Source organism: Aristolochia californica, unplaced genomic scaffold (genome assembly GCF_029961685.1).
Source record: "Aristolochia californica isolate CCGP_79_NKW_82.1479 unplaced genomic scaffold, dmAriCali1.0.hap1 SCAF_1, whole genome shotgun sequence".
Taxonomy (NCBI): domain Eukaryota; kingdom Viridiplantae; phylum Streptophyta; class Magnoliopsida; order Piperales; family Aristolochiaceae; genus Aristolochia; species Aristolochia californica.
Genome location: NW_027181770.1, coordinates 54,988,378 through 55,049,344, shown reverse-complemented (window position 1 = coordinate 55,049,344; position 60,967 = coordinate 54,988,378). Strand labels below are relative to the sequence as shown.

General features: G+C 40.1%; 3 protein-coding genes across 5 annotated transcripts; 1 reads left to right on the top strand and 2 right to left on the bottom strand.

Moving 5' to 3' along the window:
- The first annotated feature begins 1,022 nt into the window (after positions 1–1,022).
- LOC137961314 (uncharacterized) lies at positions 1,023–43,653 on the top strand. 2 transcript variants are annotated; one of them, XM_068808370.1, is made up of 12 exons: positions 1,023–1,249; positions 1,345–1,450; positions 1,554–1,617; positions 2,511–2,612; positions 2,685–2,749; positions 13,746–13,844; positions 23,931–24,010; positions 24,219–24,435; positions 31,844–31,899; positions 36,276–36,401; positions 37,423–37,606; positions 43,375–43,653. In XM_068808370.1, the coding sequence occupies exons 1-12, from the start codon at positions 1,227–1,229 to the stop codon at positions 43,474–43,476; spliced, it is 1,224 nt and encodes a 407-aa protein (XP_068664471.1). In that variant the 5' UTR covers positions 1,023–1,226; the 3' UTR covers positions 43,477–43,653. The 2 variants fall into 2 exon arrangements, with proteins under 2 accessions (XP_068664471.1, XP_068664475.1); XM_068808374.1 differs by lacking the exon at positions 37,423–37,606.
- Positions 43,654–44,007: 354 nt separating this feature from the next.
- LOC137961272 (translocase of chloroplast 90, chloroplastic) lies at positions 44,008–51,148 on the bottom strand. Of its 2 annotated transcripts, none has more exons than XM_068808366.1 (3): positions 50,928–51,148; positions 46,523–46,647; positions 44,008–46,385 (listed from the first exon to the last, which is right to left on the bottom strand). In XM_068808366.1, the coding sequence occupies exons 2-3, from the start codon at positions 46,644–46,646 to the stop codon at positions 44,140–44,142; spliced, it is 2,370 nt and encodes a 789-aa protein (XP_068664467.1). In that variant the 5' UTR covers position 46,647; positions 50,928–51,148; the 3' UTR covers positions 44,008–44,139. The 2 variants fall into 2 exon arrangements, with proteins under 2 accessions (XP_068664467.1, XP_068664468.1); XM_068808367.1 differs by lacking the exon at positions 50,928–51,148 and adding an exon at positions 50,521–50,565.
- Positions 51,149–52,131: 983 nt separating this feature from the next.
- On the bottom strand, positions 52,132–55,393 carry LOC137961256 (uncharacterized protein At3g27210-like). The gene is made up of 3 exons (XM_068808365.1): positions 55,025–55,393; positions 53,211–53,291; positions 52,132–52,965 (listed from the first exon to the last, which is right to left on the bottom strand). Exons 1-3 carry the CDS (start codon positions 55,242–55,244, stop codon positions 52,523–52,525), a joined length of 744 nt encoding a protein of 247 aa, XP_068664466.1. The 5' UTR covers positions 55,245–55,393; the 3' UTR covers positions 52,132–52,522.
- Positions 55,394–60,967: the final 5,574 nt, after the last annotated feature.

The window sequence follows — 60,967 nt, the reverse complement described above, 5'->3', positions numbered from 1 at the left end:
TTATTTCTCACTACTCTATTCAATTCACCTAAAGATGACTTCTTGGTCTTTCGATCTAGGCATGAAAGTCCAAACCTGATTTCTCTCGAATTGGTGGGTCACACGGCGGGGATGTGATTTAAATATTAGACCCATAATTGGTTTTTTCGTGGGACGGGAACAGTGTGTTTGGAATTGCTTTAGAAATGGGATTTTAATCCTAGATCAACAATAATTCTAGAGTTAATGTGTTTAGAATTAGTTGCTACAAATTTTCCAGTAATTATGGAATTCAATTTAGTTATCCAAGAACTAAAATACAATTTGAGAGAGGTAAGCAAAATGGGAAAAATGAAATTCAATCATCTTGATTTTTTAATATTTTAATAAAAATAATAAATTTAAATTAAATTAATATTTTAAATATATTAAAAATAACTTAGGTAAATTATTTAAACTATTTAGGTTGGATATATATTTTATTCAAATTAACACACTTAATTAACTTAATATAACCTAAAAATGATAATTTTTAAACCCAAATTTATATCATTGATATTTGTGTATTTAGTTCACATAATCAAATTGTTAATTGTAAAATTATTTTAGGAATAAATTAGTTTTAAATTAATTAGTAACATAAAGAAGTTATTATAAAAATTTATAATTACGATAAACAATATTTTAATAAAAGTATTAATTATGTTAATTAAAAAGCATTATTAATTCAGTAATGTATATTATTCTTTAATAGTAAAAATGCAGTACTAGTTTAGTAAAATTAATAATTTTAAATTATGATAATATTTAATTATTAATGTGAACTACTTAAACATATTAGTTTATATTTAAGTTTATAATTTATTTATATTTATTTAATTAATAAAAATATGAATTTAATAAAATCTGCTAATAATATTATTTTCTTTCAATTTTTATAATTAGTTATTTCAAATAAATGATTGAACTATTATATATTACACTTAAATCACTATAAATCATCTAAATTGAAGAATGTGAGTTTGCTTTCGGGGTAAAGAATTTGTAGCTCGAAATTGGAGAGAAAGGCGCGGGAGTTTTTTCGTCTTCTCTACTGTGATAGAGTTAGAAGCCATTCGAAGGTTTGGTTCGTTTTACACTTGTCAATAATCATTACTGACGAGTGTGAGTTTTGCGTTCGGGGTAAAGAATTTGTAGCTCGAAATAGGAGAGAAAAACGCGGGAGTTTTTTCGTCTGTGTTACTGTGATGGAATTGGAAGCGATTCGCAGGTTTGATTTGTTTAGACAAACTGTGGAGAACGATCTTTTCCCCGAAGCTTTCGAGAATAGGCATTATTTACGCTAATTGAATGTTTGGCTTGCAGTCGAGTGAAAGAACTTTTCCAACAGCATTGTATCCCTGGTTGTTCCTCTGAAACGTCCTGTACGGGGGCGGATAGGATACTGGAAGATTTCATTCTCCAACTCGACGTAGGCATATTATTCGATGAAATATTCTCACTGTGATTTTCGAATTTGACCTTTCTGTACATTTTGTATCCGAGTCTTTTGATTGATGTTATTTTTCTTTCAGAGGGAATCCGCGAGGATCAGCGAGGAGTTCTCTGTCTTGGGTCTCTTGGGTTGTGAAGATTTGGGTGAGAATTTTTTATATTTGATGCTCAAGCCACTTCTTTCCTGTCTATTTTGTTGCTCTGTTTTGTCCTTCTATAGGGTTTAAACCATTATAAAGAATGGAAGAATGTCGCACGAATTTGGTCTAGGAATACGCTGATTGACCATTTCTATCTGCTTTTGTATCATGACCATAATAATCTTGGCGGTGCCATGAAAATTGAAATCAGTAAGGGTTTTCAAGATTGAATCTGTCTCATTGTACTTCATTGTGAAGAAATCTCTATTTGATATGTTGATTATGTAAATAATTTTAATATTAATCAAGACAACGCCAATCAGATAATTGGTTGACATTGATTGCTGTAATCAGAGATTGGATCCTCTAATTGAGGATTTGAAACATCTTTCAATTGCCTGTAAATAGACTAGAGTACTTGTCGAAGATATTACAGTTGAATAAGCCTTCCCTTCCTTTTTCAGTTCACGAACATAGGCAGCTGTGGTTAAACAACATTAAATCTTATTGCTGTCTTTATTTCATTTTTTTTTTTCACTTAACATGAGATCATCCGGATTTTGAATCTGCAGATTTTACAATGGATGCACGATTGAATAGAAAACTGACTGATCTAAAACTTTATTTTTCTTCTGTGATGCTCTTTTTAATTGATGTCTGAAAAGATTCTTCTGTCTACATTCTTTGGCAAGAGGCAAGCCTCTTCAACAAGTTTACTGGACTTTTGAGTACTTGTACAGTGGGGTCCCCATCTGTGGGGTGCCATGTGATTGTGGGAATTGGTTCTTATTATTTTACTAGATATTAGATGTTAAACTTACTAATGAGCCTTGTTGCATTGTGTTATTCAAATACTTCAAGTAACTAATGTGTGTGATACCACTTTTTTGTTTACAGATGAATGCATTGAACATGTGAAGAAGGAGATAAGCTCTGTAGAGGAATGTAATGCAAAAATATCTGAAGATATCAATGTTCTGAATGAAACCATTGTAGGAGGTTTGTTTCGTCACCAGATCCAGATATTATCTCCAGTGATGATCATTCATTTGGTGTTCATAATTTTTGCAGAGTCTGTGCGAGTGGAAAGGGATCTTGAACAATTTCATTCTGATTTAGGAAACTTTGCTTCACAAGTAAGCTTTTGGCCATGTAGTTATATGTCTAGTCGGCTTCACTTGGTCCATTTTGGTTGCTTATCTTTCAATTTCAAATGAAAATTGAATTCCTCGTATCTTTTTAGTAAAGATAGTGTTCTCTATTTAAGTATAGATGATAGCCATTTTCCAACTTTTCTTGTCATTATGATAAAAAATCTGAGATTTTATCAAAAGAATTTTAGAGGCCATCAGCGAACTAATCTTGTAGCTAGTGTTCTTGTTTTTAATAGAGCTGGTGTTCGACAACAAATTAGAAATCCATAGAAGAGGAATATTAAATCCATGTTCTTGTTTCATCCTGTTGATAGACATGCTACTTGTTGATACATTTTTTAGTCTTGTTTATGACATAGTTGAAAATAATAGATCCATGTTAAACTGCGTTCAGAGTATAGGAAGATGCCCTGTTCTACCAGGATACATGGAGTTTTTGAAGTAATAGCACTTGTAACACAGAGTCCTAAGAAAACAAAGTAACTTTGAGTTGAATGTAGTGTGTTCTGTAAATTAGTAAATTTGGAATTGAGGAAGCAATCTCGATCTCTATATTCTCTCTCTTCTTTGTCTTCTCTTCCCAGCTCTCTTCCAGTTCTCTCCTTCTCTCTTGTCTCATGTTCTGTTTTCACTTTCATTATTTTCTTTCCATTATGAATTTCTAGATTCCAACATGGTATCAAAGCAACGAATCTAGATTATCAGAAGCTACCTGTTTGAAGGAACTAAAAAAGTTTTTTTCTTCAGCTATGGAAAAAGGTGTTAGGGGTCTTCCATCTCCTTCTATGTCTAGGCAAGTATCTTTTCACTCTTAATTTTATGACCAAACGAGTTGACATCTAGTTTCCCTTTGAAACTTTATTTGTTTCTTGATAAGTTTATAGATTTCTAAAAGCTCTGGGAAAGTTACAGTGGTTGCTGTCACTGTTTGATGTTGTTTCAATAACAAAGTTTCGTTTTGGGTTTTTTAATTCCTACAGAAGAAGGTTTAAAAATCGATCCCCATACTCTTCATACTTTCTATTTGCCAAAGGGAGAAGCTTTTTTGATCCCTGAAACTGATTAGAATTTCCTGTCGAAAGGTTGAAGACAAAACCTGTGGTTCTGTCCTGTCAAATTTTCTTGGAAAGTGAAATCCTGGAAATATGTTTTCCAACTAGTGATTGTAACTAGTTTCCCAGAAATCTCTTTCTAGAAATAGATTCTGCAAGTCTGCAAAAAGATTCCTGAACTTCCAACAAACTAGAAATACCCAAAAAACTTCCAAAAAAATTGAAAAAGGAGGAAAATTCCCAAAATAATTATGGAAAAATTTTCTACACCATTCCTTCCCTATGGGTGATCAAACAAACCACTCTTTGACACAAATCAAGTCTGAAAACTCAACTACATGAAAGAAAATAGACTAGCCCAATGTGGCTAATGAGATGCTAGATGTAGAGAAAATGGAGAATTTCATTGATTGGAGTAGAAACATGACGCAGATACAGAAGAGCAAAAAAAGCAGATCTCAACAGGGTACATAGGGGATGAGCATGGTTTAAGTGTGTTCAGATTTCCTTGCAAGATAACTGGCAAATCATGCAGCTAACTCTTTCGAAGAATAAGGGTGTATAGTGGAGCCGAAAGGGAGGGAAAAGAGGAGAAGAAGATGACTTAGGATTAGGATAGAAGTAACACAAAAGCGGTAATGGGAGGAAGCAACTTCCATGCTCTGCAGCAGAACAAGATGCTGTAATCATTCATGAGCTATCACAAAGATCAACTTGATTCAAGATCTGCTAACGGAATTGGAGGTCTTTGCTTTTGCTGTCCATGGAAATTGGTGATTCCTTTGCCAGGAAGATATTTTTGAAAGGAGGTTCAGTCTTCCAACTAGCTATATAGCTTTTGGTACATGTATCATTTGCATCATATTTGAATTCAGGAGGGAGAAACTTAGCTTTGCTTCTAATTGTTTTTTTTTTTTTGAAACGGTGATGATTTTATTTCAAAGAAAATTAAGAAAATACATCAAGGGGGCCTCCCCTAACAACAAGAGATTGAAGGGAGGGACCCAATTTAGCACAAGAGTCAGCAACCGTATTGGCTGATCTAAGTACATGAGACCAAGAACAGGAAATAGAGGAGACAATATCCGTAATATCAAGAAAATGATGCCAAGGAGGGAAGGAGGCGGTGAAGTACCATCCAATGACAACTTTCGAGTCCCCTTCCACAATAAGTAGACTGCTGAAGTGATTCTGAAATATGTGGAGGCCATGGAGAAGGCCCAAGAGTTCTCCCTTAGTCGAGTATGCAATGCTGAGAGGGCCAAAATATGAGATAATAGCTATGCCTCTGGGATCGAAGATCATCCCACCAAAGCTCGCCATCCCAGGATTCTCAAGAGCACTGCCATCAAAGTGACCGACAAGGAGGGGGGGTCCTAACAGCCATCCGATGGGGGGCCAAAGGAACGGACATACGAGAAATTACCTTCCAGTTGGTGCGGAGAGGAGCACATGAAAGACACATAAATTCTTTCCGAGTGTGGATCCAGGTGGAGATGAGGCCCGTAGTAGTACAAACAGGCTCAGTAGTTGAGCAGAAAACACAATCAAAATGCGGGAGTTTCTGTTCTTCCAGAGGCACTAGGGTATGTGAGCAATACATGCTTATACAAGGAGCTTGCCAAGACTGGGGAGGTGGACCCCGGAGGGGTAGTGGCACATGGTGCTTAGGTCATGAGGGATGCAAAAATGGAGGCGTATGTTGTCAATAGAGAAGTCCAAACCTGCCAAGCAAAAGTGCATTACAGGAGGAGGTGGCTAGTAGTCTCAGTCTCCAGCCCACAGAAGGGGCAGAGGGGATCGGGAGACGTATTGTCACGCCATATGAGATTGTCAGTAGTGATTATTTTATTGCGGTAGGAGCTCTAGAGGAAAAAATTCACCTTGGGAGGAACCAAGAGACGCCAAGCAATGGTAGCTGAGTGAGGGGAGGGAGGCTGGGTCCAGCCCATAAGAAAACGATAAGTCGAAGACATCGAGAAACGACCGCTATCATCAGGAAGCCAGATCATCTGGTCGGCCACCTAAGCACAAAGCTTAATATTGCCAAGCCTGCCAATCAAGTCACAAATGGCAATGGCCTCCTCATCAGTGAGGCTGCGTCACAAACGAAGATCCCACGGGCTGTTTCTCCTAGCATCAGCAACAAAGAGATCACGACAAGTGGTGAGTAGGACAAGCGAGGGGAAGGATGAGGCAAGAGGGCTGTCACCCGCCACCAGTCAGTCCAAAAACATAAGTTGGATCCATCACCAACAAAATTGCGAATGGCAATGTGGAATGTGGAGAGCAGATGGAACATGGCTTTCCAAATGGGGGAGAGGTGGCGATTGTTGCCATTGGTAATCCATCTATTCCCAAGACGCCGCATCATGGAGGTCACCATCGGTTTCCAAGATGTCTCCCAGGGGGGGTTAAGTTTCTAGAACCACTTGAGCAAAAGGGTTGATTCCATTATTCGTAATAAAATCATCACCGTTTAAAAAAAAAGGGCTGATCCCATCTCCTTGGTACATTTGATCCCCAGAAGGCTCAGGAACTTCGGTATACAAACATCATCCCGACTAACAAGATGATAGTGAAAGTCATTGTTGGTACCATGACACATAAATTGTCTCTTGATCTGTCAATACGTCGGCAGATAGAGGTGGGGAAAGACAGGAACGAGAGGAAGTAATTGGGTATACCTGCAAGGCAAGAGCTGAGGAGGGTCAGTTTGCCATCTTTGGAGAGCATCCTACCATTTCAAGTGGATAGACAGCGCTCAAGCTGCTCAATGACTGGGGTCCATAATCCCATATGGGGCCTACAATCAATAAGAGGAAGGCCGAGGTAGGAGGATGGGGTAGATGCAATCGAGCATCCCAACAAACTGTTAGGATTCTTTAGTAGTTTACATTATTGTAAGGGGTATAAATGTCATTAACCTAAGCCAAGTATTTAGGTATCATAAGATGCGGTCGTAAAGGTATTTTGGAAATGTTTTGCACTGTAATTAGGGTTAGGGTTGGTAAGGAGGACACCTGCTTGTGTGGGTCCCATTGCTAAAGTATCATAAAAGAAGGCATAACACAAGTAAAGGGGAGTGAGAAATCCCTAACTCAACTATGTTTTTCGTTTCTTGTTCAAATTTCTAGGAAGAAAAGAGATGAGAGAAATTAAGGTTTATTGATCCCTCTCCCCTATTTATGATTTAAATAGTATTCAAAACTACATCAATGTCTCTACAGCCCATAAAAGAATCTAATTTCTAAGGGAAAAACCTTTCTTGGAAAATAAGTAAAACCTAATTATACTTTCCAATACTCCCCCTCAAGTTGGAGCATATAGTGTCAACTTATTACGAATTTGTTGATAAAGAGACCAATTGTTATTTATAACTACATAAGCTAAAATTCTCTCAGAAGTCAGCCTAACCATTGGAGAAAATGTCTCAAAATAATCCACTCCATAAGTGTGGGTATAGCCCTTTGGCTAGGGATGGCTGCAGGGCGGGATAAGTGGGGAACCTGCCCTTCCTCACTTGAGGCGAGGATGGGTTCCAAAAGTCACCTTGTAGGACAAGGACGGGTTTTTGCTGTAAAAAACCCGTTATGGGTCGATTTGTGGACAGGGTTAACTCCAAAAATCCAACCCGATCTGGTATATACATATGTATTTGATAAATTTATAAAATGTCCTCATGTAATATGATATTATGTAAAACATTTCGCAGGGACAGGGTTGGGGGACGTGTTCGCAGGGCGGATACGAGGTTGAAATATTAAACCTGATTTTCATGGGTATGGTCATGGGGTGGGTCACAGGGCGGGGATGTGATTTAAATATTAAACCCATCATTGGTTTTTCGTGGGATGGGGTTGTGGGGTGGGTCGTTGTTTCTCAAAGCCCAACCCTTACTCAACCCTCTGCCATCCCTGCCCCTGGTTACTAACCTGACCTTATGCCTCCTCACTGTCCCTTCTGGTGGATCACACAATGCCCATGTTTGTCTTGAAAACAAGGATTAAATCTCCATATATACACATTTCCACTCTGGACACACCAAAGCTTTCTGAAAAGATAGACGAGCAGAACATAGAGGATGCATAAGATCTATATGGGGTGGCAAATGTTAAAAGGACAGAAATTCAAACAAAGGATGTCAAGTTGAAGATTTTATCCCTTTTCCCTTTTTGTAGAGCAATAAGCAGGTCTACACCAGAGATGAGAGGGAGGAAAACTTCCTGTTTGCTTCAAGGAAAATAGCAGTAGCTTATGAAGTGAAGAGGGATAGGACCAGAGATCAATTTAAGATTAAAACACACTAGTAGTTAATATATCCCAATGGATTAGAGTTCTCTATATGTTCCTTGTTTTTTTGGTTATGCGGTATGTTGCCTGGCAGGAATAAGATTAGTCATTTAAGCATATTACACAAGTCAGTGACCTAACTATTTAAGTATTACTTAAAGGGCATGAAGTATTTCTGTGAAGTTTAAAAATTGATTGCTTTACTTGACTCCTTTTCCACCTAGAAGATCTATTTTTCCATCAAAATCTTGTGGATCTGCAAGTTGATGATAGAAACTCTTTATCCTGGCTTTTCACTGTGTTATTTTGTGTCAGAAGCTTGGGTTTTCTCCCTCAATCATAGCAGCCACTGACTGGTATAATAGAGTTGCTGCTGGTTTTACATATCTGGACTTTGACATTGATTTGATGCAAGGACTTTGGAGAGCTAGATGTGGAACCCTCACAGGTTTACAAACCACCTTGCTTCAATTGGCATTAAGAAATGGCTAGATTGAATGTCCATCAGCAAGGACATCTTCCTACCAACAAAAGTACTGGTGGTCACTTAGATCCACTTATTCCCAAACATAAAGAGCAAAACCCTAGTTCAAAATAGTCATCTTACTAACTTGAAAAAAGGACTCTTGGGTCGTTACAAAATAGAAGTGTATCAAAGAGTTGTAACTCTTCTGAATATAAGACATGTGTTCTGACTAAAAACTATGCGAACTGCTTCACTAATTTTTTTTTTTTTTGAAATGATGCTGAATTTTATTATGAGAGCTCAAAGAAACAGATTACAAGAGGGGAAGCCTTCCCAAACAATGAGAGATTGTTGAGAGGTTCCGAATTTAGCCAATTTATCAGCCAAAGAATTGGCTTGGCTGATCTAGGAACGAGGTTCCAATTACAATGAATGGATGACACAATGTCAACAATACAATCAGTGATTGGCCAGTGGCACCAAGGAGGGGAGCTATCTTTTGAACACTAGCTGATGACAGTCTTTGAGTCGCCTTCGATAATCAGCTTGCCATGAAGCCGCTCTTTAAAGATTTGAAGGCTGGATAGAAATGGGTCTCCACTGTTGTCTCTGAAAACACCACCAGCTTCAGCCGGCCTAGGACAACCTAAAACACTGCCGTCAAAATTGAGTTTGGTGCAGTTGTAAGGGGGAGAATCCTAGGTGGCAATAACTGGATTCCTACAGGGGCCCGCCATGTGCGCAATGAAGCTCCAATTTTCTCGAAGGGAGATGCCTGATAGAGAAACAAACTCCTTCCTAGAATGTAGCCAACTTGAGATAAGGCCCACTGCTTGAGAAACCATATTATCCAGATTGCGAGACTTGGAGTTGAATCTTCTGTTGTTTCGCTCGAGCCATATACACCATGGGACATGCGCAAGGCATGCTAAGAGAATTATCTTGCCCAACTTAGGAAGGCATATCCCCATGACCATCTCAACGGTTCCGAAAAGGTCTTGATGTAGCCCCATTTGGAGACCAATCTTCTAAAATATCTTCATCCAGACTTGCCAAGAAAAGTCACAATGTAAGAGAACATGTTGGATTGTCTCGTCGCACACACCACAAAGGGGACAAGTGCGATCGGGGGCTGTGTAACCTCTTTTATGGAGGTTGTCAGAGGTGAGGATCTGTTCCCTGATGGCCGTCCACACGAAGAATTTGATTTTACTAGGGGCTGAGAGCTTCCATGCTAGGTTTGCCTTGTGCTCATGCATGCATACTTACGAATAGTAGTGCTGCTGAGTCTGGAGAGGAGAGAACAAAAAGTCGTAGTTTCCTCATCATTTAAATCAGCCTTGAGCGATCTTTCCAAGAATCAGCCACTGAGCAAGAGAGGTCCCTCGCCACCCTAGAAAGCCTTGGGAAATCCTCGGAGAGGGGGCGGGGGCAAGGGCCACACCATTCATCCGACCAAAAGAGGAGGGACCTCGTTGCCTGTGTGAAAGGAAGTTGCATATCTGAATATTGGGAGGAGCTTTTGAATTGATTTCCTTATCGGGGATAGAGGCGAGTAGCGCCATCCTCCCTCCACCAGGCACCCGAAGGTTGAAGATAGAACTTGACCATATCGCCCCATAGGCTGTTATGCTTGATGTTGAAGTTCCAGATCCATTTGAGCAAAATGGCATTGTTCATCTCCTTCGTAGGCCGAATGCCTAAACCACCCCGATTGCAGGCATGCAAATATCCTTCCAACTCACCAAATGATATCTGAAGGTGTCCTCTGATCATCTCCAGAGGAAACGTTGACGGATGGCATCAATCCTGTTGCAAACGGAAGCCGGACAATGCATGAATGATAATAAATAGTTTGACAGTCCTACCAAACAAGACTTGAGGAGAGTGAGTCGCCCAGCAACAGATAAAAGCTTGCCCCTCCAAGTAGCTAGCCTCTTCTCAATTTTCTCAATGAGGGGGGACCAAAGCCGCCGAAGGCTGAGAGTCAAAAGAGTGGTAGTCCAAGATATGTAGCCAACAAATTTCCCACTGAGCACCCCAAATAGTCGGTCATACCCTGAAGCACCGGTGAGTCTATATGATAGCCTAGGAGGGTGGTTTTCTTCCAGTTAATATTCTGACAAGAAGCCAGTTCAAATAGTCCCAATACAACACGCAATTTTCGGATTTGATCCATAGTACCAACCCCAAAGCAAATTGTATCGTCTGCAAACTCAAGGATCGGCACGTCAAAGGCTGCGCAGTCCGTTGTGGGGAGGAGCCAACCCAGATTTTTGGCCGAATAGATCAAAGATGATAGGTATTCCGCTACCACATTGAAGAGCAAAGGGGAAAGGGGGTCTCCCTGTCTGATCCCCCTGGATCCCCTAAAATAACAGCGGGCCGTTCCATTGAGAAGAACAGAGTAGCTTACAAAGGAGATGTAACTTTGAATCCAGAAGCGCCATTTTCCCCCGAATCCTATATTTTCCAAGAGAGTGTCCAAAAGCTTCTAGTTAACTCTGTTAAAGGCTTTCTCAAAATCAAGCTTTAGGATGAATCTGGGAAGCTTTAAAGCCTTAAAATGGTGGATGAGCTCGTGACATGCCATGGCTGAGTCTAATATATTTTTTCCCTTAATAAAAGCACTCTGGCCATGATGAATGGCAGTAGGGAGAACCGCCTTGAGGTGATTGGCAAGGAGGCGTGCAAGCACCTTGTAGGCACTAGTGGTGAGGCTGATCGGCCGAAATTCAGAGGGAATTTCTGCCCCTTCTTTTTTAGGGATGAGGGCAATAAACGAAGCTCCGATGCTCCTATATCTGATGCCATGCTAATAGAAATAGTGGACCATGCAGGCAATATCGTTTCTGATGAAGGGCCAGCATCGACGATAGAATTCCCCATTGAAACCATCCGGGCCCGGAGCACGATCCAAAGAAAGATCCAATACTGCTTTTTTAATTTCCTTACTGGAGAAAGGGAGCTCAATGAGTCTAGCTGTAGTTGAAGGAATAGCCTGGAGATGAACCCTTTCAAAAAAAGGGCGAACTAGCTGGCCATCAGAGTATAATTCTGCAAAAAAGTTCACTAGTGAGTCTGAAATAAGGGAACGATTTAAGGTACTCTCACCATTGACACTGAGCGTGGTGATGCGGTTGGCTCTTCTCCGAGCAGAGGCGACTGCATGGAAGAATTTAGTATTGGTATCCCCCTCAACGAGGACTTTGCCTGTGGCATTGCTGTATAACTGAAGCCAATCGTTGTTGGGTAAGAAGCGGTCAAGCTTGGAGAGGACGGGGGGCCGTATGCTGTTTGACCAAGTGAAGGTTTTCCCAGATAGGGTAACCTCATCAAGATCCCAACTGCCAATAAAGTCAGCAAATAGCCTCATGGAGGTAATGATTCTTCGGGAGGGCGGGGATTTATCGTGGCAAAAGCGGGTAACATTGAAGTCTCCCGCAAGCTTCAGAGGTATGGGCCACCTCTGACAAGTCCTCACAAGGTCGTCCTAGAAGAGATGTCTCTCATGGTGTCTAGTAGGACCATACACACCCACAAGGCACCAAATGTTCCCCAATCCTTTGTCTCTTAATTTGATTCCAAGGGAGTAAGTGCCATTGCAGCGATCGAGCACCTCAATGGTATTAATGTCCCATAGAATCAGAATGCCGTCAACTGATCCAATCGCATCCACATAAATCCATCTAGGCTCCTTAAGAGGCCACAACTCACTGATATATCCAAGGGGCAGATAAACCGCCTTGGTTTCTTGAAAAATAGCAACATTTGCCTTGGTAGAGGCAAGGAGGTCCCGACTTGCGGCACGACGACGTACGAATCCAATTCCTCGAACATTCCAAGAGAGGTGGTTATCTCAGACAGGTGGTTATCTCCCCTGAGGGGCTCCGTGTAGACGGCGCCCATCACCTTGGCAAGTTCCACTATTTGTGCCTAGGTTTCTAGGTCGAATTTTTGCTGTTCTATCTGAAGAGCAGCCACATACTTCTGACTTCACTTATTGGAACTAACCTTTTTTATCTTTGAGCAAGCTCTATTATCTAGATAATAGTGTTACTATTTATGAGCTGTAAAATTCTCATTCTACATCTGTAACTATTAAGATTTATTCAGAGCTTGCCTTGTACTATGTCATTGACCTGTTCGTCTTGAATGAAGGCACCTCAACATTGAGTGTATGTCAGGTTCTAATACCTCGGCATGGAATAATTGTTGAAAATTTCTATATTAGACCAATTTCAGGACTCTATAGTATTCCTGTAGGAGTTGAACCATTTGCATGGAAAACACATAAAGTATTGTTAAAATACAAGTTCAGGGGTATTTTGGTCATTTATTATATTTTCAATATTACATTTTTCTCTTAAAGTATGGCTATTGGATAGAGAATGTCTTATTTTATCTCTAGTTAAATTTTCATTCAATTTAGACATGTATTTTGGGAGTTATGTAATTTTGAGTATTGAGGGGCATTTTTGTCCTATTGTAAAATTTCACTTAAACCGTGATTATAAAGAAGTAGGAAGGGCCTTTCTGGTTGGGATTCCAAGGCAGCAAAACTGCCTCTCTTCTAGAAATCCATTTTCTCTTCTATTTTTTTCCCAAATCACCTATTTTTCATGGTATCAAAGTGGGTACTCATATGTGGGTCTACACCTAAACTATCCACTTGTAGAGCCACAAAAGAGGGCCTACACCTAAACTATCTACTTATAGAGCCACAAAAAAAAAGGGCCTACACCTAAACTATCCACTTGTAGAGCAACAAAAGAGGGCCTACACCTAAAACTATCAACTTGTAGAGCCACAAAAGAGGGCTTGCACCTAATATTTCCACTTATAGAGCCACAAAAGAGGGCCTACAAGTGAGGAGGAGTGTTAATGAATAGTCCCACATGGATCAATGAGTACAAAGATCTTGAGTGTATTAGTTGGGAAAGAGGTTTCCTAAGTTGGCTAGTCATTTTGGGATGGGCCTTGGACCCAACTTAACAAGTATACTTCCTCATTTTTCATGTGAAAGCCATATTGCATTTTGCTATTCAAGTGTTTTCAGTTTGTTGGTTGGTCTTCTCATATTTATAATACGCAGCGTTTATCTATTCTCTATAATTTTATTTTTATTTTTTGATAGTGTGAATTGTTGCCAATACTTGCATCATAGGGTTTGGAGAATTTGCAAGATGGTGCAACTCTGCAGGACTTAATCAATGGAGGATTCAAAAGTGGCCCAAGTGATGCACGGCAATTATATAACTTTGAGGTGTCCCTACATTACAACTCTAGATGATCTCCTTGAATGTTTGATGGGAGTGCTTTGATATTTCTTTTTGCTAAATCCAGAAAAGTCTTAACATATCTTGGTTGTTTATTGAAGTGAATTCAAAAGGTTTTCATTCTTGGTAGTAAGGCATGATTTATATCCGCAGGTTAATATGTTAGGAGCCAAAACTTGAGCAGTGTGAGTGCAAGGTCATGCTGACCAACGTTGAATAGGAGTCTGAAAGGAAAAGATAAGGCTGATCAAGTGTGTTAAAAGATTAGAAAATTTTACAACATAACTTTCAACTAAAGTAGAATGAAGAAAACACAGATTGTGCCTTTAACTCAATAAAGGTTTCTAGTGTGAGGCATTTGGTTCAAGTCTCATGAGGGTATGGGCGTAGTGTGCCTATGTAATCAACATTCAAAAAAGAAAAGTACACAGTTCAAAATACCCTCCAGTCATGTAATAGTTTAGTTATTCAATAAAATAATAGAGAAACACAAATAAGCTCATTCCTTTTTCTTGAACACTCATAAGCTGGTGCATGTAGGTCATAGATGCCCAGCTTGCCACAAGGAATCTATCAAACTTTACTAGGGTTTGAACAATTCAAAACAAAGGAAGCTTTAATAGGGTTTGAGTATTTTGTCCATTACTCCATCTGTAGGAAGCTCCAGATAGATGGAGATCAATAAGGCTTTTATTCTAAATAAAGTCATTGAAAGTTACTTGTAACTGAGTCACCCAACCCCTACTGCTTGATTTTTCACTTGCAAATCTTGTTACACTAAAATTTCCTCCTAACAAGCAAGGTGATACCCAACGTGAAGTCACTGCATTTAGCCTTTCCTATAGAGCTTTCATTCTATCCTCTCTATTTGGGCCATAAATAGAGATGTCTGACCATCAGCCATCTCTACTTGTAAATCCATCAGCTTTGGAATGAAATCGTACTGCAGACGAGAATTTAGCTGTGTGTGTTTATTTTTTCAAGCTGGCGGATTTCCAATTTGCAAGGACAACCCCCAAAGTGGCTCTTGCTTTTATTGCTACCAAGTTAAAAGTCTGGATAATGTCGCATGTTGCTGATAATAGCATTTGATGGGGAAGAAAACTTGGATTCTTGAAGTAAAGCAACTGATACTTTCTTCATCACTTCTCCACTAACTTTCTTGTGGACCGGAGCCCTTGCACATTCCACAACAGAAATTCTTTTAGAAAGATTGCTTGGACATTGTTCAACTAGAACTGGCTGAGAACACTTGTGATTTTGCTTGGATCTATGCAACTCCTAGGGTTCAGCATACTCTTTGGGGCCCCACTTTACAAGCTCTCCATGTTCAATTCCGTCACTTGGCACATCAAAATTTCGGACTGCTTCTCCTAGTAAATCTTGGTCTATATTGAAGGAGGTCAGAGTTTCTAATTACTTCCCTGGTTTACTCTAGGAGTTGCAGAGTCAAGGGAGTCAATGTGGGATTCCGATTTCTTCAAATTGCCCTCTGGGATAGGGCATATATCTGTACTGCACCCAGAGGTGCAACCGATTTTGAGCCTTGAGAGGAGTCTCTAGCTGATGTAGGCTTGTGTGCTTTTCTTTTCAGTGCTTGACTCATCTCTGACCATTAGTTTAATGAGCCACCATCCTTCTAGTATGAAGTCCAATTGCCTTGACCGGAGGGGGAAGCTCAGCACCAGAAGGGACCAAGGCACGGCCGGGCTTGACAACTACTGAGTTTGCTGGAGCAGGCTGGATCTGTACATCAGACCTAGATGCGGCGACGGAATCGGTAGGCTCTTTTTCTAGCTGGACTGCATCTCTTGCAAGCAGCAAGGAGAGGAGGTTGGGATTCCATGCGGATATTAGTGTGGGTTCTGCTGAGGGGGCAATTGGAGCTAAGACTAAGTCAGGTCCGATAGGCATGACCAGGTGAGAGTTTGAAATATTGGTGCCTTCATTGTGGATGACAGCTGGCTGGGGTTGATCACTTTTTGATGAAGGAGCTGGTAGGTTCTCAGGCCCAGTCTCCTTTGATTAGTTATCAGGTGATGCAAATCTTAAGACTCAGACTTTGCTGCTATCAAGTTGATCCATCACTGTACTAGACTGGAGAAGCTAAAATTGTTCTCAAGATTGACCTCAGAAAGGCCTTTGATGAAGTGAATTGGGCCTTCCTTTTTTTAGTATGGGTAAGATGGGTTCTGGTCCTAAATGAGGACATGATTACATAGTTGTTTATGTTCGGCCTCCTTCTTAGTGCTTATTAATGGTGCTGCAAAAGGGTTCTTTAAAGGCTCAAGGTGTCTTTGTCAAGGTGACCCTATCTCTCCCCTACTTTGACCTTGTGGGTGAAGCTATGCACAGAATTTTCAGTTTTGCTCATGATAAGGGGTGTGCTTACTGACTCCCCCTCGAACTCACATTGGCACTCTTATATTGCAATTTGTGGATGATACCATATGTCTTCATGATGGCAGCATAGATAAGATTCTTAATGTTAAGCCTTCTTCATTTTAAAAAAAAATGTTAAAGCCTTTGTACCCATCTATGAAATCATCTCTGGTCAAAGAGTTAATTTACCCAAGACCTTAATCATTGGGATCAACATGGAAAGTGTAGATGCTGCCAATATAGCTTCAACTCTTGGCTGTAAAGTTGCCAATCTGCCAACGATCTACCTTAGCCTTCCCCTATTCAAGGGAAGAGTTCTCAAGATCCTTGATATAAAAAAAAGGGCCTTTGGGACCTGGTGGTGGAAAAGTTTGGAAGGAGACTTGAAAAAGAAAACTGCTGTCTTTTAGAGGCCATATCACCCTCGTAAAATCTACATGGACAGGTAATCCAAATTATTTGCTTTCTCTTCTGGCCATTCTAACTTTAGTTGCTTTCAAGTTGGAGGCGCCATGGAAAGATACTACAATTTGCTGATGATACTCTTATTTTTGGGACTGGTACAATGGAGAGAATTCAGAGAATTAAAGCCCTTCTTGGTTTATTTGAGTTAACTTCTAAAAAAAAAATTAATTGGGATACGTTATGGGAAAACAACTCTTATGGGATACCATATTGATAATGATAATCTATATTGCATGGCGCCCCCATTCGGGTGTTCTAGGGCTACTCTTCCTTCTTTATATCTGGGCTACTCAACAACAGTAGAATCCAAATTGCTCATCAGGGCAACATAGGAGAATAGTACATTACCAGAGGCATCCTTGATAACCCCGCCAAACCTAGCCGGGCTCGGTTTCCTCAAGCACTACCATCAAAATTTAGTTTATAGACTCCTTGGGGTGGGGGTGGGACCAGGGTATGCAGGCTAGAGGACACCGGCTTCCAACTATTTGCACGATGCATCGCCAATTTGTTCTTAGAGAGGAGCCACTGAAAGCGTTGAAGGCATCCTTGGTGTGAAGCCACGCATAGTATGCCCCACAATCAAGTCAATGATCACCTCGGTTGAGAGGAATTTTGAATTAAACCAGCTACTGTTCCTCTCTTGCCAAATCAGCCAAGGAATGTACCTGAGGCAGGCAGAGGCCTTCATATGACCCAGCTTGGGCAGGGGGATGTGTTGGAGGGACTGACAAACATCAGATAGGTGCTGAGGCATACAAAAAGTAATGCTAATGCGCTTTAAGATCTGGGACCAGATTCTCCAAGATAAATGGCAATGGAGCAGCAGGTGCTGGATAGTTTCATCCTCTTGGGAGCACATTGGATAGAGTCTGCATGGAGTGACATTTCCTCTTCTTCTAAAATTGTCTTGTTATCGTATATTTGTATTTATGAAAGGGCATTATTGTAATTTTTAGTATCTTATAACTTAAACGTTTATATCTATGTATTGGGAAGAAATCAGATCATCGAAAATAAAATCTATCTCTTGATTTACTTTGTTCGGAGGAATCCATTGTCATGGTATCAGAGTTGCAGGAGATCATCGGCGCCGGTGGTATTCTTCGACGATTTCGGTGCTCTCAGAGGTGAGTTGTCTTCCTCCCGATTTCTCAGTTCGTCGGATCTAGGTTCTCGGTTCTTGATTTGGTTTCGGTAGACTCTCACGGAGTCATTACGTCACGAGTTGATCGTAGGGGAAGGGGTTCTATGTGGTGTTTGCGTGACAGAGATTTTTTGGTCACTCTAGGGACTCTTAACTTCTTGACGCGTGATACCATTGTTTGCGTGACGGAGATTTTTCGGTCACTTTGGGGCCTCTTAAACAGAGTTTGCGTGACGGAGATTTTCCGGTCACTCTGGTGCTTCTTCACAATCTTCTTAGTCAACAGAGGCACAACCATCGCTTCGGTAAGGGAATCTCCTCCTCTTGTTTGCCTCTTGTTTGCTCGACCTGAAGGGCTCTCAAAACCCTGCACAAGGGTGTTCGACGGGAACATCCAGTTCCAATCTTGGGATTCATAATACAGACCACTATCACAGATAGTCTGTTCCTCATTGCTGTGACAGTGTTACAACAAGCAGCTGAAATTTATTATTACCTCCAGATCGTCGGGGAAGTCCAGTAATAGGGGAGGAATAAGGGAAGATCATCTAGATTTTATCATGTCATCTGATAGGTTAGACTCGTTCCCTATATGTTTCACGGGTAAAAATTACACTGCCTAGGAATTGCAGTTTCGCTTATTCATTGTGGTAAAAGAGTTATGGGGTCATATAGATGGGAGTGATCCAGCCCTCGAGAGGCCGAGGCTTTGTCCAAGTGGACAGTCAAGGATGCTAGGGTCATGACCTGGATCCTTGGCTCCGTTGAGCCTCACTTTGTTCTCAATCTGATGCCTTATAGAAATGCGGCTGACATGTGGAGTTACCTCGCCAAGGTTTACCATCAAGACAACACGGCTCGGCGTTTTCAATTGGAGTATGAGATGGCTAATTTCACACAAGGAAGTCTCTCCATTGAGGAATATTTTTCTGGTTTTCAAAACCTTTGGGCTGACTATGCAGACATTGTTTATTCTAATGTTTCTGATGTGGCTCTCTTTGCTATTCAAGCAGCGTATGAAACCAACAAGAGAGATCAATTCTTGATGAAACTCCGTTCTGATTTTGAAATTGCACGGTCTAATCTGATGAATTGTCATCCTGTACCATCTCTAGATGCTTGTTTTAGTGAACTTTTTCGTGGGGAGTACAATATAGTAACTCAGACTGGCATGGAACATCGGGCTAATGTTAGTGCCCCTGTTACTGTGGCTTATGCAGTACATGGGAGGATTAAGGGAAGAGACATGCATGTTGTTCAGTGCTTCAGTTGTAAAGCTTTTGGTCATATTGCTCGGGATTGCCCTAGGAAGTTCTATAACTACTGCAAGAAACATGGTCATATCATCTCTGCCTGCCCCATTCGACCTGAAAGGAAGCAGGGTACTGCTTATCATGCCTCTGCTGCAGCCTCTAGTTCTACTGCATTGCTTGCTGCCTCGCCGGTTGTTCCTATTCTTGCTGCACCTACAACCTCAACAAATCCAAACATACTCACTCCTGAGATGGTACAACAGATGATCATTTCTGCTTTCTCTACTTTTGGGCTCTCAGGTAATCATAAAGTTTCTTCTAAGCCATGGTATTTTGACTCCGGAGCTTCTAACCATATGACCAATACTATTGTTTCTCTTTCCAATGTCAGAAATTATGATGGAAATCAGAAAATTAACACCGATGATGGTAGTTCTCTGCTTATCAGTGTTGTTGATGATCTTTCCTCTTGCTTAACTGATGTTTTTGTGTCTCCTGACCTCTCCACAAATCTTATTTCTGTTGTTCAATTGGTCGATAATAATTGTAATGTCCATTTCTCTCGATCTGGTTGTGTTGTGAAGGATCAAGTGTCAGGGACGATGATCGCGAAGGGGCCTAAAGTGGACCGACTCTTTCCTCTTTATGTTTTTTTTTTCCACCATTAGTCCTAGTTTTCCTTTCCTTTCCTTTGCATGTAATGTTGTTGGTTCTGGACCTAAGATGTGGCATAAACGTCTAGGCCACCCAAACTCTGATGTACTTCGCAAATTATTTAATTCTAGTATATTGGGACAAAAAACATGTTCTTCTCTTGATCTTTCTTTTGAATGTCCATCATGCAAACTTGGTAAAAGTAAAGTTCTACCTTTTCCTCATCATGAATCTCATGCCTTACAATGTTTCGATATTATTCATATTGATGTTTGGGGGATTACACCTGTTGTTTCTCATGCGCATTACAAGTACTTTGTCACCTTTATTGATGATTGTAGTCGGTTTACTTGGGTTTACTTTTAACGGGCCAAGGACGAATTTTTTTCGCATTTAAGCTTTATTGACGATTTTTCGCATTTAAGTACTTTGTCACCTTTATTGATGATTTTTTCGCATTTGTGCTTCTAGAGATTCAATTCTCTTCCAGCATCAAGGTCTTGCACTCTGATTCTGGCGGCGAATACATGTCTAATGAGTTTCAAGACTTTTTTCAAAGCAAAGGGATCATCTCTCAGCGCTTTTGTCCTTCGACACTGCAACAAAATGGTGTTGCTGAGCGGAAAAATCGTCACCTTCTTGATGTGGTCATAACCCTTTTACTTGAATAATCTGTTCCTTCTCGTTTTTGGTGTGAAGCGCTTTCTACTTCGGTTCATTTGATCAATCACTTACTTTCTTCTACGTTACATCATGGTTCTCCCTTCTTTTAAGTTGTTTGGCCATTCTCCTTCATATTCTGATCTTCAGACATTTGGTTGTGTTTGTTTTGTGCATCTCCCTGCTCATGAACGACATAAACTTATAGCCCAATCGGTTAAGTGTGCCCCCTAACGATCTTCTCCTGGCGCCTGCTCCTACTCCTGCTTTAGCTTCCACCACTCTTCGCCGGTCTACTTGCCCTTCTCGGCCTCTTCATTGGTATGGTTTCTCCTCCACTGTCTCTCGTGTGGCTACCTTATCCACTATTTCCATTCCCACTTGTTACAAACAGGCCATGGAACATGCGTGTTGGCAGAATGCAATGCAAACAGAACTTCGAGCTCTTGAGGAGAATCACACTTGGGATATTGTTCCTTGCCCCCCTACAATTAAGCCTCTTGGAGTAAATGGGTTTTCTTTGTAAAACTTCGCTCTGATGGCTCTTTGGATCTGTACAAAGCTCGCCTAGTAGCTCTGGGCAACAAACATGAATATGGGATAGATTATGAAGATACATTTGCTCCTGTTGCCAAAATAACCATAGTTTCGAACTATCTTAGCTATTGCTGCTTCTCAGTCGTGGCAATTGCATCAGATGGATGTGAAGAACTCCTTTCTTCACGGTGATCTTCACGAAGATATCTACATGAAGCTTCCTTGTGGTATGATTCCTTCTCCTTATGATGTTTGTAAGCTACGACGTTCTCCATATGGACTCAAGCAAGCTCCCCGTGCTTGGTTTGAGAAGTTTCGCAATACGCTTCTTACCTTCCGGTTTACACAAAGTCAGTATAATTCTTCTCTCTTCTTCCGCAAGTCGGCATCGGGTATAGTCCTTATCTTGGTTTATGTCGATGATATTATTATTATTGGAACTGACTGTGGTTTGATTACTAATGTTCAATAGTTGTTGCATGCCACTTTCCCTATGAAAGATCTTGGCCAGCTCACATACTTCTTAGGACTGGAAGTCTATCATCGGGCCAATGGTATTTTCTTAAACAAGCAAAGTATATTCAAGATATTATTACCTTGGCTGGTTTGGAGGACACTTCTTCTGTTGATACTCCTATGGAGGTAAATGTCAAATATAGGAAAGATGAAGGGGACCTTCTAGATGACCCTACTCTCTATCAGCGCCTGGTTGGGAGTCTCACTACTTGACCACTACTCACCCTGATATATCCTATGCCGATCATCAGGTCAGTTAGTTTATGTTCTCTCCTTGTCATCTCCATATTGCTGCAGTTCGACGCATCATCCGGTATCTTTGAGGTTCTCCTACTTGTGGGTTATTCTTTCCTACATGCTCCTCTCTTCAACTTTTTGCTTATAGTGATGCTGATTGGGCTGGGTGTCCGGATACACGTCGATCTACTACGAGTTGGTGTATGTTTTTAGGTGATGCCATAATTTCATGGAGATATAAGAAACAAGATCGTGTTTCTAAATCCTCTACTAAGGTTGAGTATCGTGCCATGTCTACTGCTTGTTCTGAGATTGTATGGCTACCCCTCTTCATGCTGATAACACTAGTGCTATTCAGATTGCCACCAACCCTGTTTTCCATGAACGCACCAAGCACATTGAGGTTGATTGTCATTCTATCCAAGATACCTTGGATAGTCGGGTGATCTCTCTTCCTTAAATTTCTTCGGATCTCCAAGTGGCCGATGTCTTCACCAAAGCAATGACTCGGCAACGGCGTCAATTTTTGGTTGGCAAATTGTTGTTGGTTGACTTACCAGCATCAATTTGAGGGGGGAAGTTATCGTATATTTGTATTTATGAAAGGGCATTATTGTAATTTTCTGTATCTAATAACTTAAACGCTTATATCTATGTATCGGGAGAAATCAGATCATCGAAAATAAAATTTATCTCTTGATTTGCCTTCGTTCGGAGGAATCGATTGTCATGTATGTTGAGAGAATCCGACCGTGGAGGGCGCTCCACAAAAAGAATTGAATCTTAGGAGAAGCCAGTATCTTCTAGGCGGTAGAGCTGATGTGAGGAGGTTGGGGTTCAAGTCTGCCGGTGATGAGTAGATAAGCAGAGGATACTGAAAAAGTTCCATTGGGGTCGGGCGCCTAGAAGAGTGTGTCCAAAGTGGGGTCCAAATGTCAACATCTTGCAGGTCCGATAAAAGCTGAGAGGCTAATATAGCCTCCGAATCAGTGAGGCCATGCTAGAAATGGAAATTCCAGCACCTATAAATCAACAACCATGGCATTCTGAGAGGAGCAAAAGATCTGCCTAGATCCATACCGTTGCACCAACAATCTGACCAGAAACGAATTGTTTCACCATTGCCAGCATTGAAGTTGATCCTGACACGAAAAGAAGTGAGCAGGGGATAGAGGGAATGCCAAAGAGGGGAGAGACGTCGTTGGTCTACACCCGTGATCCATCATCTTCCATCTAAGCGAAGATTCATAGCCACCAAAGGTCTCCAAATCGCATTTGGATAGATATTGAAACGCCAGAACCATTTCAGAAGGCAAGCTGAATTCATGTCGCTAGTTAGACGCGGGCCAAGCCCGCCCAAAGCTTTGGGTTGTCAGACATCTGCCCAATTGACTAGTGGTACTTGAAATGCTCCTCTACATATATTTTTAACAAGTTTTAATTGTATGCAACCAATCCAACTGAATGTGCTCATTCAATCCAATATCTCATTACAAATTGACCAAAACCTCCTAGGCGCTGCATGCTTACCTGAGAATCACCTGACCAATAAAAAGAGTTACCCTCTATCCGAAGAGAAAATAAGAATCACTGCATAAAAATTCTCAAGCCACAGTAAGGAATGAAGCTCCAGTTTGTTCGGCCACAACACCCAAGGGAGTAGAATGGACATGAATTTGAATTTGCAAAGAGTGTAAAGATGAAGGGAGAAGCCTTTAGCATAATTTTAAATACGAAACCTCTATTTAGATGCTGGTGGTCGATTATCTAAATAGTATAAACACTTGTTCTTATAAGCTCCACTATCACCTAGATCTTCTAGAGATTGTGAAACACAGAATGGAAAGGAGAATCGACAATAAAACTCAAGAGACTGCTCCTAGACATCTACATTAAATGAACTTCTAGTTGGAAAAAAGATTCATGAGTATATTCTTGTCTGAGGCAGCTAATCCTTGCCTAAACACTCATCTAGATATCTATGTGAGTGAACCTGAACCTCGGTCTTGAGCAGTTCCATGGTAGCCCTAAGACATCGGTCTCTTATGAAAAAAGGATGTGCTTGACCTTGTTTCCATCTCATATATAGTACTAACTTCATAGTTTTTCTCTGAGGTGGCAGAGGACAACTACGGAATCGCTTCACAGATTGAATCTCTGAGGTATTTTATGTTGTTTGCTTGATTTTTAAGATTCTAATTATGTATGATTACTCCTTGCAGATTTTGGAACTTGACCATCTGATTGAGAAGAAGAGCAGTACTCTGAGCGTTCTGGAAGATCTTGATTGTGTAGTTCAGAGGTACCTCTCGTCAATATTATCTATTTCTAAGGCAGTATTTACACTAAATACCAGAATCCCTGGCTGCTGCCATTGGCATTTAATTGGGGCCAGTCTTCGCACTATTCTTTTTTTTTTTCTTTCTTCTGTTAGAAAATACTAGTTGGCATTTGATTGTTTTGTGATGCAAGTCTCAATAACGTTGTCTCCACATGTTCTTGTCCTTCAGGGTCAAATTATTTGAGCAGATTGACGATATAGTATCGGATGTTAAGGTTATTGAGTTAGAAGGCAATTGCATTAGGTTATCAATTAAAACCTTTGTTCCTATATCTGAGAGCAGATTGATCCAACGTAGGCAAGAATTTCTGAGTGGGCAATCTGTTGTAGACCATGAATTGTTAATAGAACTTACTGATGGGACTCTGCAGCTCCAGACTGTGAAGGTATGTAGTACTACTTTAGGTAAATTTCCATGTGATGTCATGTGCTTGGCTTTTTAGATATGTTTGTTACTAAAAGTGGATTGAGTCCTACATGTTTCAAAAACTTCCTTGGAATTGCAACAAAGGTGTGAGTGTGCTTAGAATTGTTATATTGGAAATATTTTATTGGAAATCTGTTTTAGGTATATGATATTCCAGAATAAATATTTCCAAAGGGGGTGCTAATGTGTTTAAAAGTGTCATATTGGAATTCTTTTACTGGAAATCTGTTGTAAGTATATGAGATTCTAGAATAAATATTTCCAAAATATAGAATTCTAGAGTTAGTGAGATAACTAGATTCTCTTTACCATATGTGAGGTTTATATTACAAATCTATCTTGAAGCCCTTTTCAAATACCACAACATTGCGAATACAACCTCAAAAATGAACTTTTCTAGGAGTCTCCGTAAATTGTCTTTCCACATCAACAGATATAAGAGTACCACATCCGTTTTGGTTAGTGTCTATATTCTGATTTATCTTAGCATAGTTATGTTAGATAGATAATTTTATTAAACTTTTTTTTTAAATGGGGAGGGACCCAATTTAGCACACGAATCAGCAGTCGAATTGGCTGATCTAAGAACATAGACCAAGTACAAGAGGTAGTGGAAACAATGTCCATAATATCAAGAAAAAACTGCCAGTGATGCCATGAGGGGAAAGAGGCAGTGAAACACCAGTCAACGACGACTTTGTAGTCTCCCTCCACAATAAGCGGACCTCTGAAGCGATTCTGCAAAATGCAAAGCCCGTGGAGGAGACCAGAGAGCTCAGCAGTGGTCTAATCTGCAATGCCGAGAGGACCAGAGTAAAAAATAATAGTTGTGCCTCTTGGATAAAAAATCACCCCACCAAAGCCAGCCAACCCCAGATTCCCAAAAGCGCTACCGTCAAAGTTAAGCTCATCGTAGCTGGTGGGGGGGAGGCTCCGAAGCAGCAACCCAACGGCGCGCAAAGGGAATGAACATATGAGCAATGATCTTCTAGTTGGTGCGGGAAGGGGCATAGGAGAGGCAGTCAATTCTTTCTGAGTGTGAATCCAGGTGGAGATGAGGTTTGTAGCAGCATAGATCACCTCAGCGGCAGAGTGCGAAGCACGGTTAAGCCGTCTAGAGTTCCTCTCTGTCTAGAGGCACCAAGGGATGTAAGCGACACAAGCAACTAACAATAGCTTGCCGAGGCTGGGGAGACGAGTCCCATATGAGTAGCGGCACATGGTGCTCAGGTAAGGAGGATGCAGAAACTGAGCCCATGTTGTCAATCATAGAAGTCCAGACCTGCTAGGCAAAAGCATAGTGGAGGAGAAGGTGGCTGATAGTCTCGGCTTCCACCCCGCAAAAGGGGCCGAGAGGATCAGGAGTAGTGTTTCCTCGCTTAATAAGATTGTTAACAGTGAGAATCTTGTTGCGGCAGGCATTCCAAAGGAAAAATTTCACCTTGGGAGGAGCCAAGAGCTGCCAAGCAAAGGCGGCAGAGTGAGGGGCGGGAGACTGGATCCAACCCATAAGATGACGATAGGCCAAGGAGACCGAGAAACGCCCACTATCATCTGGAAGCCAGATCAGCCGGTCAGTCACTAGAGGGCAGATCTTAACACTGCCAAGACCATCAATCATGTCACACGCAGATATTGCCTCCACGTCAATAAGGCCACGTCTCAGACGGAGATCTTAGGAGCCATTCCCCCACGCATCGGAGAACGAGAGGTCACGACAGGAGGTGATCTGAAGAAGATCTGGGTAGAAAGAGGCAAGAGGGCCATCGCCCGACCACCAATTCATCCAAAAATGAAGGCTGGAGCCATCCTCAACAAAGAACCAAATAACATCACGGAATGTGAAAATACATGGAACATGACCTTCAAGATAGGTGAGAGGTGACGTTTGCTGCCGCTAGAGATCCATCTATCACCAAGATGCCAAAGCTTGGAGGTCACCATTGGTTTCCAGGAGGCTCCCAAGGGGAAGTTAAGTTTCTAGAACCACTTAGTAACAAGGCTTGTCCCATCTCCTTGGTGCATTTGATCCCAAGGTTGCTCAAGGATTTCAACATACAAACATCGTCCCAACAGACAAGATGGTAATAGAACTCATTCCCAGTGCCATGCGACTTGAAGCGTCTCTTGATCTTGTCAATGTGCTAGCTGATGGAGGCGGGCAAGGCAAGAATGAGAGAAAATAGTTTGGCATACCCTCAAGGCACAAATTGAGAAGAGTCAGTCTACCTGCCTTAGAGAGCATCCTACCCTTCCAAGTGGAGAGTCGCTGCTCAAGCCGCTCAATGACTGGGGCCCATAATCCCATCCGGGGTCGACAATTAGTAAGAGGAAGGCCTAGGTAGTGAGAGGGGGTAACTGCAACCGAGCATCCTAGAGTTTTTGCCATGTGTTGAAGCAGGGGGGTCAATATGATATCACATGATGGTCGTCTTTCCTTAGTTAACCTTCTTACCAGAGGTGATCTCAAATAGGCCAAGAGCGGCCTTAATGTTGCAGACCTGATCAAGCGTGCTAGCACTGAAGCAGATAGTGTCGTCCGCAAACTAGAGCAAGAGAATATCAAAACAACTCTGGTCAGAAATGGCCTCTAGCCAACCAATATTGCGAGTAGAGTAGAACATAGATTACATGTACTCAGTAATAATGTTGAAGAGAAATAGGGAGAGGGGGTCTCCTTATTGAATGCCACGAGAACCCTGGAAGAAACCGCAAACCATGCCATTAAGGAGCAAAGAGTAAGAAGCTGAGGAAATGCAACTGCGAATCCAAAATCTCCATCTATCCCCGAAACCCATGCGCTGCATAATGTTGTTCAGAAGGGACCAACTCACCCAGTCAAAGGCCTTCTCAAGATCAAGCTTGAGAATAAACCTCAGTAGACCCATCTTGACAAAGTGATTGATAATCTCGTGTGCGGCCATAGCTGAATCGAGGATGTCCTGACCTCTAATGAAAGCACTCTGACAACTATGGATGATGGTGGGAAGAATAACCTTGAGCCGACTAGCTAGCAGACTAGCAATGATTTTGTACGGGCTTGAGACATGGCTGATTGGTCTTAAATCATGAGGACGCTCATCACTAGCTTTCTTAGGCACCAGGGCAATAAGAGAGGCACCAACACTCTTGATGGTGATCCCTCGGTCATTAAAACTGCAGACCGTGGTAATGATGTCCGATTTCAGAGTAGGCCAGCAAGCTCTAAAAAATTTGCTGTTGTACCCGTTAGGCCCTGAGGCCTCATCTCAAGGAAGACCCAAGACCGCATCCTCGACCTCCAAGACCGAGAAGGGAAGCTCAATGAAAGCTGCCAAGGCGGGAGAAATCGAAGTGAAATGGAGCATAGTCAGGGTGATGGTGGCACTTCCTTTGTAAAGATCTGCAAAAAAATTGAGAAGAGCGTCAGTAATAGGGGCCCTATCCGAGGTAACTTCATTGCCAATAGACAAGTAACCTGGTTAGTCCTCCGGCGGGCCGAGGCGATGGTTTCAAGTTTCATTCAAAACAGACTTGTATTGTGTTATAAAATCAGAAGAAGGGTATTTTGGTCATTTTAACTTAGCTGTAATTTCAGGAGATGATATTACATTGTTCAGCATGTTTAAATTTCTTTGTAGTACAAATTTCATGTAATTTTGGTAAGTCTATTGGGAGATATAAGGGTTTATGTAAAATGTAACTAAGTAGGGGTAATTTTTGTAATTGTCTAACACTTAAATGAATAAGAAGAAGTAGGGGTCATGCTTGACCCCCATCCAGAGCAGTTTCTCTCAAGCTCTTTTCTCTCTTTCCTCTCTCCCTCATTCTCTCTCCAAAACTCTTCAATTTTTACTTTTTTTTATCAAGGTATCAGAGCATTAAGGTTCTGGAATCAAGCCTTCTTGTTCTATTTTCTTTCTCTTTTGAAGCCAACAAGTTCAGAAAAGGGTTTTTTGAGGTTTGGTCTTGACTGGATACAAAACAAATAATTTTTTCTCATCCTTTTTTCTGCCTAAACCTTAGGGTAGTTGGCTTCTACTGCAATTAGGTGCAGTGTAATGCTGGGATAGAGTCCTAGAGAACTTTTTTGGCTAGGGAAAACTCCCAATTTTCTGGTGCACAACCCATTACAGGATTTTTCCTACTTGCATCGTCCCTTAAGAAGGTGATATCAACGTGGAAATATGGTCTATTGGGTGCCAAACTAGTATACACCCGGTGGAAATGAACCATAATCTTCATGACACACAAAGTCTTGCTGTCAAGGACATAACATAGTACAAACGCTTAGTAGGTAAATTGATCTATGCTATAGTTGTCAAGCCTGATATATCCTTTGATGTGGAAGTGGTGAGATAGTTCATGGAAAACCCTCAGAAAGTACATTTAGAAGTCCGTCAGAAAAGGAATTGATCAAGATGACTGAGCTGGTAGGAGGGGCGGGCCAATTGAGGGGATAAGGGGAGATTTTTTGAAATTCGAATTTGGGCGAGCGACGAGGGAGTGGGTGAACTCGGCCTGAGTCAGGGCTGAGTCAGAGGGATTGGGGTGGGTTTAAGTGGACTTGGAGCGAGTCGGGGTAGAATTGGGGAAGCGGGTGATGTTGGGTTGGAGAGCTCATGAATTGGGAATCATTAGGGAGAGGACTTCCAGATCATTGAAAGCAAGATGAATCCAGAAGGTAGAGTTGCTGGAAATAATTTTGAGGGTTTAATGGCCACTTGTTGGACGGATCCTTTAGCGGATTAGAGTGGCCGTTGATCTGAAGTATGTCGTCATAGATGTTGGCAATATAGTCGATGGTGTGCCAACACCAAAGTTTAACAGGAATGCCCAGGGCAGTTACCCATTGGCCCGACAAAAAACGTGTGAGATTTGGAGACCAATCTAGTAGCTGCTCGAGAGGGGAGGCAATGTCAACGATAGCGGTTTGTGCCGTGAGTCTATCTTCTGTTGTTCTGAAGAGGATTAACCAGTGGAGTTTGGTGATATGGGAGACAATAGGCGCTTCCGTGAGTAGAAGTCGGTTGGCAAGCCATTGTAATATGAGGGGCTCAAAAGAACATGAAGGGTGGGTGATAGCCATTGTGGCTTTGGAGAGGCAGCTTGTTCTGTTGGAGAGGGCCTGGGCTGGGAGGGTGAGAGATGTGAACTCCGGGGTGTGTTGAACCAGGGGAGGGGGAGGAGGTGGAGGCGTGGGATCAAGCTGGTCAGAGGTGGGGGATGCGTCGGTGGAGTACGGGGGTGTGGTAGAGGGAAGTGAGGGGTGTTGGTTGGGCTGGTCTAGGTGGAGTTCAAAGGTGGTTGGAGAGGCGGAATCTGTGTTGCTGTGTAGGCAATTTGCAAAATGCAGGTGCAGAGGGTGGTCCAACCGAATTTGGTGTTTGTGAGTTGGGGTGAGAAGAGGATATTGTGTTTCTGTTTCGTTGAGTGATACTACACTTCAGGGAGCTGAGGTGGAATTGGGTGAAGAGGTGGAAAGCGAAATCGCCGGCCCACAAAGTGTGGCCATTGCCGTGTTCGGATTTGCCCGAAAGAACCTTGTCGAGCAAGTGGAGGAACAATTTTGCTCTAGTGATTAGTATTGTGATGAAGAATCGCTTCATCCCCGACTTGGAGAGGATGCGGACAATGTCACCGGATTGCTCATGGGTCTTTCGGATGGTAGTGATCGTCTTCCCATATTGAAACTCAAACACTAGATTTTGGCCAGTTGAGGCTAGATGGATTCTTCTTCAAGAGGTTCGGCTGACCACCGTTTGCCAGCCGTCGTCGAGATTGCCTCGAGGACCAGGTGTCGCATGTGTGCTGTGCTGTTGCTGTTGCTTTTGCAAGAGAGACCTTCTGCCATTGGATTTAGTGCCGAGTCCTGCCTGAGGAGGTGAGGGGGAGACGGTGATGAGACGCTCTTGAGTGGAGGAGTGCCTAGCCTGAGGGGGGGCATTGGGGCAAACACCACTCGGGATGCTTGAGGCACCACTCAGGAATCTCGAGGACTCCATGCTTTCTTGTAATTATCACTTAAGAGTTTAATAAGAAGGGGAGTTCGTGCCTTTCTAGCACAAAATCCAATGGAGACGTGGCTGCTTCTTCCTCCTTCTCTCAATCTCTTCTTCATCTTTCTCTCTCAAATCTCCTTCTTTACAAAAAACCAAAGAAGTGACAAATGGAGAAATGGCAGAACACTTGCTATCAACCTCCACTTTTTTGTGTGAAGATAACTGAAGTCTATCTGCCTCCAAATAAGTCAAGTACTATTTATAATGATATCTTTGGCTATAAACTGGACATTTAAATGTGTATGTTGTGTTGTCCTAATAGTATTTCCGAATTTTCAAGAATTAACCAGAAATTCTGGATTTACAAAAATTAAATAGTTGGAACAGTTATTTCTTTGCAATTTTTTTTTCTTATGCTTGAAGTCCATCAATCTTCTTTGGTGATTGCTCCTTGATAGCAGATCACTCTCTCACGAGATGGGTAGTCTATTTGAGGATTGGTGTGACCACTTTAGCATATACTTATATAGATTCTAGTGGCCTATCAACCTACTTGACTTTAATGAGGATTCTCGCTCTATCTCAACTTCCCACTCAAGTTTAAAGTGGTTAATGCATCCACCACCAATTGAGATTGATCCCAAACATGACACCCAACACGTGGGGTTCATCGGACTCAATTCTTATGAAGTTTTAAATAAAAATGTTTTTAAAAAATAATATACCTCAGATAAAAGTCTTAACTGATTCCTAAGATCAAAGAAAGTGATATTGGGAGGTGATCATATTAATGGGCTCAAGGCCCAACCATGTAATCAAATGGTCACCTGTCCAATTTGCTATGCAAACACTATTATATGGTGATGTGACAACTTGTCAGTTCATGGTCCAACGCTCAACCCCCTATACGCAGCCATCTCAACATATGAAGGTCTAGTGAATCCCAATTTTCTCCATTATGACCCAGACGAAATTTTGAGCACTTAGGCTTCATGACAGTATCGATAAGACATATCTCAATGATCAACTACTAAAGAGATGAAATTCCATAGAATCAAATAATGCATGCACAAATTGGTAGAATGGTGATTTGAGTAGGGCAAAATAGCAAAAGTGCTAACATATTGTATGACTAAAATAACCTCCAACTAAGACTTCATTTAGCAAATCAAAGTTGAAACTCAAATTTTATTTAATGACTCTAATGTGCCCACATTGTCCCAGATTTTATTTATCATGAGTTTACTGTACTCGTTTTCGTTTCATCTTGTATTTTTTTTTGCTTTCTTCTGTTGTTTGTTGACTTTCTTATGCTTGTTTTGTTTTATCTTCTTTGTATTATTTTTTCTCTCTTTAATAATATTCTCATCATTTTTGATAAAAAAGATTTTCCCAGATGATGTATTTATTAGAGAAGTAGTTGATGCTGCCAAGTTGCGAAGGTTAGTAGATGCAATCTTTATTCGCATATTAAACTCTGTTGTCATTTGGAGTGTAAATTACTTTTTTCTATTTATTATTTATTTATTTGTTATTATTATTTTTATAATGAAATGTAAAGGGTTGTTTAATAATTTTTACTTGCATTGAGTCCCTTAGTCAAGTTAGTGCGGTACATATTAAGTATTTTTCTTTTACAATCATGTAACCTTTTGTTTTACAGTTTTTATGGCATCAGCAACTTCAGTCTTTTTTCCATTTAATTAGAGGGGTTTTACATATTAATTTTTTCTTTTACCACTAATTCCATTTAATAGAAAGATATTAGTGGTTCATTGGATTCCTTATCAGAAGTTGCTGCAACTTCTCTCTCCTTTCCAAGCTCTTTTGCTCCCTTCTCTACCCAATCTCTCTATTCCTGGTTCAATTGGCTGATCTAACATGGTATTGGAGCAATAGAGATGGTTAGTTAAAGCCTTTCCTTGTTTTGCCCTACATGAATCATCCTTGTTGGAATCATAAGCTCTTCTCTACCTTACATTAATCATCCTTGGTTGGAATCATAAGCTCCTCTTTCCCTTCCTATTTTCCTTCCTATTATTCCTGGGCCTGAATCAAATACCTAATGTAGCACTAGGGGTCACGTGGAGAGTGGACATATCTGAACTAGCCATGGTGGTTGTGGCTGTGGAATTGGCTTGGTGCACAAATATGGTGGATGGCATCAATTGATTCAGTATGTGCATGTCACTCATTGGAAGGAAAGAGAAAATAGGAGAATAATGAAGAAAGAAGAAAAAGAGAAAGATAGAGATACTGAAAGAGAGCATTGAGAATGTTCTCATGAAGTCTGGACATGACACCTCTTGCTTCTAATTAACTTAAGTGGTTTGAGGATAATTACAGAAATACCCCCTTTAACATAACTCCTTGTTACTTCCTAACTACACCTCCAAACAATATAAAAATTAAACTATAGATTCATTTCAACATTCTAAACATGATAGTACTCTCACTGAAGTCCAAAACCATTGTAAAATGACTAAAGTACCCCCCTTCAAGTTGGAACATATATATATCTAGGAGCCCTAACTTGTTACAAAATGCCCCAAGCTCACATCTGCACAATGCTTTTAGTAAAGATATCACCAACTTGATCATTAGACTGGACATCGGGGGTAACAGCTTTTCTCATTACTGCATCTCAAATAAAATGACAATCAACCTCTATATGTTTGGTTCTATCATGAAACGTTAGATTGCCTACAATGAAAATAGTTGTCTGGTTATTACAATACATGGTCATGGCTAATCGCATCATCTCATTCCAAGTGTGATCATCATACTTGTGTTGTTCAGGTTGAAGAACAGCAATGAAGTCATCATCTGGTACGAAGGTTCTTCTTTCAGCTTCTCGGATTGTCGGGTATATTGTTGGTGGATCACTGTATTCTCCCTGGTTTGCTGAATCGTCCGGTCGACCAGGAGTACGGTTTCTGTGCCGATAAGTGATAACTCTCGGCTGGGGAACATTGCTCTCTGGAGTGGAGGTAGTAGCACAATGAGGATTGCGGAGAGCAGGAGTGCGGCCACTCGATTCGGTGTCTGACTCTGGGTATAGGAGATTAGTCGTGAGATTGGTTGTTGGGTTGAGAAAATGTTGTCGGAAGGGGAGGGTGTGGTGGACATTTCTGGTGTGGTATGAGGTGGAAGATGGCGGGGATTTGGGATTGCAGGGGAAGGTTCGGGCTGCTGGTTATTTTCAAGGGGGCAAGATGGTGGGCCCTGGTAGTGTTTAGTGATGCCCTGCCGGTTTGGTGGGGGTTGGTTATTTGACTCGGGTGTTTGGTCAACCCGAAAGTGGTGGGGTTATTGTGATTTTGTGGGGCCAGGGTACGAAGTGTGACCAAGGTGGATACGTTATCAGGTCTTTATCAAAAAGGCTGGAAGGATGAGTATGGGTGGTGGCGAAAATTTCTGGATTAGGGATTCTGAGTCTTTAAAATGGGGTCAGGGGTGGGTTTCTAGGTATTTTGCCAGAGTTTAGGTGGTTCCCTTGAATTTAAATTTAAATCCTCTGTAGTTGTTGGCAGTCCCGTCTCGGATGACTCGGCATTGCTTCATTAAAAGGTGGAAATGCTTGGGTATTAAACAAAGGACAATGTAGGGCGGGAGATTGCTGGTTCATCGTCAGAGCATCCCCCATCATTGGAGAAGAGTTGCTGTCCGAACCAAGGAAGCAAACTCGAATCCAGAAGATATGGGTCTCAATAGTGATCTTGATGAGGGAGGATCCCAAGCAAGGTTGTGCAGGAATGATGAAGAGGCGAGCCATTCGGGAGGTGTCCTCATGCTGCATGACAAATTGCCCAAAACATTCAGCGATCCGTCGGAAAATATCCACTTGCCAGAGCTCAGTTGGGAGGCCAAGGATACATATCCATTGGCCGAGAAGCAATTCTGGGTGGAAAGGGGTTTGGCAACTGATTTTAAAAATGGGTGAATCTGGGGTGAATGGAAAACACTGAGCCCATCCTGCATCAGTTTGATCGAGGAAATAAATCAACCAGTTTTGATCATTCAGGAAAGAATGATTGGGTTGGTATGTAATTTGGAGGGCATTGGTTAACCACGAGAGGATTGGTAGGATGTCAAAGGTGGGCTGATGGGTGGTGATGATGATTGAGTACGAGAGAAGCTTGGTTCCCATATTTAGGTGGTGTTGGTCTAGGTGGATGGAGAAAGGGTTAGATGATTGGATGTTGATGGGCGTTTTTGAGGTGATGGTGAGGGTGGGGTGTGCAAGCTAGAAGCATATGGGATTTTTCGGGTTTTTTTCACCCCATTAGTGCTGGAGATTCGAGTAATCCAGGATTTGAACTGATCCCACCCGAAACCAGATTTCAAAGATTCCATGATGTATATTCTTCCCATGATATACTTGCCTTGGCATTGGGTGATCTTGCATTCCTGATTGCCTTTATACTTGTATACGGAGAGGAGGAAGACGAAGTTTCCTATCCAGAGTTCCTTAGATGTCCTTGACGAGTCAGGCAACTGGGTGGCATCATCGAACTAGGTGATGAATGCACTACTGGCAATGAACGGAATGGAGATATATGATCGTTTGCCACTTGTCGAAGAGAATATACGGTCCATTTGTTCGACCGATCGGAGGCGTCCCGAAAAGAGAACACTGTATTGCCGACCCGAAAGGTGGCAATTGGGTTAACGATTTCAGAGGAATCTTGAGCTTGCCGCTTGGTTGCCTTACGAGGATTGGACGTTTGCCAACCACCTCTTTTGTCATCTTCATTGGGAATAACAATTTTTCTGGTGAAAGGTCTCTCGATCCATAACCGTCATCGGGCCATTAAAGGTCCTTCGAGTTGGTCGCACGATGACCGATGGTAGATCGTCACCATCCTCCATGGTCCTTCGGTGGTCATCACGTCGTATCCCATCATCGATCCGATCCTTTTCCCGAGTTGTTTGTTGCATTTTGCCTCCATGCACATCACCAATCTGCCCCTTGCTCTCCATCCAATTTCCAAGCATTTAGGGTTTGCTCCCTTAGGTGAGCTGCTCTTCTCACAGAGGTTTCTGCCATCTTCCTCTTTCTTCTCTCTTTCTCTTCTCTGTACTCCTCATTAATCCCTAAATTCTACAATGGTTAACTGTCCAAAGATTTCTTTGATCTCATCAAGGAAGTAGAGAAAGCAGCCAGCTGGGTGATATTTTTTAGAGGCCCAACTAATGATGGTGGATTGTCCTCCAATAAGCAGAGTATCCAAGACCTGTTTACCATAGACCTTCAAGCATGGAAGGAGGGGCATCAAATCTACTTCCAAGGAGTCGTTGATGACTGAAGGGAGTGAAGAAGACTGGACCGATGCTTCCCTCAGTGCGACAAGTGAGACCTCCTCCCCCATAAAGGGTAGGATTACCTCTAGATCTACTATTAAAATTAACTTCTGCCAATCCCTCAAGTGTGAAAACTAAGTAGGCGAGATGATGCTGTCATCTGAGAAATGAGCCACCAATCTCTAGTTGTCTCAGATAGTGGAAATATGAAGGTGCTCGATTTCAAGAAGTTTACTGACCTTGAATCGGACATATTCTTGTCCATTTATACTTTCTAAAGCTTACCTTCTTCATGCATTTTAATCAAACAATTTTGTCTTGCAGAAGAAAAAGTTAGTCTTGCATAGTTATTATCACTACCTTGAATCTTTATTTGTGATTTTTTCAAATGAAGTATGAATTACAACTCACTTAAAGAAGTAAAAAATCTTGTATCAGTGTGGTAATGCTTCATGAGTCCCTCTTCTGGCTGTTTGCTGTCATGGACTGAGAACACTGTCATTAATATCTGCAGACAGTCTTCTCTACCTTTAACTTTGGAAATGCAGTTGTCCTTGGGTTGGTTGATTAGAAAAATACAAGAAAGGATACGTTTGTCTTCTCTGCGGGCTTTGATTGTGAAAGATGCAAACAGATCAAGGTAAGAGTTTAATATTATGTCTACAAAAAGGTAGTTATTTTATTTTATTACAATTTTTTTATTTTTATGTTCACAAGTAGATGCTTTAGAGGAAGAAAAGAATCTTCATTCGTGCTACATTCTTATTATGTCTTTGCACATTTCCTCATTTCGACTTTTTCAAGCAGCAAATTGAAACTCCAGTATCACCTAGTCTACTTGGCTTTAGGCAACTATTTTCTATGGATTTCAATAATTATAGTTTGTTGTACACAGATAAATATCTCATGGCATGCTGTACATATTGGGTTTTACAGGGGTTGTAAGGGATGTGATACAGGCTGCTGTGGTGCTTCGTACAGCTGTATTGCATGACATATATTGTATCTTTGATTCCTAAACAGTATCTAATACCTATATGGAAAAATTATCCTCATAGGAGACTAGGTATCACATTCATGTCCAGTTCGTCCTTCCTCTGAAAAATTCTCCCTTACATGATAAGCAATGTGTTGATAGTCTTCTGTTGAATTCAATCATTGAAAGTTCCTGAAGTTAGGATGAACTTATGCAGTTAATTATGCGATAGGAATTTCTATCTGCTTACAACTAAAGAACGACCTAACTGCTACTTTTATGCATGAAAGCTGCAAGAAGAAAAGAAGTCACAATTTTGATATGTGTTATTGTTGAGATTTGTGGTTAGATTGAGATTTCATGACAGTACATTCCGAGCACTACTAATATTATTTTGGCTTCCTTGCAAAAAGGTTTCTCTCACCTATCTTTTCTTGTCCTATTTCTGTTTGAGGCTTGAGGCTCCTATTTGTATTTCTATTTCTTAAGAAATAAAAGCTAGTGATAGTCACTTTCCTAAAAAAGAAATTTTAGGCAGATGCCAGACTTACAGTGAAGTAGAAAATACCAAATAGGTTGTGAAATACATATCCATGATTCTCTCTTGAATCTTAACTTGCATCATTTGCCTTTTGGATTATGAAGTTCCTTTTCTGCTTAAACCTGTATTCTCATGTACTTACAGGCACTCTTTTGAGTACTGTGATAAAGATGAGACAATAACTGCTCATTTAGTGGAGGGTATCGATGCTATCCTAAAGATTTCACAAAGCTGGCCAGCATCAACTTCCCCATTAAAGTTGGTCATTCTCTCTAACTCAGAGTTCAGTTCTACAGAAGTTCCTTCTTGCATTCTTAATGAGGTTAAGGTGAGTTATAATACATTCTACTTCTCAAAGTTTCAGCATTTGAGAGTTTCTACTATTTATAGTGTAGAAGTTGAAAAATAGAGAATAGACAAGTGTGTCAAAATAACCATAGAGAGAGAAGCTTTGGTCGATCTTCTCATTGATCATAAATAAGGTATGTTGAGAGAGAGAAAATAAGAGTTGTACTTGAAGCCAGTACTTTAGTTAAACTCACATGATAGGGGTGTATGGATGAAACGGAATAGGCTATTCCATATACTGTTCTATTACCCTTCCGGTATTCCTTATCCGTTCCATCTGATTATTTTTTAAGGTATTCCAGTTCTGTTTATTTACACGGTTAAAAACCGGGTAAAAGGGTAAATAAACGAAAAATAGTAAAAATTAGTAAAAAACATAACACCATGTTTATAATATCTGAACAGTAAAAAGTCATATACCAACACACATAACAAGGTCCCTCTACATAGATATATAAAAAATTACAATAATACCCTTACATAATTGGTAAACTGGTAAATCGGTATGGAATAGGTATTATCCATTTCCATTCTGTTTAGTAAATAGTAAAATGGTATTACAGAAGACCCATGGATCAGCAAGAGCAAGGGAGAGGGTGAGAGAAAAGGCACGAACGAGATGAAGAGCAAGAATGAGAGCAAAAGAGATGGAATGAAGAAGATCAAGTAGTGAGAGGGAAAGTAGAAGGGTGAGAAGGACTAAATGAAAGAGGGAGATTGAAGGATACAACCAGAGCGAAGGAGAAAACCAAGAGGATAGTGGGAGAAAGAGCAAAAGAAGCAATCACAGGAGATTCCACAAATACAGGGAGACCTTGCTCAACAGACCACTCAAAGGAGCAGCTCTGAGAGAGAAACCATCTCAGCCATATTTAGTGTGGAATCTGGAGACTTCTGACCATGATGAAGAAGGATATGAATGACAAGTAGTTAAAAACAAAGCAAACCGTCAATGATTGCGCACCAGAAGGCAAGAAGAATCTCCCACTGGCATTCTCTTCAAATATGGGAGCACAACCTTCTCCATCAGCAAAACGGTTGATTGCACTGGCCAGATAGTTCGGTTGATAGTTAAAAATGGTGATAAACGTTCTTTTATCTCCATCCCTATGATTTCTTGCACAACATTCACCGAGTAGTTCAAGAGTGCTACAATTGATTGCCAAACTGGAAATAGAACCAGGGAGCTCTGGACCGGGAGACTCATATTCTGCTTCTCAGTCTTTCAGTACAATGACACCAAGGAGTCTAAGATAACACAATGCCGAGAGGGCATGATCATGACTCACATCTACATCCCGGAATGTACCAACACTGGGTTTGGCTGGCGAATACTCACGGAAAGACTTCGCAGCCTTACCCCACCCGGCCCTCAAGAGAGACAACCAATCCGAATGGCCACTCCATAATTTCCACCATTACCAATGGTGGGGTGCTTTGGAAAATCCACCCAATTAAACCTGGCACCACCTCCTGACCTTCCAACCCATACCGGTAATAACAACTACAGCTCCAGCCTTGCTGAAATTGATCCCAATCAACTCACCATCACTCTACCTGCCACTGTTGACAGTGATATGGTTGAGGGCTTCAATCTCCATTTGGTTTTCTGAAATACTTCAGCTCAGCTACACTCCTGCCCACTCCTACCTCGGATTTCATTACTGGCTCTTCCACTTCCAAACTGTAGCAGAAAAAAAAGAAGTTATTAAGCTACCAACCAACCCAAAACTCAGCCTCAGCAAGATCAAAGAGTGGGCACCCTCCATCCCCAATCGCCCATTTTTGCAATGGCTAAACATCTGGGGGCCACCTGTGGAGCTCTGGCATGACCAAACATTTGTTCAAATAGCCACTGCTTTAGAAAATAGAGACCCTAGATGAGATTACAAATCAGAAGGTCTGGCTTGACTTTGCAAGAATGTTCATCATACCGAAACAACACTAGAAAGGATCCACCTTCCTCAAAATTTCTGTTGGAGACAACTTCTTTTGGATCAAAATCAACTTCGAGGAACTTTGCCTCGAAGGGAGTCAGCCTGTTGTTCACCACAATCTGGGAAGACAACCGAGTTCACTCGAACATCAGGGACTCGACCAGGAGAAGCCAAGTTGACCCTAAATCACACCACAGCCCCATCCCTAACGTCAGCATGGAGGTTAGTGATTCATTCGTGTCTCTCCTGCCTTTCCAATCGATTTCAAATTCAAATTTCAAAATTTCAAACCTTCCACCTACACTGCACAGTCATGCTGCCATCATTACCAACCAGCTAAACCTGAAAGCTTTGTCTCCCTGTTCCAACCCTCTCAATGAGTCTTATGACCTATGGAATCCCCATCTTGGCATAATAAACCATAACTCCCCTGTTGCCCACAAGCCATATCCCAATGCAGGCTCTGGTTGCAGCACTTTATTGACACAAAATCTGCCAGAGAGAGCCGGTCAGAGTCTCAAAACAGAAAACACCCGTCCCCTAACCTCAATTCGACACAACTACTCGAAACCAAGTGATGTGTTGCTCCTCTAACCATCTTCTGGGAAGTGACCATACCTCAGGTGAAGCTTCTCTTAATGCCTAGCAAAAGCAGTTTCCAACTTCAGCCCGCATCAAACAATCCACCTATTTGACACCAAATCAAACACCACTACAACCAATGAAGAACCTAAACAAACATGGACCACTGACCTCCCCCCCCTCTTCTGTCCACATACCAAAGAAAAGGAAGAATCTGATCCAAAAGGCTTCTCCCAGGCCAGTCAAGTAATCCTCAGTATCACACAAACCCATAAACTGGTTGCATCCTCTTCCTTCCTCCAGGGAAATGTTCTCAAAAACTTGTGGCTGAGCTCCAATCCGAGAGGCACAGATATGATGAGGAGACTTGGACACAAATGATGGAGTTGGAAAAGCCGTTGGAGTTGTTTACAAAGAAATGATAACCATATCCTGAAATGTCAGTGGAATTGGTTCTCAGACGAAGAGAGCTACAATTTGAAATCTCCTGGCATCCAGTAAGCCTAAGAAACCATGGCCCAATGCATGGATGATCAAATCACTCATGACCTCTGAAGCTGCACAAACCTTGCTTGGATGGCAGTCAATGCACTTGGGCATTTGGGTGGGATCCTCGTCCTTTGGAACCCGAACTTTGTTGACGTTCTTGATGAGGAAACTGGTGTCTACTCCATTGGTTTGAAATTTCGTGACAGAAGCACGGGTAGCACTAGGTGTCTTGTTGGAGTATATGAACCCACTCTCTATGGGGATCACAACAAGTTTTAGGAAGAACTATCCAACCTCTCCCAACATTGGCAACTGCATTGGTTACTAGCGGATGACTTTAACATGATCCGCTTCTGCAATGAAAAGTCCCCTACTTGTTGTCGAACCACCTCTACAATGCGACGATTTGCTAACTTCATTGGTAGTTGCGACCTAGAGGGAATCGACCTGTCTTGCAAGCGTTCACCTGGTCCAATGGGCAGTAACAACCCTCCTTTCCAAGTTTGATGGTTTCCTTGCAAACGGTGATTGGTTGCGTCTCTATCAAAAAGCTGTTGGGAGAGTCCACAACCGGGCCAACTTTGATCACTGCCCATCCTCGTTGTCACCAAGATTGGGCAATGGGGGCCTAAAACCTTCAGATTTGAGAATTCATTGACTTTGATAGCCTAATCTCTAGCTGGAGGCTAAATCATTACAGTGCCGGTGCTGCTGGATGGCGTCTCCCATAGAAGCTCAAGCTCCTAAAAAAAATCAACTTAAATGCTGGTCCTCAACTAACTGTGTTGCTGCCATCCTTGAGAAAGTCTCCCTCTTAACTCAGATTGCCATTTTTTATGATACCGAAGAGCAAAGGTCACTTTCTCCCACAAAATTCCACAACCGACTTTCGCTGCAAAATAAAATTTAAATAATCTCCCACAACGAAAGTATTCACTGGAAGCAGTGAGCCTGATTCAAATGGCTGGCTGAAGGTGATGGCAGCACCAAATTCTTCCGTGTGGTGGCTTCGGCTAGAAGGACTAACCTAATTACTTCATTATGTACCAATGATGAACTGTTGTCGGATAAGACCTCAATTACTAACGGTCTTATTAGTTTTTTGTATATTTATACTCGGAGGAATGCCTTGATCAACCTACGTTGCAGCGCTTTTACATTTTTCCAAAATAAGATCCATCGCTCCTTATTGAGCTCCTGGCCCTGACGGAACTCTACAAGTAGTGCTGGCCAAGGATGACATGCTATCTATGTTTCACTCTTTCTACCATCATGGCATAAAATATCAGAGTATTGGTGCATTCTTTATTTCCCTGGTCCCCAAGAAAGAGTTGGTGGAACACCCCCTTGATTGTCGGCCTGTAAGCCTTGTCTCCACCCCCTACAAAGCTATTACCCAATTGCTTGCTCATAGGCTTAAAGTTTCCCTACCCATGGTGATCCACAATGGTCAGTGCACCTTTATTAAGGGGTGAACTATCCTTGACTCCACCATGGCTGCCCTTGACATCCTTGATCACTTTAAGAGATCGAAAAGGCTGAGATTTGCGCTAACTTGACCTTGCGAAAGATTTCAATTGTGTGAACTAGAAGCTACTTGATGACCTACTTGAGAGAATAGACTTTGAAGACCGATGGAGATTTTAGATATGGAGTTGCATATCTTCTGCATCCTACTCCCTCCTCCTTAACGGCACAGTGTGTGGCTACTTTGGCAACTCTCGTGGTATCCGATAGGACGATTTTCATCCACCAGCAAATTTTCTACATTTTACTGTTAGCTAAAGACATGCATTGATTTAATAGGAAGAGGAATAGGAGGGGTAAATTGTCAAAGGATTTGTCACTACCATTAGAATAAAAAAAGGAATGTGTTAGATAAAAGGTTACACCTGTTGAAATACATGTCCTTTTTAGTAAGAGGATCATAATATTAGTAAGCTTTCTAAATAAGAGAATAACCCAAAAGTATACATTTGATAGATACAATTCATAAGTGAAACAATTACAACCAAAAACTCGAGGCAGAATAGAAAAGTGGGTTATGAAGCTGGAGCAGTTTACTTGGTATTTTATCATCTAGCATAGTACAGGGCATACATTTTATGACATGTGAGAATTGTATCCCCCAAAATGTTTTAGGAAGCTTCATATGAAAGAACATAGAACAGGCTACATCGAACAAATGTTTGCTTTTCCTCTCTGCCTGTTAGGAACTTGTCCTAATTTGAGAGAAAAATATAAGAGATAGTTCAACACAAAAAGCGAACAAAAAAGATTTAGGGTTTTAATTGTCCACTATTTATATTTTAATTACAACTCGAGAAAGAAAGAAAATAGACTCCTATTTAAATTAAGAAACTAATGTCTCATACTTTTTCACTTGAGTTACGAAACTGACAAGACTATGATTTATTGTTTTGCTGTCATGCACTCTGATTTTAAGTTTTAATAACATCACTGTTATGTTGTATTAAATTGATTTCTGTTTTGATTATTGTTTTGCTTTACTCATGCAACTTCTCTATTTACTATAAATGCGATATCCATGCACATTGTGAGCATTGATTTCTCTTCTAGTTCTTCCAAATATCATGAAAATAATTTACATACTAAAGATAAAATTTCTTCTCATTCCTCTAGTTAGGATGGTGGCTTGTGGGTTCGTTATCTTTAAAATAATTTTATTTATCTTCAGTTGTACTTACAGCATGGCATCACTCTGCTCCTGTTTTGGTAGGAATTGGCTAACTCGCTGGATGTTCAAGAGCGCCATGACCTTGTCAGCTTTGTCAATGCGGTTGAGCAAATTCTTGTTCAACAGAAAAGTTTGGCACAGTAATCTGGTTTTTCTTTTAGACTCAAAGATTAAGAATTTTGTATTTGGTTGGATCATCTCGTCACTTGATAGTGTTACAGTAAAACTCTCTAGACTACAAGAAAGCAAACTAGACTCAATTCCACTGAACGTTAATTGTGCTGAGATTTTAATGACTTAATGACTCAAGTTAGAGCATAATTAGATGTTTCTATATTATTTAGTCAATCACTTAAGTAGATATAAATGGCGTACTAGCATTCAAATGTTGTCAGAAAGAACAAATGTCATTTAATGTTAGAAATCCTCTTTCCGACAATGGATTTCAACCACTTTCAAGCATACTCTCACTTTCTAATCAATTTGTGCTATATGATGATATCAAACAAAGAAAGTCTTAAGTTCAAAATTGATTTGTGAAGTGTTGTTTTGTTGAATTTAGCTCCTCTTTGAGGGGTTTTCCGAAGCAGTCTTTCAAACTCATCTCTCGAGTATTATCCTTTCTAAATCATGTAATTGGGATTGAATTGAGCTGCTATTACTTGCTGACGATCACAAAATCACTTCCCGTAAAGCAATGGCATGTTGTCGCTGTACAATTATTTACCAGCATTACTCAAAATGCAGCTCAAAGAGCCTTGGTGTTTACACGTACATACGATAAAACTAAGACAGTACAAAATTGAGCTAGTTCCCGACCTGTGTCTTCTCTTCTTCAACAGGGGACAAAAGTGTCCTACTTCCCCTTCTCCTGAAAAGGGCTCTCAAAATCGGAACAATAACAAAAAGACATAGTTCTATATGCTCACTACTGCTGGTCTTCAAGCAAACCTGCCCCATTTTTCTGCTGTTCAAACTGACATTGGCTGACAACTTTGTACCTCGACATGGTCGAAACTCGGACTGAATGCTTCCGCCCAGCACCGTGTCTTTATCAAATGACACGGCTGATATCACCACACTGGTTTTATCATTCCTTACTGGGTGATCTCTACCTTTTAGTGTTGCTTCTAGGCTTCCACCATAAGCCACTTGACCACAGCCTGCCACCCGCCCCATGTTCAGGAGAAATTTCAACCTTCTAGCAACAACAAGAGAGTCTTCAAGCTTGGCGCCAACAACATACTTATCACCTACCGAGGTAAGAGAAACTTCACATCCTGTTGCATTATTCTTCCAAGTCCTTAATTTTGCCCCTCCCCTAGTGGTACACACGAGGTTGCCACCTGATGTTTGAACACCAAGACCTGCTGATAAGAGAGATCCACGTAGAAGATCCGCAAATGAAGCAGCAGATTCAGCCTGAAGATTAAAGTCATGTTTATCTTTGCTCATCTGTCCCACAATAGAGGCATGTAAATCCTTTCCAAAGTCCTCCGAAACCTCTAGATTAATACCATCAAACCCAATATCATGATCCCAGCCTTGAGAATCTAAAACGGGTCCCACATGCCATTGATCATTATGATTTGCTAAGCAACGGTATCTGTAAACAGGATTATCGGAACTAAAACTCAGTGGGATGGCCATATCCTGCAAAGGCACTGCTTGAGACGAATCAGTTTCAAAATTTGCATCATTTGTTGAGGCTTTATCTTTTGAAAACAAAATATCTCTTTTCCTCCTCAGCTCTCCTTTCCACTGCTTCTTCAGATAAAGAGTTTCTCGATATTCCATTTCATCCAAATAATCCTTTTTCAGATCTTTATTTAGTCTTTCAAACTCGGATTTTTTTAAGAAGCGGAAGGGGGGCAATTGATCATATTCATCTTCCTCATCTAAGTCAGAAACTTCATCCAAATCTTCACTGGAACTATAAGAGTGAGGCTGCAGAAGAGATGTAAGCAGATGAGGTAAAGAGGGCGTCCGAGAGCCTGCCTGCCTTAAAGGGAAGCTATCCTGAAATCTTAATAGACCATTTGCATCAAATAATACTTTGCTGGATACACACAGAAGCAAAAAATGTGACTTCCAGACTTGGCCATTTGGGAGAATTTTTTCCCCTCTATTATTAGTTTTACACAATGGGTGATTCTCCACTAGTAAGACAGGATTTTCCACTCGTCTATCATTAGCTGCCTGCTGTATGTAATGTTGAACTACCCTTGTACATTGAGCAACATATCCGCCATAACTGACCGGATATCCATCAGAAGTCTCTGGTAATGCAGAGGCCGAATGTGTCATTACTAATAGAGCATTAAACCAAATTGCTGGACCAAGAATATCTGTAACAAGCTTCAGTAGTGGAAAGTCACTGTAACCCGTGTTGATTGAATCAAGCCGCTCAAAATATAAGACCATATCTGGTTTGGATCGTTTGATAAACCTCTTCACTGACAGCAATATCTTCCTGTTCTGACGCTGATAAGCACAAGATGACAAGAGACCTGGAGTATCAATTAATGTGATTTTAATTCCATTAATGGATCCCAACACCTCCTGAACATGATCAGTGGCAGGTTGGAATGCATCTGTTGCAGCCTTCTCTTGATCTAATATGGAATTTATGGTAGAACTCTTGCCAACACCAGTTTTACCTAGCAACAGTATCTTCAAAGAAAAGTTCAAATCTGAATGGTTAACTCCTTCTAGCTCTGCAGCAATTGCTATAGCCTTGTCATTCTTGAGACTCACCCTTCTTCCATCACACGCTTCAGCTCTTATAAGGCATGCAAGCTGTAGGCGGTACAATACTTGTGCAACAACCGGATTTTGAGGTGACTGATCAAGACGGTGGATAAGTCGTAGATAATTAATTTGCAGCGCTTCAACTTTACACAGAGGGTCATCCTTCTCATATTTAGAGACAGAATTGGATTGATGACAATCCTGAGGCAAGAGAGGACAACTTTCCTGAACTTGAGTATCAACATAAAAGTTAGAAGTACCAGGAGATGCATTTTCTCTTAACCCAGAGCCCAATGTTGAACCTGAATACAGATGAAAATGATTTTTTATTATGAAGGAGAACAAGTTATTATTAAATATACGACAGACAAATAAGCCCAAAAAAAGGTCCAGATTGAGTTGGCCAAATCCGATGAACAGAAGCCCAAAATAACTTCACCTTGATCTTCTGATCCTTCAACTACAGATTCGCCATAAATGAAATCACCAGACAAAGGTCTAGCTGAAAGCAACGACTTGGAAGATGCAACTTGGCAGGAAATCCAATCCTTGACGGCCTTCATCCTTAAAGGGAAACATACTTAATGAGTATTGGCATTCCAAGAATATTAGACGCTCTGGAATGAAAGAGTAAGCTAAAAGAGTATTTTTTTTAATTAAAAAACAAAGGCTTTATTGAGCTGGAGAAAAACAAGAAAAGAGATGAGCATAGTGTTATACCCTCGCCCCTCCTCTAGTCTTGCAATCTCAAACAAACAAAACGCCAAAAAAGCATAGTGTTATACCCTTGCAAATGAACAATAATTTGCAGCACTCTAATTATATGCAGCCAATGATTTAACAAAGTGGATGCAGATGGATGACTTCAGATTGTCCAAGATATTATCAGTAATGTTCAAAACTTATTTGCTGGGTTCCACCGTATCAGCATCAACTTTTCCACTACGGGAAACATGGCAGCAGCAAAAATATTTGCTTCATAGAAGAACAAGAAGAAAGTGTGCTACATCCTAAGTAATCAAAGAGGCCAATAACAGAGGGGGGAGTCACAGAGAAAAATGGATTATTCATATATTTCAGATGTTATTACAATGGTGAGGCTTCAAATATTGTCAAAACTAACCAATTCAGCCAGCTTACTGTTAAGAAAGTTACAAAAATGTAAGACAACTTCACTTCGGGGTTGCATCATGTGGTCTCATTACAGAATAAGGCAGAGGAGAGGCCCTTTAAATACAAAACCCCACAAAAATAAAGACTTTGATGATGTTCTTAAGAATCAGAAACTGCTCCATAAAACTGTGAACCTATCCAAGGCCCTATCCGAGGTAACCTCATTGTCAATAGACATAGAAATAACTCAGTCCTCTGACGAGCCGAGGCAATGGCATGAAAGAATTTCGTTGGCATTGCCTTCGGCCAGCCACTTAAATTGGGCCCGTTGCTTCCATTGCACCAGCTCGGTGTGAATAATAGACAGAAATTTCTTTGAAGGTCAGCACGAAGACAGAAATCAGAGTAAGAAAGGTACCTTTGCTCCTCCATCAAATCAAGGCCAGCAATCTAAGACTGGAGCGAGGACTTATCGGAAGTGGCAAAGAGGTGACATTCCGATGACCAAGATTGGAGCTTCTCTTTGAGGCGCTTTAGCTTGCGAGGAAAGGTCCAACCATCATAATTATGGTCCTCAATAACCGCCCATCACTCATTGATACGGTTAGCAAAGTGCTTATCCATCAGCCAAGTGTTGTCAAACCGAAAGGAGGCGGGACCCCATTTGTCAAATTTAGTGTCAATCTGGATGGGCCAATGGTCAAAGTCACAGACATTCTCATGGATCCTGACCCAATCACCAGTGGCAAAAAACCGGTCCAGCTTAGAAAGGATGGGCGGTCGCTGCCCATTAGACCAGGTGAAGGATTTCCTGGAAAGACAGATCTCCTCTAATTCAAAGCATCTAATGAATTCTGTAAAGTGATGCATAGTGGAGGAAATTCTGGTTGCAGGGGGAGATTGTCGCTGCAGAATCGAGTTGCATTGAAATCCCTATCAAGGACCCAAGGGATGGGTCAGCAGGGGAGAAGAACAGAGAGTTACTCCTAAAAGGAGCAGTGCTCCCAGTAACGAGTGGGCCCGTAGATTCCAGCAAGGCCCCAAACAAACCCAGTGCATCTGTCCTGTAACTTGTTTCCAATAGAGAAGGATCCAATAATGTGATCCAAGATTTCATCAACAGATGAGTTCCATAGGAGGAGAATTCCCCTGGATGAACCAATAATGTTAATAGTAAGTCACTCCAAATTACTGCAGCCCCATAAGTCATGAACAGGGGAGTTAGAAAGATTTTGACATTTAGTTTCTTGTAATATTACAATTGATGGGTGGCTCTTAGCAAGGAGACTGCACACAGTGGCGGGCATCCGAGGAGAACCAATGCCACGTACATTCCATGAAGTTACAATCATTTTCTTCCTTTGCAGTTAACTCCTGAATTGGGCTTGTTGCATGATGGGTACCGTTTATAGGTCACTCCCATTCTCTTCGCAAAATCCATTACGCGGCTCCAAGTTCCCTCACCAAATTTTCCATGTTCAAAGACTAAAAGAATTGGGTGTTTAGTCATCCGGCATGGGAAAACAGAAATCATCCAAAACCGGATCAGCCGAGTAGTGAGGCATGCTGCTGGATTCCCCAGGAGAAGGGGCTCTAGAGGCGATGCGACATTGGCGCTGGTATGTGGCTAGTAGAGGTGGCGAGCAGGCAGCATAGGGGGGGGGGGGGGGATGGATCCATCTGAGCGTAACGCCTGCTGAAGAGGAGAGATATAGCTGCGGAATGCGATTGGGAATCGGGTTGAGTGTGAAGAAGAGGAAGCACATTGTCTGGGCCGAGGGGTAGGAGGGGCTAATTGCGGGAGAGTCTTGGTTCTGGTTGAGATAGGGGGGAGCCTTGGTGTTGGTTAAGTAGGGGCGGGAGAGTCAAATTGATTAGCTCAACACAATGGAACAATCGACAACACAAGTAGCACTAGTTGTAGCTGGACCTCGAGGATAAGGTTCTTGTAGAAGGGGAGCAATGTTGAGCACAATCAACTATTGTGGACAATTATATATTTTACAAGGTTATTTATGTAATTTGGGTAAAAGTGAAACATAAATAGAGTTACTTTAGTTCATAAAGGTAACATGGTCATTAAATAGCAATTAGGGTTAATGTTAGGCTTGTAATCATCTACTTAAAAGAGAATTCGTGGTTGAGTAGGGAAGCCAAGAGAAACCCTATTTTGTTATTGCTTCTCTGTGTATCTACTACCAAAAACTCAAGCACAAAGGTCCTGCTAACATATCTTCCTTCTGCTTCTCTGTGTTATTTGTTTAGCAAACTCTACAAGGATCAATTGGCGAGAATGGGAGTTTCACATCCCACCATTGTTGTTTATCTTTCTAATGATTCGTCTTAGCATTTTTTTTTTTAATGAAGATTCCTCTTAGCTTATTTACTATCATTTAGGCAATTTGCCTGAGAACTATTCTTGTATTTTTTCTTTTTGCTCTTCATAAAAATTTCGGTGTTTCATAAAACAGAAAAAAAAGGAGAAATAATCTATTGTACATTTCTTTAAATGTATCCATTATTTTACAAGGGCACGAATATGGATAAGGGTCTACCAACTTGGTGGCAGCAAAAACATGACAAGTTAAACATTTTACAAAAAATTAATCATTTCTACTATGTTTACAATACTGCCTTAAACACCATGTTACCATAAACATTTTTAAATAAATACATCTGAAATGGTGATTCATGGACATGGAATACGAAAAAAGAATACAAGAAAGAAAAAGAAACCAAAGGCTTTTAATCTTATCTAATGGCTAAGTTAGACAATCGGTGATTTAATTTAGCTGGGATTTCAGTATCTCCTCTATCTAACTAAGACTACATTCAAATTCCCTATATCTTGGGTCCGTTGGATCAAATACATTAAGAAAAATATATTATCCATATCCTTAACAGTGCTAAAGTAGCTGAAATTTCTAAACTTCAGCAGTCATTTGACAAGAAGAAATACATTTATCAATATGGCCAGATCAGTACACAAACGTAGTTTTGCTGGGTGAGGTCAACTTCCTCTTGGCAGACTAGGTTAGCCCAAGTTTTTAATAGAAAGAGATAAAAAAAAAACCTCTAAACAATTCACTCCAAGTTTTCGACTTTGGATACTGCTTCAAAATCCAGATGAAGAGGAGCCTCCTTCTCAGAGCATTTTTTTACTGGATAATAAAGTTACCTGCTAGGTCATCATTACCAACTACTTAAAGACTATTTAGTTCAAATAACGGCTTTCCCACGCATTGGCAGCTGTTAAGACAAATAAATTCACATAATCTGAGCACCTTTGATATCTACAACTTGAATAGTTATCGAAAGACCGACCTGCTTTCACTGAAACATCCTTTTAATGATAGAAGACGCAAAAACAAGTTCCTGTATATTGACATAACCACAAAGATGCAGAAATAACTAGCTGTATATAGAACAAGAGGATAAATACTAAATCTTTGGCGCATCATAGGGGTATATCGAATGACTAATTGTTTCAACTTTCGAGCATCATAAAGAGGGAAAAAAGATTAACAGATAGCCATTCGGGGATGGCCGTCAATGTTAATCCTCCGGGAGAAAGCTACCAAATAAAAGAAATGGACAGTAATCAGTCGGTCCGATGAGACTCAGCCCCCACGAGACAAAATTATCATCTAGATCAAGTTGCACACCATAATAACATGTGAAGCCCTACAAACATGCAACAAAATTTTTGACAGAAAAAGAAAAGGATTTACCAGAAACTATTCAGAAGCGCGAGGCTTCATATATGTCTTTCCATGCCCTTTCCGCTTGCTATTCTTATTCTCTTATCCCTTTCCTCCGTTACAAGTATTTGCTGTGTTATCATCATCGCAAAACTTGGTCACTTTCCCAGGTTGTGTTCTTCTCTCTTGTTGATGAAAATTCGGATAAAAGACACCAACAACCAAATTGTGGAGAGACTTTGCGTGCTCCGTTGCCGACACACGACTGGTAAATCAGGGCTCACTGGTCAATTCGATCCACCCATTTATACACTCGAATCACGAACCTATCCAATGGAAGGAATACAATTTCGTATATAAATAAAATGTTTATTTTAAACTAATAAAATTAATATACATAATAGAAATTAAAATATTAAAATCATACGAATCTAAGTTCATTTAAGTTTAAGTGCAGCCCAATTTTTATTTTTACCATCAGAATTAAATTAAATGATTTCAAAACTAATTTCTTCTTGTTCTATATTTATTTTATTATCTTATGCATTCTAAGTTTATATTCTTTTTAATTTTTATTTTTATCAGCTATTAATATTAAAATAAATAAAAATCTAAGAGAAGGAGATGATTAATTTATATATAATAAAACTTTATCTTGGATCAATCACTCTTAAAATGAAAAGGATAATAGTAATGTGAATTATATCTTATTAATGGCCACTACAATCAAATTTGCCAAAATTCCCAAAAGTTCCTTGTTAGTGAAAAAATGGAGCTTCTTTCAAAACCGGGAGGAGAGGAGTGATCGCCTTCTGCTTCCCATCTTCGATGTTATGATCAAATTCTCTTTTTCACAAACTATTTTTGGGAATAATAATGGTTTTTTTTTCTTTTCCATGGGATTCCAAACAGACCCTGAATGTAAATGAAGTATCCTATTTATATACCGATAAAGTTAATACCCCTAACCAAACTTATTGATGGTATAGGGCTCCTTGCTTGGCTTCAAAGCCATTTCCACAACAGTTCTTTCAAGTAGCAGACACAGCTGAGTCCCAATTTGGTGATTCTAAAGAAAATGAAGAAGCTTCAAGCTATCAGGACATTTTCCAATTGCAGATTTCTTATACTGTGAAGAAATTTGTGTCAGATATGCAGCCTAAACCTTAATCATGTCAATATGAATCTCAGTCCTATCTTCTGGGAAACACAAGAGAAGAGCTAACCTAATTCATGAGGGAAAAATGGCCACTCCATTTTGACATCTTTACTATTACAGGGGTCTACATTACATAGGTTTGTTTACAAAAAGTTTCCATCAAACAAAAAGAGTAAAAAGTTTCATATTTGTAACTGTTTTAAAACAAAACTAGATTGAAGACACTTGTTTTCTACTTTACACACTGTAGAAAATCTGCCTACTCATTCAGTATAAGCTCGATACGTTCACAAATCACAACGACATCATGGATCTTACCAGAACTGTCAAAGTGAAGAACCAGATCGCCTAGGCGCTCCTCTATGGCTCATTTGACTTTCAAGGATTTGAAGAGGGATGCTTCCTTTATTTACAGGAAACTCAATATGTCCTTATTCACTCAGGCTCGCTTTTGCATCTATTATTCCTATCCACCACTGTGGTGAGCCGGACTCTGATGCTTCTTTCTCTCACTGAAGCTAAGACTAGTGACTAAACTTGGAAGACAACACTGGGCAGCCTTAACCTTTTTCTCTTTATCCCGTCTGAAATCCTTGGTAGGAGTTCTCTCGCTACTGCATAAAGAGATGGTCCCTAACACACGAGGGGACCCATCTGAGATTTTTTGAGGTATACTTGCATGGGTGTTATTAACTTCAAGCTTTCCATTGTCAATAACCTGACCAACTGAAACTTGTTCGCCCTGTAAGTTATCCTTGAAAAGATCGGCCAATTTCGTCTTCTTATTTGTAGGAGAAGGCTCTGGTTTTTCATTAGGTATTCTTTCAACGAAGAAAGCATTATTGCGTTGGGGAGTCCCAGGGATACTTCTTTGGTAGTTTGGAGTACTGCTGCTGGATGTGGTAAATTCTGCATTGGAGAAAAATAAGTTTCTCACTGTTAATCATATGATTCCTCAGGAAAAAAGTATAACATTAAACACTAACTCTAGCTGAGAGGCATGCCCCTGAAGCCATTCAATTTCAACACAACTGAGTCATATCATGGGCTCAGCGGTGTTCCAAAACTAGAAGTTGACTCAATTAGTTCAAACTTTGGATTCACAACACCTATAGTTTTCATCACACCGCATAAATTTGGGAGGCGGGACTTACCTCCATTTACACTGAGAAAATCATCTTCACAATCAGAGTCTAACCAGGCCGTTGTGTCAAAGAAGGCCTCCTCTTTGCTACCTGTGAACCACAAGTTTTCAAATTCCAAGTTGAAGCAGAAAAATGTTCAAACAACTTATCAAATGTTAGATTGAGATAAGCTGTGGGAATATTAGAACATGCCCAAGCACAGTGAAAGATGTATTAGAAGTTCATGTCAAAATCAATATCACAGGATAGCATGATCAAGAATATATTATACCACACAAATGCATTTGTATGCTTTTCCCATTCTTGTTTAAATGTTGTATATTTTTGGAGATGGCTTACAAATGATTTGTGCATTAAACAGACCAGTTGTTAGCCTACAAGTAATTTGTGCAATATATTCCAGGGCTTTCTTCAGATACACTAATTGGATAGTTACATGGAAGTACTAGTTGGCTATTCATTAATCGATTTGGTTTCCTCAGACATGAATGCCAATAATAGTTTCCAATAAGCAAAACCTGCCATTATCTAAAAATCATCCCAAATTTTCTGTAATATTTTCTTTTTGCCATTGACTGACATTCTTTTTCCTGCAGGAAATTTGAGAAGATAAATATGAAATGCATTAAAGTGAATCAGGTGACCGAAGACCCAGATTATAGTAGCTGAGAGGATGGTAAGCTACAGTTAGCATTTAAAGTTTAGAAATAAAAACTTAATTGAGAAGGTTAACAAAAATCAGAAATGTTCTTGAGAAAAGCAGAAACAAGATTGAGACACTTGGCTCAACCATGTCATACTTGATTTCAGAGGTAGCAAAGTTCAAATATGAGTTCAGATAGGAGTCAAATAGCAATACAATGCGATAGTTTTATAAGAAGACCATAGGAATCAATTGTTCTTCTAATTTCTTGTCCTCTCTCCTCGAGAGGTAATATCATCCATGGAAATAGCAAACAGAAGGACATTAACTAATAATCTAAAGCAAAAAATTCCATTAAAGATGTGTGCTTAGTGATGCAGAAATCATAACTTGAAGATTTGTGGACAAGATTAGGAATCCACAGCAAGGATCAGAGTGAGTCCGTCTTCTGCATGATGGTTTTAATAACATAGAATCCACACCAGTGTCAACATATTTACCAAATGATTGGGCAAATCCTCAGAAACTGCGACGAAGGGGCAAGAAAAAGCCATAGCTGCACTCTTTGATGCTACTCCTATTACAAGATGTGAGAAAACCAGACAGCTGCTACTAAACGGGTGACAAAAGATTCCAAACGGAGTTGCCGTTAATGACACCAAAAGACGCATAAATTCCACGAAACGGAAATTAACATCACAGATAATGAAAAACCACACTGACAGAAGCGATGCAACAACTACAATATGTTTTGTCAACAATTGGCAATTAGCCATTTAAAAGCAAAAGACTGACCAATTCCCAAATGAACAGCATCCATCTTAATGAAACTACAATACGGTATGAATTTTAGCATTAGATCTTATCTCTCTGACTCTCTCCTGACTACGGCAAAATGAAAACTAAAACAAAAACACAGAGAAAGGAAAAACGAAAATGATTCCGGCGAACAACAACTGGCGTAAGAAGTATTTTTCATGTACTTGACCACCAGAAACTTAAATCGTATAATTTAAAATCAATAAAATTTATCAAAAACAGTATAGCTGTTAGAATCGTAAGCAAAGTAGGGGGTGGTCGAGTCCAGTTCTGATCTAAGCCAGAGTCATGGAGTCAAAATAAACACAAATGCAATAAAGCAAAAAATTTAACACTACAAAATTTAAGTACGAGATCATACCAAATTCCTTGTCCATCAGAATCGGCGACGGAGAATCACTGAGAGCCAACTGGTCGGCTAACTTCCTGCAATCAGGGCCGAACCTGGTAACTGGCTTTTCCCCGTTCATTGTTTTCTTTGTTGGCGATGGAGCCAAGAGACTCTTAGCCTTAGAACCAAGTGAAAGTCTAATTCTCATGCCCGAATCCGGGTCCTTATGGACTGAAATACAAGAACCCATATCTCGAGAGATCCCTTTACATTCGAAAACCTGGCAAGAGATTCTTGCAGCGAGACAGAGGGACAGAGGGACAGAGGGAGGAGAGAAGAGAACAAAGAAATGTTCTTTTTGTTGTGCTTTTCTGGCTCTCAGAGTTAGCGCAGTGGAAAGAAATTTGCTTCCAGTGAAAATCAAAAGAGGGCGATTGACCTTGAAAGCAAAGTTATGGATTTCACAAAACCCGCCTGTGGGCCACGGCAATACTGGTTTGTTATTTGGGTATTCAGACTACCTAGCGTCCTCACATGGTAAAGCCTAACAATTACTAGACGACAGGGAAGACAGGGCTTTGGTTTCCATATGCTTGATCCAATATGAAAAATTATTTGGTGAAAAATATGTGAATCACTATGTCAATCATTCAGTCATCAAATCAACGACTATCTCAACCGTTCGAGTTAGGGTTGGTGTGGCCAACATAGGAGAGTAACTTAAGGACAAGTTACTTTAGTCGCTTCCGCTCGAATGACTCTCCATGACACTAGGACTAAGATAGAAGTGGAATTAATCCCCTCGAACAAAAATTCTATCATGTCTCATCCCAAAAAGATTAATCGATGGATTGATTGATCAATCTGTTTTTTTTTTTTTTTTCTATAGAGAAAAATAGTTTAGTTCAAAGAATGGTTGTCTTCAATCTACATGGTTTTCTCTTTTAAGATATGAATGGTTTTCTATTGATAAAATTGTTCACAAATTCAATAATACATCTTCCCAAACTTTTTCTGGGATAGGTAAGGGATTCATTGGGCTTGCCGGTGTTGTAGTGCTATATTTGATTATTTGGCATTGTAGGGGGATCTTGATGAAAATTTTAGAGCAATTCTTGCTTGGCTAGATCAGTCATATTAGACTCTTTGACATCTTGTAATAGTAAAGGAACATAACTCAGAGAGATTTAATTTGATACCTAATTTGACATAAAAAACTTCGTTCTTAAATCTATTATGACCTTTTTATTTCTTTCATTTAGTAACTTGATGGTTGACGACTTCAATGCGAATATCTCCTTCCATATAAATCAGAATGACATGAAATTTTCTCCTTATGAAAATAAACTTTGATAAATTTCATTAATGTATAAGATTTATACATGAAATATACTTATTTTTAGAGAAATAATTTGATATATTCCAGACTCTGTAATTTAGCCGACTTGAGTGCTCTTTCTTCTTTGACCATAATGACCATTGACTCTTTCGATATTGATATCTCCCTCTAGAAAACTCAGATTGAAAATTGGTTTAATAGGTAAGAAAATAGACTTAAAAATATATAGTTTGACATATAATTCTCCATATAAAGCCTTATTATTGATGGCATAAAATGCCTCAAAATTTGAAGCTTTCTACTATTGCTTGATTCTCTCTTGCAGTCTGACCTTTGTTGTTTCATATATCGATTTATCTTTGTAGAAAACACTAATTCCAAAAATTCTTTTTTCATTGGAAAATAGACTTGAAGATTTTTTCATTAATATATAATTTATAATCTGAAAAATTTAGTATGGAGGTGAGAGTGCCAAAAAAACAACATGTACTGGGATTGGAAAGAAAGAAAAAAGTTAGAATACAAACCTAAACTACTAGATATGATAGATAAAAAAAGATCACATTATCTCTACGGGTTGACCAAGTTAACTCACATAACGTACTCTGATACCATGTTTAATTTATGGAAAAGAGATATACTTCAATGATTTGTTGTAATTGAGTACAATGAACATCTATTTATAATAGAGGAAACAAGTGGAATCTAATTAGAATTAAACTACCATTATCCTAGTTATACCCAAAGTTAAACACTAAATGATAAATCCTAGAACAATTGAACAACTGAAAATAAATAGAAGACTTACATAATTAAAACATTTTTAACTGAGACTCTTCTGTGAGATCTCCACCTATGAGACTCTTGTAAGACTCTACCATATTATTTTTTGCTCTGTGAGACTTCTTAAATGTGAGAGACATGTAAGACTCTTCCATATCTGCTCTTCAACTAGGTTTGATAGAAAAATTATCCTTTTGGGTTGCTCTTCTTCCTCTTTTTTTGGTTCCATCTCGTAGGTGAGAAGGGTGCCTAATAGCTCTTCCAAACTCATGGTTCTAAAATCCATGTTCTTTGAATGGCGCTATGCCTCATATCCCATGATCTTAGAAGTGCCTTAAGGAGCTTGTCATTTCTCTTATATAGAAAAATTTCATCCCCAAGTATGTTGAGCTCATTAATTATGTGGGTGATCCTAAAGTTCATGTCAGCAATAGACTTCCCCATTTTCATCTTGAATTGGTAATGTCAATGACGAGTAAGTTAATCCTAGACTCCTTGACCCAAGTAGTTCCATCATGGGTTACCTCCAACTTGTCCCAAATTTCTTTGACAATTTGGCAAGTTGAGACTTTATTGAACTCGTTAGGACCCAAGGCACGTAGGAGCAGGTTTAAGGCCTTTGAGTTTGTTCTAAGTTAGTCTTTCTCTTCCCAAGTCAAATCCACATACTCCTAGGACATAAGATGACCAACAACAATTTTTAGTGGTTCAAATGGTCCATTTTTGGTGACATGACAAACATCACAATCCATTGACTGAAGAAAGAATTTCATTCTTACCTTCCAATATCTATAATTTGTCCCAATGAACATTGGGGGACGGTTAGGTGATTGCCCTATTGGAAGAAGCAATTTGTTTTGAGTTGCCATGGAATCTAGTAAGAACATGAAAATAGAAGTTGATTTCAAAGTATGTCTTTGTTTTGATACCAATTGTTAGCTCACATGGCTTCTCAAGAGGGGGGTGAATTGAAATTTAAAATAAACGATTTGGTGCTTATATGTCAAATTAAAATAAAATAATTAATAAAAGCACACATAAAAATAGAAGACAAAATAATTCTTGTTCTCGATGTTCTCCTATTGGTAATTACTGTCTAATAACCTATGCTAGGAAAAATTTCACTGATAAGCTCTATTACCTGAAATTTTACACAAAAGAGATTTCGGCTCTCTTTTATGCCATGTGTAATACACGAGTACACGATACAAATTTCTCCCTAAGATTATATAACTAGATTACAACTCTAGCAAGAAAGTATTGATCGATCACTAGAAAGGTATGACTGATCATACCATATTTAACAACTATGTTTTTGAGTTCCTCAGGCCAAGCCATCGAGCATTCAAATTTTCAATTTCTCAAGAGGAGCCCATTGATATATCAATTTAAGTAGGTTGACCAATCATGTTTTATGTGCTTTGTCAAACTGCATTCTATATGATAGATCATGCAATAGGTACGATCTGTCATGCTAATATGCCCGAATGAAAAAAAATCAAGTTTAAAGCATGATGATAACTTGGTTAAGGATTTTTTCAAGTTTAAAACATTTTGATGCATCGATCAAACATGGTTTTGAAAAATCAAATACCCTAAAGCTCCAATGCTCTTGTATACCTTAAATCGAAGTTTAGTATTTGTCCTTATACATGGCTAAAGTTCTTGAGATATTTCTAGACAACTTAGACGATATTCTTCAAATCTTCAATCTTTGTTTGTGTGTGCCTCTTCAAAATTACTTGACACATCATAATCTAGTTCTATCGGCCAAATTTTTTATGATAATTTCAGTTTCCGTAAATGATAACAAGGGATGTTTTGTACAAGTATATTTCATACCTGAAGAAGATTCTAAATATGCTAATAAAATTATCCAAAGAGAAAAAATAAATTAATTACAGTAAAAAGAATTGATATATAATTAAAATAGATTCTAACGTTCTTGTACCTTTTTACTTTGTATAAAATAATTCGAATGCAGTAATGCATCCGAATATTCAGTATCTGGCTATATCTTTCCCGAGCCCAAAATTGGTCATTTGGACCATTCCTCTTCCCGCGTGAAAAAGTTTTTGCCAAAATCTTTCCCTCCCTCTCGAAATCTCTGTACAATCTCTCCATAATCCCAAATCATGGAGTCCTTGCCTCGCAGATCAAAGTATAAAACAAGAAAACCTTCAAAGAAGCAGCAGAAATTTGGCCCGTTGACAACAACCGGCTGGATCCTTCTCTTATCTTATGCTCGCGTGGTCAGAGGTAGAAAATCTCGTCCCTAATCTGATTAAAGGTAAAAGAAAGGTATAAGGTGAGGGGGCATATGATCCTATTCACCCGAATGATTATTTGAGTTCGTTTTTAAGGAATTTATTGGAAAAGGGATAGTAGCAGTTATGGACGAATTTTGGAGGCTCCAGAAAACTAACAAATGGGTTATCTGTACTGAGATAGGACTTCTCACATGAGGGTTTAAAACCCACATTTCCCCTCCATGAGAGTGCTGCATTCAGTTGTTTTTGGAGAAAGGTGGAAATCACGGCATCTGATATGAATAAAATGCTGGGGATGAATGATGGTGGGAGTTGTTTCTCGACTCCAAGTTGAAGGATTCTGAGTTAATCCACAACATTTGAATTCCAACCTGCATTCAAAACGAATCACAAGAATGGAACAACAGCCCCCGAAGCATTTAAAAGCCAAGGTGCATCCAAAAGGAGCAGAAAATCCCGGGATGCCAGCATCAGTTCAATATGCATTCGAATGGCCAAGTCAAGAAAAAACATTCGAATGCCTAGGGTTTATGTGACAAGAGACTAGACCAACTTCAGCATAAGAAAATGCACTCAAATGCATTCCTCCATTCCAATGGGTTTTGTCCAAAACATTGGGAAAGAAGTTTTTGAAGCTTGATCTGGTCACACATTTGTCGACAACAATAACCATTTCCCAACTTGCCTCATAGTGTCAAATCATTCATGGAGAACGAATTTGTGTTTAAAGGCTCATCTCTTGTGGGTTTGGAAAGAGCAATAACTGTCTTGAACTTTTACTTTTACATTGTTAATTATCTTAGTTCTAATTTGTGCAGAATTGTTCTTATTTGATCGTTAAATCGTTCCTGACATTCTATCATGTTTGTTTGAGATTGTATTGTCAAAGTATAGATCAATCATTTTTATATACTTCACAGTTCTAACTTTGTTTTATGTAAGACTCAATGATCTCGTAAATTTACTTGCAAATAGCTTAGCAAGTCATTGTTGAGTTTCATTCTCAAGTTCTTCAAGTTATTGAACTACATGAGTGAAATTAAGTGCACTAACTGATCTATTTTGAACTATACTAGAGTACTTGGATGAATTTAGTGCTCAATTCACTCACTTTAAGATTCTAATCTATAGTTTCTGTTTAGCAATACAATGGATGCCTATCTCTTTAAACCAGTCTCTCCCTTGAGTCTCTTATATGAGCTAGATTTTCAAATAAAAAATCCAACTTGTCAACTAACAATAACTGACAAGCCTTTATAACTAGGTTTTTGTGGAGAAAAATTCCTTTGTGGGTTTAGGTTGGTGTAGTACACTGAGTTGTGGAAAGTCCCTTTGTAGGTCTAAGCTTGTACAACCTAGTTGAGCTGCCAAAGATCCCTTTGTTGGTCAAGGCTTGTGCACCCTAATTGAACTTATGAAAATTCCTTAGTGGGTCTAAGTTTGTATACCTAGTGTATTATTGGAAAGTCCCTTTGTGGGCATTGTTGTGATTTTAGCTTCTATAGCCAATAAGCGATTGAAAAAGGCTTATGTAACCTCTTGATGTAATTTGGTCAATGTGACCTTAAGTTGTAAATAATG

What these genes read in the sequence shown, in the direction of transcription:
- LOC137961314 (XM_068808370.1), top strand. Translation starts at nt 1,227, where the DNA reads ATGGAATTGGAAGCGATTCGCAG. An exon ending in GAATTGGAAGCGATTCGCAG is followed by an intron (nt 1,250 to 1,344) that starts GTTTGATTTGTT and finishes TTTGGCTTGCAG; the next exon opens with TCGAGTGAAAGAACTTTTCC. An exon ending in CTTGATTGTGTAGTTCAGAG is followed by an intron (nt 24,011 to 24,218) that starts GTACCTCTCGTC and finishes CTTGTCCTTCAG; the next exon opens with GGTCAAATTATTTGAGCAGA.
- LOC137961272 (XM_068808366.1), bottom strand. Translation starts at nt 46,646, where the DNA reads ATGAAGGCCGTCAAGGATTGGATTTCCTGCCAAGTTGCATCTTCCAAG. An exon ending in TGAAGGATCAGAAGATCAAG is followed by an intron (nt 46,386 to 46,522) that starts GTGAAGTTATTT and finishes ATCTGTATTCAG; the next exon opens with GTTCAACATTGGGCTCTGGG.
- LOC137961256 (XM_068808365.1), bottom strand. Translation starts at nt 55,244, where the DNA reads ATGGGTTCTTGTATTTCAGTCCATAAGGACCCGGATTCGGGCATGAGA. An exon ending in TCTGATGGACAAGGAATTTG is followed by an intron (nt 53,292 to 55,024) that starts GTATGATCTCGT and finishes TGTGGTTCACAG; the next exon opens with GTAGCAAAGAGGAGGCCTTC. An exon ending in TTTTCTCAGTGTAAATGGAG is followed by an intron (nt 52,966 to 53,210) that starts GTAAGTCCCGCC and finishes TCTCCAATGCAG; the next exon opens with AATTTACCACATCCAGCAGC.